At 38.3% G+C, this 72,089-nt stretch overlaps 1 pseudogene; it reads left to right on the top strand.

The window, feature by feature from the left end:
* The first annotated feature begins 52,782 nt into the window (after positions 1-52,782).
* Positions 52,783-53,781, top strand: LOC128069100 (glyceraldehyde-3-phosphate dehydrogenase-like; annotated as a pseudogene).
* Positions 53,782-72,089: the final 18,308 nt, after the last annotated feature.

The following is a 72,089-nucleotide window of genomic DNA, read 5'->3' on the forward strand; positions in this document are numbered from 1 at the left end:
CTACTCTAGTATTCTTGTCTGGAGAATCCCAAGGACAGAGGAGCCTGGCGGGCTGCATACAGTCTATGGGTTCACATAGAGCTGGATGGGACTGAAGTGACTTAGCACACACACAGACATGGACAGGGAATAGAAGAATGCAGTATATGACCAGCAGGATTGTAGGTTCCAGCTGTTTGAATCTGGAAAGTCATTTTTATTGCTAAGCCTCAGTTTCCGTTAAGCAAGGTATTTGGACTGGATAATTATGAAGATATCTTTCAGTTTGAAAAAACTCACAATTTTATGATATATAAAGAGTTCAATTAGGTAAGAAATTATACTTCATTGTTTTACTTGCTTTCACTTAAACTATTAAATAATTTGCAAACATGTATTCATCAAAAAGGAAAGAACGACTTTTGAAAGAAACCAAAAAGGAGAAAGAGATTTTTGTCATCTAATAGCAAAGTGGCACCACATTACGGTTCATGGCTCATTAGGTCTGAATAGCTTAAGATGTTTCCACTCATTCTAGTCTAGCCAATCTTTCTTTGTTAAAAGTCACTGAAGTGGTATCCTTTGGTACTGGAGCCAAGCAGTTCCTCTTTGTCATGAATTTTGCAATAGGAGAAAAATTATGCTGCTAGAAATGGAGAAGCAGCAAAGATTATTTAATTTCCACTTATTAAAATAATAATGTCATTTCTAGCGTAGGAGGTCCAAGGAGAAAGTGATGAGGATACATTTTCAGTTTTCTTGTGTATTATATTTGTTGGTTATTAATGGATGCAATTAACCAATTTGGGCATTAAGTTCTTTCCCCTAAATGGAGCCTGCAAACAGCCCTTGAAATTTGGCACCTTAGAACAATGGTAGGCAGAAAAATGTCCTTATAAAGGCAGTATTTGGCTGCCGAACTTTTGATTCTCAGCTCCTAAAAATGAAACCAAGTCAGTGCACTTGACTGTTACTGGTGTAATTTTTTAAAATTCCTGTATCACAAATGCATTCATTAATGATCTCTGGCTTCCTTACCTAATTAACTCACTGTTTAACCACACTTTAATCCACTGAAATTCCAAAGTAAGGACAGTGTTTGCTTGTTATATCCTACTGAATTCTCACTGTCTAAAGAAAATAATCTCAGCATCAAAAATAAACTGTGACATGTCACATTAAATATGAATTTGTTTCTATTAACTTTCCACAAATACAGTGTCATACTCTAGGATGAGTTGTGAAAAGTGAAGGTATTCAAATATAGAGTTTAATCATATTTGATGTATCCTCACTTTTCTTTTGGTTTCTCTTGTTGTATAGAGGTAATGCTCATGATAGAACTGTCAGAAAGGGGAACATTTTTCTCAGCTGATGTTTGCAGCTAAGCACCCTGCTTTACACCCTGTTACTCAATATTAATAATGGAAGTCTGATGAACTCAGAGGAATGCCCAGCAAGAGGGTCAAAAAAAAAGCAATCTTTCATTACATGGTATCTCTATAAATCTCTAGAAGTCTCATTTCTTTATCTGTAAAAAGAATAAAAAATCAAAGAAGAATAATTTACATCCTTATAGACTCATACTATTTCTAATGGATATTAAGAGTACAAATTATTTAATTATTTTTAAACACAAAGGTTTTTTTTTTAATAATGAAGCTCTGTGACTGGGAAAACTATGTTTATATTTTGCAAGTTAAAATATTTTGTAAGCTCTGTGACAGTTTTGTTGGGTTAAGCTATTATTATGTCAATGGACATGTTATGAAGGGAAGGCCAATTTACTTAAGTAAGGGAGTGTTAAAATAAAGGGCAACAGCCCTCATTCCTGTGGTCAGTCATCTGTAGGGCATGCTTTATCTCTTCACTTAAAAAAATGAAAACTCAGTCTTGAAGACAAAATGAGGTGATGGTGATTAATACATCCTATGGGGAGGGGGAGTTCCTCCTCTTGAATTTCTGTGGAGTGAGATAAGGTCAGAATGCAAAGATGGCTACGGCAGGATCACAAATAATTTTAATGCATCAGTGAGAATATGCTTACTTATGATGTGGTGTGTTCTTTGCTATCTTGTAAAGTATTTCTGATGAGCTTCCCAGGTGACTCAGCGGTAAAGAACCTGCCTGCCAATGTAACAGATACGAGTTAGATTCCTGGGTCAAGAAGATCCCTTGGAGAAGGAAATGGCAAACCACTCCTGTCTTGCCTTAGAAATTCCGTGAACAGAGGAGCTTGGTGGGCTACACAGTCCATGGGGTCTCTAAAAGAGTCATTCGTGGCTTAGCAACTAAACAACAACAAAATATTTCTGATAGAATCAGATTACTTCAGTTGCATAATCTATTTCCTGCTGCTGCTGCTGCTGCTGCTAAGTCGCTTCAGTCGTGTCTGACTCTGCGACCCCGTAGATGGCAGCCTACCAGGCTCCCCCGTCCTTGGGATTCTCCAGGCAAGAACGCTGGAGTGGGTTGCCATTTCCTTCTCCGCTGCATGAAAGTGAAAAGTGAAAGTGAAGTTGTTCAGTCGTGTCTGACTCTTCGCGACCCCATGACTGCAGCCTACCAGGCTCCTCTGTCCATGCGAGTTTCCAGGCAAGAGTACTGGAGTAGGTTGCCATTGCCTTCTCTGAATCTATCTCCTAGAAACCAATAAATTAACAAAATAAAATGAAAGAAGACTCCATAGAAAATATGCTTAAACTTAATGCTACTAAGAAATCTTTAGTAACACTGCTAGTGTGTATATGTATGTGAACAAATGAGGGATTGTGAGTTTACTTATTAAGGAAATTATTATCTATTCTTGGGCAAGGTAGTTCTCTAATTTGGGAACCATTTCTTTTCATTTGTGAATAAAATAAAAGGACAACTCATGGAATTCTAAACTTTGACTTACAGCATTATTAAAATGTCTTGAACTTAAATCACATGAAAGTCAAAGTGTTAGTTGCTTTGTCCTATCTGATTCTTTGTGACCCCATGACTGCAGTCCACCAGGCTCTTCTGTCCACAGAATTCTCTATGCAAGAATGCTGGAGTGGGTAGCCATTCCCTTCTCCAGGGGATCTTCCTGACCCAGGGATTGAACCTGGGTCTTCTGAATTGCAGGTGGGTTCTTTACCCTCTGAGCCACGTAGGGAAGCCGTAAAGCACATGAAAATTTTCTACATAGAAAAAAGTAAAAATCATGGGTGACAGTCATAAATCCTAACTCCCATGGATTCATGAAAGCCACGTATTGTGACAAGAAGCAAGCCACAGAAATTTTAAAGCAATTTCTAACATACATTCAAGAAACAGATAATTACCATTATATAATTTAAAAAGTGTAACAAGAGGGAAGATTCCTAAAAGTATTTGATAAAACCAGTAGGGCACTGATAACAAAACCATGATGGGAGAATATGAAAAAGGGCGTATAATAGGCAAATATATTTGCTATAACTACAAATACTCTAAATGAAATATTTTAAAATATATGTGTATTAAAAAGTGTGTGTGTGTATACACACACACACACACACACACACACACACACACATATGCTATATGCAGAAGGAAGGAAATGGCAATCCACTCCAGTATTCTTGCTTGGAGAATCCCATGGACAGAGGACCCTGGCAGGCTACAGTCCATGTGGTTAAGAGTTGGACATGACTTAGTCACTAAACCACCACCACCATATGTGCTTATATATATATGCTTATATAGGTATACAGACACAGGAAATATAGTTTATCTGGAGAAAAATACGGTTTATCTCAAGATGACAAACCCTGGTAAGTAGTTTGCTAGTGTGACCTTAAGAGTGAGGGAAACAGGCTTTCTCAAATGTTGGTAAGAGTACAAATTGATATGATCTCTATGGAGAAAATCTGTCAATATGTATCATAATTCTAAATGCATACCCCTTTAATTTAGCACTTTTAAATTGTTTCCAATAAATAATCATACATGTTAATTACATATGAACAAAAATATTTCCTGTAATTTGTGAGAATAAAAGATAGACTGTGTCCTTATTCAAAAGAATGATCAAATGAATCATAATGTATCAACCTAATGATATTTTCCAAAACTAATCTGTTAAGTTAAAAATTGAAAGCACAGATAAGAATAAACTTCCTATATGTACAGTTAATGAAAGTTAAAATGCATTATAGTAGAAGATGCAGTTATTTTTGCAAACTCATAATTATGTATATGAGAAAATACATAAATTATATATGAAAATAAATTTATTAACACTGCTTCTTGGGAAGAACCTGTCTGTTAGAGAAAGGAGATGTAGTATTAACCACGTCTTTTTATCTTCTGTATTTCTGTCCCTTTGGCAACTGGAGCCCTGGAGATTCTGGAGAGGCTGCCTTTCCTAGGACTAGCCAATTTCTAGAGATAGTAAATGACTCATCTGAGAGTACTCCTTTCATCTGCAAACCAACTGATCCAAAGTCTTACCATCACCATCTACTTTAACAGACTCTCAGACTCCGGGCAAAAGTTTTCCTGCTCTAATTACCTTAGGACAAAGTACCAGGCAACCAGGGAAAATAGTTCATCCCAGAGACCCCTAAAATTATTCAAACTTGCTGTTGTTCATTGCTAAATCATGTCTGACTCTTTTCAACCCCCTGTACTGCAGCACAACAGGCTCCCCCGTCCTTCACAATTTCCTGGAATTTGCTCAAACTCATGTCCATTGACTCGTGGTGCTGTCTACCCATCTCGTCCTCTGCCACCGTTTTCTCCTTTTGCCTTCAATCGTTCCCAGTATCAGGAATTTTTCCAAAGAGTCAGGTCTTTGCATCAGGTGGCCAAAGTATTGAAGTGTCAGCAATAGTCCTTCCAATGAATATTCAGGGTTGATTTCCTTTAGGATTGATTGCTTTCATCTCCTTGCACTCCAAGAGACTCTCAAGAGTCTTCCCCAGCACCACAACTGGAAAGCATCAATCGTTTTGCGCTCAGCCTTCTTCATGGTCCAACTGTCACATCCATACGTGACTACTGGAAAAACCATAGCTTTGACTATACCGACTTTTATCAGCACAGTGATGCCTGCTTTTGATAAGCTATCTAGTTTTCTCATATCTTTCCTTCCAAGGAGCAAGGGTCTTCTAATTTCGTGTCTGCAGTCACCTTCCACAGTGATTTTAGAGCCCAAAATAATAACATCTGTGACTACTTCCACTTTTTCCCTTTCTGTCATGAGGTGATGGAACCAGATGTCATGATCTTAGATTTTTTTAAAGTTGAATTTTAAGCCAGATTTTTCACTCTCCTCTTTCGCCCTCAGTAAGAGGCTCTTTAGTTCCTCTTCACGTTCTGCCATTAGAGTCATATTATCTGCATATCTTAGGTTATAGATATTTCTCCCAGCAATCTTGATTGCAGCTTGTGCTTCATCCAGTCTGGCATTTTGCATGATGTACTCTGCATAGAAGGTAAATAAGCAGGGTGACAATACACAGCCTCATTGTACTTCTTGCCCAATTTTGAACCAGTCTCTGTTCCATGTCTGGTTCTAACTGCTGCTTCTTGACCAGCATACAGGTTTCTCAAGAGATAGTTAAGGTGGTCTGGTATTCCCATCTCTTTAAGAATTTTCCAAAGTACACAATTAAAGAGTTTTATGTAGTCAATGAAGCAGATGTAGATTTTCTTCAAGAACTCCATGATCCAACAAGTGTTGGCAATTTGATCTCTAACTCCTCTATCTTTTCTAAATTGAGTTTGTACATCCAGAATTTCTCAATTCATGAAATGGTGAAGCCTAGCTTGAAGGATTTTGAGCATTACCTTGCTAGCATGTGAAATGAGTGCAACTGTATGGCAGTCTGACACTCTTTGGCATTGTCTTTCTTTGGGGTTGGAATGAAAATTGGCCTTTTCTAGTCCTGTGGCCAATGCTGAGTCCAAATTTGTTAACATTATCAAGTGCAGCACCTTAACAGCATCATCTTTTAGGATTTGAAATAGCTCAGCCAGAATTCTCTTAGCTCCACTCGCTTTGTTTGTAGTAATGCCTCCTCAGGCCCATTTGACTTTGCACTCCAGGATGTCTGGCTCTACATGAGTGATCATACCACTATGGTTATCTGGGTCATTCAGGCTTTCTTTACATAGTTCTCCTGTGTATTCTTGCCACCTCATCTTAATCTACTTCTATTACGTCTTTACCATTTCTGTATTTTATCGTGCCCATCCTTGCATGAAACTTTCCCTTCATATCTCCAGTTTTCTTCAAGAGATCTCTAGTCTTTTCTATTATATTTTCCCCTCTATTTCTTTGCATCAATCATTTAAGAAAGCCTTCTTATCTCTCCTAGGTATTCTCTGAAACTCTGCATTCAATTGGGTGTATCTTTCCTTTTCCCCCTTGCCTTTCATGTCTCTTATTCTCTCCGGTATTTGCAAAGCCTCCTCAGATAACCACTTCGATTTCTTGCATTTCTTTTTCTTTGGGATAATTTTGGTCACTGCCTCCTAAACAATCTTATGAACCTCTGTCCATAGTTCTTAAGGCACTCTGTCTATCAGGGCTAATCCCTTGAATCTATTCATCACTTCCACTGTAAAATTATAAATGATTTGATTTAGGTCATATTTGAAGGGCCTAGTGGTTTTCCCATGTGTCGAGTTGTCTCATGGGTTGTTGGAAAAGAGTGTTTGCTCCCCTCCTAAATCTATTTGCCCTTCCCCTCCTATTCCTTTGGAAACCACTTTAAAGGCTCTTGTCAGTCTTTAACCTTCACTTCCATTGCTTTCTGGCATCCCTTGGTGCTACCCCATGTGGCCATGTGTGGAGTGGCATGGCATCCCCTCTGAGACCTGTGCTGCTGCTGCTGCTGAGTCACTTCAGTCGTGTCTGACTCTGCGCAACCCCATAGACGGCAGCCCAACAGGCTCCACCGCCCCTGGGATTCTCCAGGCAAGAACACTGGAATGGGTTGCCATTTCCTTCTCCAATGCGTGAAAGTGAAACGTGAAAGTGAAGTTGCTCAGTTGTGTCCAACTCTTCGCGACCCCATGGACGGCAGCACACCAGGCTCCTCCGTCCATGGGATTTGCCAGGCAAGAGTACTGGAGTGGGGTGCCAGTGCCTTCTCCGTCCATGGGACTTGCCAGGCAAGAGTACTGGAGTGGGGTGCCAGTGCCTTCTCCGTCCATGGGACTTGCCAGGCAAGAGTACTGGAGTGGGGTGCCAGTGCACTCCAGTCCACTCTACTCTCTGAGACCTGTGAGTAGCAATCATTTTAATGCCAATATTCTCCTAATCTGCTGGCCTCACAAGACTTGAATAACAGTAATACTGGTATTATAAGACAATGTAAGAGGAAAACATTTTATGTCTTTTATAATTTTTATTATTCTTTTTCAATTTATAGATATTACTTATTTAAAATACATTATAAAAAATCTAAATGTCAACAATTTCTGGCATATATTAATATTAGTCAAAGTCTCAAAACAAATATGCTCTTTTTGCTGAAATGTGGAAATATAACATGAAAAATATAATGTCTAGCAAAACCCAGGCAAAAGTTTTGAACCATATGCTGTTACTTAATGTCCAAGAAACCAATGTATCCTTGTCAATAAAAATATGTTCAAAAGATTTGGGAAAAAGTAAAAAATGAAAATAGAGGACACAAAACAAAATGCTAAAAACTAGATAATGTTTATACACATGTTGATTCAGTGTGACAAAAAGCCAATTTCCCCCAATTTAATCCAGAATTCAATGAAATTCCAATTAAAATTCTTACTTGGTCAGAGCACTCATAGGAGTATAGAAATCCACCAATAAATAAGTTGATTTTAAAGAAGATACCAAAAGGCCTTATCTGCTGATATTGTTTGTGTGTTTAGTTGTTGTTTGTTTGGTAGTGTTTAGTATGTTTAAAGTTGTTCAGTCATGTACAACTCTTTGTGACCCCATGGACTGTAGCCTGCCAGGCTCCTCTGTTCCTGGGATTTCCCAGGAAAGAATACTGGAGTGGGTTGCCATTTCCTAATCCATGGTATTTTCCCGACCCAGGGATCAAACCTGTGTCTCTTGTGTCTCCTATATCGGCAGGGAGATTCTTTACCACTGCACTACGTGGGAAGCCCAACTATTGATATTAGGGATTATAATAAAGCTAGAAGTATTGAAATGATAATTAAGCACAAGGATAGACAAATTAAGCGATGAAACTAAAACAGGAGCCCAGAAAAAAAACCTATCTCTTAAAGGAAACTTATATACAAAAGCTATGTTACAAATAAGCAGGAAAGGATGAATTCTAATAAACAGCACTATCAAACTTACTTATCAATATGGAACAAAAGTAAAATTAGGTCATTAACTGAGAGCATTTATTCATACACTCCAAGATTTATATAGCTAATTACAATTGTAAATACTTTTTAAATTTTTGGAAGAAATTATTGGTGACTTTTATTTATTATATTGGGATGGAACCAATGATAAACAAAAGAGAAAAAAATAAATTCTGATTTCCTGGGCCACTCTCCACCTAATCTTCAGGATATTTTTTCTAGAGCTATTAGGGTTTAAAACAGCACTGGACTGTAAAATCTTAATTTGAGATTGAGTCAATGCAAAGGCTTATCTGGTTTTTATAAAATTTTCAAGAGGGAAATGGGTAAATATTTTTCCCATTTTACAAGGAGTAACTGAGGCACAGAAAGAATATTGATATGTAGGGGAATTATTATATATTTTATACATGCACTAAAAAGTAGGAAAAATGTCAGCCAGTAAACAGTCTGGTATTATATAACACTTCAATTATTATCTAGTTTTCCCAGATTTATTTCATTGTAAAATATGCCTTCATTTAAAAAAAAAATCATAATATTTTGCTTTTGGGAAATTAACATCATATAGATTTGGAATAAACTAGGAGCGACTGTAGCTCCACTGAACCACAGGCAACAATTTCAAATGCAGCACTAGCATAAGATGGTGTTACAATAACATCATTAAAAGCTACATCTCTACAGGAGATCTCTTCAGAGCAAAATTAGCTCTAATAGAGAGTTGGCCAAAACGTTCATTTAGGTTTTCCCATAACATCTTATGGAAAATTTATTATAATATAAATGAGACTAGGATTGTGCCAAGATTCACCAGTTACAAATCATCTTCTGTGTTGTAGCATCTTTTCCCACTTTGAATAGAAAATACAGTCAAAGATACCAACAAAAAACCCTCATTAAGAATATAATGAATAAAGCTTTTATAGCTGTTTAGAAGAGCACACTGAATCTCCTATATTGATTATTCTGTCAATAAAACAATCTTCAGTACAGAAGTGGTTCAATCACAGATATCCATCAACTGGTTGGTTAATTGCTGTGAAAGTTATTTATACTAAATAGTACAGTCAAAAATTCTAGTGTATAGTTTAGACTGTGAGTTCCCTGAGGGAAGAGGTTTGTTTTCGTACCCCATCTCAAATATCCCATAACTACATAGAGCCCTTATGCATAATAAAAGTTCAAAAATATAAAATTGGTTTTCCATACACTAAAGTAATTTGTGATATAGCTATCCCAAGGCATTTCTCTTTTGTCTTTTTATTTAAAATGAAATTCTGACTTTAAGCAAAATGATATCATTACTTAAGTTTTTAAAAATCTAACATAATAAAACTTTTCTATCTATGTAAGCATCTGTGATACTCCAAGGCCTACATTAGGAGATTATCTATACATGTTATATAATGAAATTTGCATGACAATTTATGGGGTGGGTCTTATTACTTTTCATTTTCAGGTGAGAAAACAGAAATGCATATAGCTTAAGCAATAAATTGCCCAAATTCACATGGTTAGTGTGAATCAGGGGGGAATGCAGTCCTTTTCTTTATGATTTAATCATTATGCCTAATAGATGTTTCTAAGAAATATGGCTTCCTTTACTTGATATTTAAAGCATTTTGAATTTTTAAAAGGCAAAAATATTGACTCCCCATACTATGAGCTGTACATTTGCCCTGCATCAGTGTTTCCTGGCCTGTTAAAGCATGTTTTTCTTGTTATACTCAGTGGCCTCAATTATCTCATTGTCCAAAGAGAAAACAAAACAAAACTTCTACCATCCTGTAGTTAATCAAGCTCTCTAACTGTTCTAAGAACTACCTGTTCTCATCAAGTTTATTTTTTACGGTAATCAGTGCAGCTATGAAATTAGAGACAGAAATCAAATTATGAGAAACCAAAGTGAGCATACTTTTAATTATTTCTATTTAATATATCTGATTGTATTTGCCTATGAAAAACTCCCTGAATAAGCAGGCAAGTAAATTGTTTGTTTATTCTAAAATATCATGATTCGTGATTCATGATTCATATCCACTGCCCCTTTATTCCTATTTTTGAAATGTAATTCTAAAAGGGAAGATGAGTAAAAATGCATAATTCTTAAAAGTGAAACAGATCGTCAGTCCAGGTTCGATGCATGAGACGACAGGGTGCTCAGGGCTGGTGCACTGGGATGACCCAGAGGGATGGGATGGGAGGGAGGTGGGAGGGGGGGTTCAGGATGGGGAACACATGTACACTGGTTTTGCCACACACTGACATGAATCATGAATACCAGACCACCTGACCTGCCCCTTGAGAAATCTGTATGCAGATCAGGAAGCAGCAGTTAGAACTGGACATGGAACAACAACTGGTTCCAAATAGGAAAAGGAGTACATCAAGGCTGTATATTGTCACCCTGCTTATTTAACTTATATGCAGAGTACACCATGAGAAATACTGGACTGGAATAAACACAAGCTGGAATCAAGATTGCCGGGAGAAATATCAATAACCTCAGATATGCAGATGACATCACCCTTATGGCAGAAAGTAAAGAACTAAAAAGCCTCCTGATGAAAGTGAAAGATAAGAGTGAAAAAGTTGGCTTAAAGCTCAACATTCAGAAAATGAAGATCATGGCATCTGGTCCCATCACTTCTTGGGAAATAGATGGGGAAACAGTGGAAACAGTGTCAGACTTTATTTTGGGGGGCTCCAAAATCACTGCAGATGGTGACTGCAGCCATGAAATTAAAAGACACTTACTCTTTGGAAGAAAAGTTATGACCAACCTAGACAGCATATTCAAAAGCAGAGACATTACTTTGCAGACTAAGGTCCGTCTAGTCAAGGCTATGGTTTTTCCTGTGGTCATGTATGGATGTGAGAGTTGGACTGTGAAGAAGGCTGAGCACCGAAGAATTGATGCTTTAGAACTGCAGTGTTGGAGAAGATTCTCGAGAGTCCCTTGGACTGCAAGGAGATCCAAACAGTCCATCCTAAACGAGATCAGCCCTGGGATTTCTTTGGAAGGAATGATGCTAAAGCTGAAACTCCAGTACTTTGGCCACCTCATGCAAAGAGTTGACTCATTGGAAAAGACTCTGATGCTGGGAGGGATTGGGGGCAGGAGGAGAAGGGGACGACAGAGGATGAGATGGCTGGATGGCATCACTGACTCGATGGATGTGAGTCTGAGTGAACTCCGGGAGATGGTGATGGACAGGGAGGCCTGGTGTGCTGCAATTCATGGGGTCGCAAAGAGTCGGACATAACTGAGCGACTGAACTGACATGAATCAGCCATGGGTGTACATGTGTTCCCCATCCTGAACCCCCCCTCCGACCGCCCTCCCCATCCCATCCTTCTGGGTCATCCCAGTGCACCAGCCCTGAGCACCCCATCGTCTCATGCATCGAACCTGGACTGACGATCTGTTTCACTTTTAAGAATTATGCATTTTTACTCATCTTCCCTTTTAGAATTATATTTCAAAAATAGGAATAAAGGGGCAGTGGATATGAATCATGATATGAATCACGAATCATGATATTTTAGAATAAACAGACAATTTATTAGCCTGCTTATTCTGGAGATGTACAACATCATGACTACAGCCAGCAATACGGTATTGTGTATTTGAAAGTTGCTGACAGATTTTTAAAAGTTCTCATCACAAGGGAAAAACGTGTAACTATGTGAGGTGATGGAGGTTAACTAAACTTACTGTGGCAATCATTTCACAATATATACATATATCAAATCATTATTTCGTACATGTTAAGTTTATACACTGTTAAATGTCAGTTATATCATAATAAAACTGGGAAAAGAAAGATTTACATTAAAAAATAATAAATAAATTTAAAAAATTAAAAAAGAATACTTAGGATGATTTGCCTATTCTCTGAGAAAAATTTGTTCATTTAGGAGTTGGGAATTTTGTTTGTTTTCTGGTTTCTTTACATTTTCCAATTTTTAGTCTAGATTGGGAATTTAGATGCTAAAGAAAAATTACTTCCAAAAAGCAAAGAAATATGCAAAGAGATACTTAAAACAATAAGTATACTCATTTCACACAATTTTCTATTAATATGTTTTTCTAAAGCAATTCTCCATTTGATCATCTTTCACAATTATTTACTTCTAACAAAAAGAAGAGTGTAGTTCTTGCCACAGAGATACAATTTCTTGAATTTTTGTTGCACTTTGTATTTAAATGGAAAATTTCTTCTCCAAACTAATTTAGATTTTTTTTTGTTTTGGTATTTTCCTGCACTGGCTTTCAGATACTCCAGTTTGAAAGTTCTGTCATTAAAAAAGTAAGCTCTTTGTATTTGGGAATATTTCAATTTTACACAATTTGAAGCTTTGCTATGTTGCAAATGATTTTTACAAAAAATGCCTGGGTACTTCTTAAAAATTATTTCAAAAATAGTATATTTTTATTGATGAAGGGCTTTTACATATATTATCTTTTTTCAGTTTTCATAACAATTCTATAAGGAAGTTACGAAGCTCATTTCTAAAATGAGGACATAGAAGTTGAATAGTGAAGAGTTTTGTCAATATTGTTACTAACCGGCAAAATGACAATGGTCATTATTGTAATAAATTAATTCATTAAATCAATAAAACATTTTGCCCAACACGTATGTAGGTCCTTTGTGATGTGGTAAACAATTTTTCTACTCAGCTACCCTTCTTCATTTTAGTATAACTAGCATAATGATTGGTGGGACTAAACCTACACTTAGTTACAGGGATTGGAAATCTATGGGCCTTTCCAATCGATGAAGTCCCACCTCCCTTACTAATTCTAGTGCTAGCTTCAGTTAAGGACTCATACCTCTAGTTTATGTCAATCTATAGCCACAATGACTGTCTCAGGAATAAGCTTTTCAGTCATGGTTGAAACCATGTATTTTCATTTGATATTTGAGGGGATGCGATTCTTGCAATCTTGTTCAACCTAAACAGAAAATCATGTTTCTGTAGCTGATGTCAGCCATTAACAGAAACACAAGAGCAAGGTGACACTTGAAAAGGTACAGCGGACTAGTTGAAGGTGCTCAATCAAACTGATGCTGCTGGCTACCATGCTTCTAAAATTGCAAGTCACTTGGGTTAATATCCTCCATTGGTTAAGCCATTTTCCATTGGTTTTCATTTTACATATAACTTAAGGACGAAGACACATTCTAATACTATGCTATTTACTCAGTTTTAAAGAAAGTCACTTTTTCTTATACACAAAAGCAAGTAAAAACATTGTGTAATTGACAGTGAGAAGATTTTTAATTTATAAGGATAAAATGATGTAGCTTTATTGACTTTAACAGTATATCTTGTTATCAATTTTTCCTTCTGACTCTTTGCAGTTCAACACATGCTAAGCAGCAGTCTTTGCTGAAATAAGATTGTTGTAGGTGCTAACAAAATTCTCAAATGTCCTTTCTGCTGTGATTAAGAAGCAGAAATATGCAAGACCTCAGTTTCTGCCAATCGCTCTCACTGATTACAATTGAAAGTATCTTTGTCTAAAGACGGTTGTGAAACTGAAAATTACCACCCAAAGCTGATGACATTTATTTGGATTAATAACAAAATGACTAATGAAGACTGGTCAAATATATACATGTTTATATTTAGAAGAAAATCCATAAAGGAGCTTTGCTGAGTTGAATAAAAATGAATAAGGGAAGTATTCAGCTGAGCGCATAACCCACCTCACAAGGAGGCTAAAAGCAGCCAAATAAAAGCAGAAGTGACTAGTGCTTGGAATGGAGCCCCTGATTCCTATCAACATAAGCTTGGAACCTAAAAATCTCAGAATGGTAGACGACAGGGTAGAATTTGAATCTTTAAATTAAAATATAACATGGAAACTTACAATACCATACATAAAATTGATAGCCAATGGGAATTTGCTGTGTGACTCGGGGAACTCAAACAGGGCCTCTGTGACAGGCTGAAGGGTGGGATGAGGAGGAAGATGGGAGGGAGGTTCAGGAGGGATGGGACATGGGTGTACCTATGGCTGATTCCTGTTGATGTATGACAGAAAATCACAACATTTTGGAAAGCAAATATCTTTCAATTATTTTTTAAATAAAACAAAAATGTAATAGGTTTTTAAGAATCAAATGAACCAATGGCCAAATCTAAGCAATGATGCATATGTAACTCAGCATGTAATGAAAAAAAAGAAAACATGACAAGCTGATAAGGTAAGGTTTGAGATACCTTAGAAGATATATACATGTAAGATATGTACGTAAGTTCAGACAACAATGTAATTTAACAACTTCCGTTCCATTCCCCCCCCGCTTAGCTTCTCATGACTATTTTAATATGTAGAACTACATTTTATATACCATCTTTTCATTCTATTCCTCAATCATTCTGTAATAAGCATCTGTTATCTGAAGTGTGCCATTCCCCTTGACCCATGAAGTTTTAGGCTGGGGTTGCTTTGGATCAGATAGGATAGAAGTTAAGGAGTGAATGTGTGGAGGGTACTATGTTATCAATATCTCCAGAGGTGCCTATGTAGTATTTTTTCCATCAATTTTTCTTCATAGAGTACAACTCCCTGTTTAAATGTCTAGATCTTTGAATTAAGATAATTGTACGCAATTATATAACCACAAAAAACAAAATACAGAATATTCCACCACCCCTCCCCCCAAATTCCCTAAAGCGTCCCCTTTTTAGTCAATTCCTCATCACCACATCTAAGCAGGAAGTCACTGATCTATTTTCTGTTCTTACAATTTTGCTCCTCCAAAAATTCATATAAATGGCCACACACAGTAACCTTTTGATTCTGGATTTAACTTATTTGAGATCCATCTATGTCATTGCATGCATGAGTAACCTATTTGTTTTGAATGCTATAGTTCAAATAGTTCAAACATATTCCATTGTATTGAGATACTACCTTTTAAGTAGTAGCATTTGGCTTATTTCAAGTTTTTGTTGATTACAAATAGAAATGCTATACACATTAAATTAGATTTCATCATATATATGTTTTTATATGAATATACATTTTTAATTCTGTTAGGTAAATATCTCAAAATGGAATTTCTTGGAAGCATAGTAAGCATGTGCTTAACTGTATAAAGAAATAGTTTTCGAGAAGAACTGTACCATTTTTCTTTCATATGAGAGTTCAGATCTATGCATCCTTGTCAATATTTGTCTTGTCAGTTTTGTCTTTTGTTTTCATTTGTGCTTTGCCATTTTCTAATAAATATGTAGCATATTTTCATGTGCTTATTTGCTATCTGTATAGCTTCTTTGAACTAGGTAATCAAAATTCTTTCTTTGCTTTTATGTTATTGAGCAGTTTGTTTTCCTGTTACTGAGTTTTGAGAGTTCTTTTCATACAAATACTTTGTCAGTTATTTGATTTGCAAATATTTCTCCTGATCTGTTGCATTTCCTTTATTTTTGTTAACACTGTCCTTCAAAAATTAGAAATTTTAATTTTGATAAATTTATCAGCTTATTTATTATGATTTTTAAAAGATACTGTCCCATAGTTGTTTTCTCTTTTATTTATATTTTTATTTTTGGACACATCAAGCAGCTTGCAGTATCTTTGTTCCCCAACCGGGACTGAAATTGGATCCCCCAGCAGGGGAAGTGGGGAGTCCTAACAATTGGACTGTCAGGGACGCTGGAAAATTTGAATACGCCTAGGTTAGAAGAAAATGGACCCGAATCCTTATTCTGCACTAAAATCTATAACTATAAAAATGACCAAAAATGGGAAAAATGTTTGTGAACTTGGGCTAGGTAAATGTTCTTTGATAATCAAAATCATATAGCCTCCTACCTCTTACATTCTAACACATCACTGAGTAGGTACTTGTTTGGCTCACTCAGGCACACTAACTACAGTTTTTTATTTGTTTTAAAATGCAAATATATCTGACAAATGTACATTTAAGCAGTTGAGTTAATTTATACTTTATCATACAGAGGACTCTAAGGTAAACTTATTAGAGATGTCAGGGACGAGGAGATGATAAACTGCCTATATTATAATTTGACTCTAAGTGAAGCATGTTTTCAATCTATATACACAGCATACTTAGATACACTGTCAATTCAAGTAGAGTTCCGACACTTTCATAGCATGGAGTATATTAATAACTGTTAAGACCTTTATTGTGCTAGACAATACTGCATTCACCTAAAGAATCTATTTCTTAAAACATGTTTGAATGTAGAATCTAACAGTAAAATAAAACTCATATATTTTAAGAGAGTTTGCTTCTAGTGAGCTTAAACAAAAACAGAAATATCAAATTATAATTTGTACCAAACCTTTGAGAAACATATAATTTAGCAATCAAAATTAAAAATCAAATGTGAAGAGCTGTGGACTCTATAGATGTATGAACATTTGTTGACTGAAGAAATAAATTACACAAAAAGTAGTTTACTAGTGAGAGTTTTCCTGAGCAACTGAAACCTGTAAAGCTCTAACAATTAAACTTTTGAATAAAAACGGGACAAATGTCTTCCACTTGCTTATTTGAAAAAGTATATTTTCTGAAAAAAGTAATAAATGAGCCAACTTTCTTTAGTATTTTTTTATGCTTTGCTTCTAGTTGGTAAGGTTACTCGGAGGACTTTTTTAAGGCTTCTATTTATAAGCTCTTCTTAGCAACACAAATTAAAAGTTGACATTTCAAAAAATTAAAGGCTAAATAAGTTGTAATATTTGCTTTATTTTCTACTTTTAGTGTCAGTGTTTGTTGTGTTAAAATATTTTTGCAATATTTTTTTACCTGTTACCTCAATAAATGATTTTGGACAATAACAGTATGTTAGATAAGCTATTTGTTCTATTATCAGAGTTGCTTCTTAGGTCATGCATAAGACTTCAGTAGGTTTCATTGCAGAAAAGGATGAAGTAATCTGCTATTTTATAGATAAGTAACATTCACTGCATGAATTCTGTGAGTATTGCATAGTAAAGGCTTTACTATATAACACTGCACTATAAAAAGCAAAAAATCAAGAGGATATAGAACTTTACCATGATATGTTTTGCTTTATTAAACCTAGATTCCTTGATGAAAAGCCTGATATGGCAGGTCTAAAATAAATTAAAAGGTTTTCAATATGCGCAGTCTTAGAATTCCTTTGTGTTGGCTATAAAATGGATAAGGTATCAAAACAATCAGCTTCCGTTTAGGTGGAAAGTAAGGAGTCACCCATCCTCTCTCCACTTCCTCCATCCTCCAAACTCCAGATTCCTCATAGTAACCTCCAGTCACTATTTTTTTCTGCCACCTTGAGGCACATTCACATGACTAATCCCCCAGTGCTAGCATTCTCCTCACTGCTGACGTAGGGACACTGGCATTTGACCCTGCACAGGCCACAGACCTACCCACACTTGGTAATGAAATTCACTCTAATGCAGACATTCTCAGCCAGTGTTCCTGAAGCTGAACCACCAAATCAGAGTGGCTATGTCTGGAGTGTCCTTGTCAAGGACCCTTCCAGAATAAAAATCAGTCCTTATGAAAGCCCCCCTTTTACTAAGCTGGCCCCCAATTATTCATGTCCCTGGAATTCACATTATTTGTGGTCCTTCCCCTATTAAATTGAGGGTAGCTCTGTGTCAGTAATGGCAAATGGCAGAAACAATGTGTGTGACTCCCAAGGCTAGTTCATATAAATAAAAGCAACCTCTGCCTTTTTCTCTTGGACAGCTTGTTCTGGGAGAAGCTAGTCACCCTGCCATGAGGACTTTTAAGAGCCCCTTGTAGAGGACCAAGCAGCAAGAAATAAAGACCTCAGAGTTGAAGTATCTCAGGGAAAAGGTCAAAGTAAAGGTGGTGGCTATACAACAGATACTAGATAGTCTTATTAAAGTATCCCCAAAAAACTGAGAGAAAAGGAGAGAATTATAAGATAAAAAGGCAAAGAAAACAATTAAAAAAAATTTTTTTTTAAGTGTCAAACTAAGCTTCAAGTGCCAAAGAAACTATTACACTAAAAACTCGATAGAGATTCATGGAGGCTTAACATACTCTTGAGTCACTATTTTTCTTTAATCAATAAGTAGTCTGAGAACACTATAGCAGGATTAGAGTCTAGCAATGGACCATCAGCCGCCTCCAGGATAGGATGCTCTCACCTACATTTCCATTAAAAAAAAAAAACCCAAAATGTGAATTTCTATATGTGTTAAGGTCCAGGTATTAAGTCAAGGAGTTATAATTATTAATATGCACCCTTGTTGTAAGTAGAGATTCTTTCTGTGTTAAATACAAGCAGCCTTGCTCAAAGCAATTATTTGCTACAGTTTCAAATTGCCTTAGAGTGACTGCATTTAAGCACAATGGTAGTTTAATTAATTTAATCACTGATTGATCTGTATCTCTGGCAGGATGGCAAAATAGATATTTTTATAAAACTAAATATGTTAAAAAAATTGAAAGTTTATTAAATGTGTTCAGGTTATACCAAATCAGGACATATTTCTTTCATGGTTATGACCAGTCTAGAATAATTCATATTTGGATGGAATAGTTGCCTTAATTAAGGTAATGCTTTTTATTCTGGAAAAGTAGGAATAGGAAAAAAAAAAGGCCATCAAATAAAAATTTTACAGTTTCTAGTTTCCTTTTTGCCATTTCCCTTGGGTATATATTTATATTTATATATTCAAAATACTGTCCCTCTTGACTTAACACTTTCCCTCCAAAGAGAAAGGTCAAAGACGAGGTTTCCTCAAGATGTCTTTTTTCTCCATCTCAGTCTTAAAGTTTATCTTTATACATATTTTTACACTACTTCCCTCTGAACATTCTATAATGCTCAAATAGGCCTTTTGTTAGAGTCTGGAACTAAGTTTACCATAAATTTAAAGTATACAAAGTATGTCTGTTCACAGATCATTTTTGTCATTTAACCAACATATGAATTTACAGAGGACCCACATCCAACACACAGTAAAGTTGAATTATCTTTATAAGACCATAAATCCTCAAGTTTAAAAACATACTTTTCAATTTTTCACTGAGGTAAATTTTAATAGATATGTTATAAGATACTAGCTTTTTCACAAATATCAGGAAATACATAGTATATTGAGGAAAATGGTATTTTATTCATTAATTCAAGTCTCTATATGAGTTACCTTAACTTCAGGTCTCAACTTAAACATCATTTCCATAGAGAAGACTTTAATCTCTCATTTGGTTTAGTTTCCTTGCTTTATAATCTCCTATCAACCTCCTCTGTTGTATTACAGATTTTCTTCAACTTGTAATGATGTTATATCCTGATAAATCTATTGAAGGTTAAGAATGCTCTGAGTCAAAAATATATTTAATACATCTAACCTACTGAACAGCAAAGCTTAGCAGAGCCTATCTTAAACATTCTCAGAGCAATCACATTAACTACAGTTGGGAAAGATCATCTAACACCAAGCCTATTTTATAATAAAATATTGAATATCTCATATCACTTATTGAATACTGTACTGAAAGTGAAAAACAGAATGGCTGAATGGATACAGAATATGTGTATGTATCAGTTGTTTTCGTGGCTGACTGAGAGGTGAGGCTCCTATTGCTATTAACCATCACCAGAGAACATTGTACCATCTATTACTAACCTGAGGAAAGCTCAAAATTTGAAGTTCAGTTTCTACTGAATGTGTATTGCTTTTGCACCACTATTAAGTCAAAAAAATTATAAGCTGAAACATAGAAAATCCAGAACCATCTGTAGTATCATTGCTTTCATACTGATTGACTTTCACACTCATCTATATCCATCCAGAGATAGAGATGACAAATGTTTTTGTTCATCACTCTATCCCTTGTTTCTAGGGTAGCAGGAAGCATGTAGTATGTGCTTGTTAAAAATGTAATATTCAAATGAAAGATAATGATTGCTATTACAATGGAATTTTAAAATAAGTACAATGCATGAGTGCATGCTAGGTTGCTTCAGTCATGTCTGACTGTGTATGACCCTATGGACTGTAGCCCACCAGGCTCCTCTGTCCATTGGATTCTCCAGGTAGCAGTACTGGAGTGGGTTGCCATGTCCTTCTCCATAAATACAATAGCATAGGTGATGTCAGGGAGTAGACTTCAGAATGAGATTTGATTTGCTGAGCAGACAAGCAAGGTCAGGCAGGTATAATAGCGTGTGAACAAATGGAGGTCTGCAATCACAGCTAACTGTGGCACTGCAAGCAGGAGAATATGGCTGAGGTAGACAGTGCCAGGATATCATTTTAGTTAACGGGAACTGGTTTTTGAAAAGCCTCCTATACCACCTGAGGAGTTTTCATTTATGTCTTAGGATGCATTGAACAATTGCAATCAGGAGAGTAACAGGATTCATTTTTATGTGAGGGAACGCAGACCTGCAGTGGATTTAACAGTAGGCAATGGCAACTGCTGTTGTTACACTCAATGTCCAAACATCATTTGGCACACAAAATATGCGGACTATGGAGTCAAACCTGTTATATCTCTCTAGTGAGCTATATACACATAAACTAAAGAACCTAAATTCATAATACTCCTGGAGCTCAAAATCACACCTAGTTTCTTTGGTATTTTATCTAGGGTGCTTTGTTAATTTACAATTTTACAATACTTTGCATATTGGAATTGCAAATTCAAGCCCATAAAATTCTTATGGCATGTAGTGTGACTCTATCCATTGATCTGATTCATCTGACCTTCCCAGAACTAAAATTTCTCTTTATATGATTATCACAGAGATTTTAAAATAGTATATTGCACCTGGAAGTAAGCACTCTTTAGGCACTTAACTTCTAAGTAAGTAACAAGGTAATCAGAAGGTTAAGTTTCATCCTTGTTAACAAAATTGATATTTCTGTAGTAAAATACTCCCTAAAATACTTTCATTTTCACCCTGGCACACTAATAAGAAATAAAAAAAAATAAGCCATATGCAGAAAATTATAGCATATCTTCATTGTTTTTTGTGATAGCACTAAAATTAAAATGAATTTCACATTTAATTACCTGAAGAGAATATCTATTTGAGGGAATTACACCAGCTTGCTGTTCCAGTCTAATTCAATCATGAGATATTTATGAGATATACACAAGTCCTTCTAAGTATTATAGTGTCACAATGAAGAAAATCACATTGTCTGTGTCATAAAAGAGGCGAAAGGGAAAAGATGATTACAATAAACGTGGCAACTATTGTAATAGGCAAATACAGAGATTGGCACAAAGCCTCTTATTTTAGAAAATGTCTCATGAGAATCAGCACCTATATCAGGGTACCAGGCTAAGGGCATGAACGGGAATTCATCAGACAGAGCCTAAGTAAAGAAAAATAGCCATGGAGTTATGGAGATGGGAAAATGAATGCAAAGAGAAGCACAAAGCGTGTGTGTGTGCACAAGTATGTGTGTGCATGTGTGTGTGTAAATGCTGGGATGGGGTCTGGAAGGAGGAGTCATAGGAAAGTACCAAAAGAGGAGAGTGAAAACTTCGGTTAGAGCCAGGTAAGGAAGACTCCTGGATCCCTTGCTTCAGGACATTCCTAGAAAGAATGATTGAGCATTCAGGAGGCTGATAAAGGACATGACTTGAGATAAATTTTAATGATAGATTTTTTACATATGAAGGTTATTGGAGGGGGTAGAAGTAAAAATGATTTTGTGATCAAGCTCAAATAACTAGATTGGTGAGATGCTACAACTGAAGACTTCAGAGAATACATTTTCAAGAGTAGATGAAATGGGATAATAAGAAAGACTTCAGAGATCAACAAGGTTTACCAATTCTTATTCACATTCCTAGGTCTGTTCTATACACAAAAGATCTTACTGAAGTTGAGCAAGCAGTGATGACTTAAATGCATAGCCTGAGCCTAGAAAATAGGCAATCTGTTTTAAGTCCTACTTTGTTAAGAAATGAAGAATATATAAGCAAGCACATCTGAGGTGGAGAAACTTTGGTAAGTCTTGTAGCTATTGTCATGGGACAAAATTAGTGTATCAGACTCAAATGATACCTTCTCTTGTGAAGTGAAGTGAAGTCAGTCAGTCGTGTCCAACTCTTTGCAACCCCATAGACTGCAGCCTGTCAGGCTCTTCTGTCCATGGGATTTTCTAGGCAATAGTACTGGAGTGGATTGCCATTTCCTTCTCCAGGGGATCTTCCCAACCCAGGGCTCGAACCTGGGTCTCCCGCACTGTAGACAGAGGCTTTACCATCTGAGCCAGAACTGCCAAAATCCACAGAGCAAAAATAACATTAATATACAGTTGGCCCAAAGAATCCACATGGAAATGGTTCCAGACCTCCATGGATACCAAAATCCTGGGATGTTTAAATTGCTTTTGTAAAATGACATAGTACAGTCTGCCCTCCATATACCAAGTTCTAGATCCATGCATCCAACAGACTGCATATAAAATGCAGAATCTGTGGATATGGAGCACAGACTATATAGATGGTGATTTTATTTCCAGATTAGGCAGAAAGTTAAATAATATTTGCTTGGACACTTTGATTAATCTGTTATATTATTAATTAGCATTCTCTCTGACATTTGGCATTTGCAACTGAACCTTCTTCTCAGTGTTGTAAAAAGTACATAATAGGTGCTCAATACATATTTATGAAAGGAATGAACATGTAAGTGGATGCATTGATTTCAAATAGTTTCTGTAAGGTGTAATAAATTCAAAACACCAGTATATAAAGATTATTATTTAATACCACCTACACTTATGTTATTTATACTTAAAATGACTCAACCATTTCACTTGATATTAATGGCATAGTTGACTAAAACCACATGTTATACTTACTGGTAGTTGAATTCAGCTCCTACCTTGGAGTTCTCAAGAATTATTGTGATTGATATGCTGATGGGGAGACTGACATACCCTCTGTGAGTCTAGCATTATTTAATCTGTGTTACAATCTGTTAGTTGCTCAGTCATGTCCGATTCTTTGCAGATCTGTAGCCTGCCAGTCTCCTCTATCCATGGAATTCTCCAGGCAAGAATACTGAAGTGGGTAGACATTCCCTTCTCCAGGGGATCTTCCCAACCCGGGGATCAAACCCAGGCCTCATGCATTGCAGGCACATTTTTTACCATCTGAGCCACCGCAAAAGCCCCTAATAAATCTCAAAGAGGGTATACATTTTCCTTCAAGAATCAAATCAATCCAGATGTTATGACTATGTGAAAACTCATAGCAATCCTCTCACACATGGAGGGCTGGGTTTGTTTCAAACAGACAAAACTCTTTAATTATTGGGGTCTTTGATGTCACAATATGTATAACTTGATAACCATCAGTTCAATTCAGTTCAGTTCAGTCGCTCAGTCACATTCAACTCTTTGAGACCCCATGAATCGCAGCACACCAGGCATCCCTCTCCATCACCAACTCCTGGAGTTCACTCAGACTCACGTCCATCGAGTCAGTGATGCCATCCAGCCATCTCATCCTCTGTCATCCTCTTCTCCTCCTGCCCCAATCCCTCCCAGCATCAGAGTCTTTTCCAATGAGTCAACTCTTCGCATGAGGTGGCCAAAGTACTGGAGTTTCAGCTTCAGCATCATTCCCTCCAAAGAAATCCCAGGGCTGATCTCCTTCAGAATGGAATGGTTGGATCTCCTTGCAGTCCAAGAGACTCTCAAGAGTCTTCTCCAATACCACAGTTCAAAAGCATCAATTCTTTGGCACTCAGCTTTCTTCACAGTCCAACTCTCACATCCATACATGACTACTGGAAAAACCATAGCCTTGACTAGACGGACCTTTGTTGGCAAAGTAATGTCTCTGCTTGATAACCCTAAGAGGCTGTAAAATGTGAAATGTAGTAGGAAGAAAATAAAAGGACAAATAAGCATTGGCCACTCAAGGAAACCTAAATTTGCTTGCATCTTGGCCTGACCACTTACCAGATTATTACTCAATATATTCTTTTGTTCATTCATTCAACAAGTACTTCCTAAATGTCAACTATGTGCCAAGCACTGTCTAGGCTCTGACATGCAGCAACAAATCAAACATATTCTCTGTCCTCAAGGACACAACATGGGAGAAGTAGACCACAATTTAAGAATAATTTCATAAAACACCTATTGCCATGAATAAAAACATAATATGACAGACATTGATGCATACGGTGGAGGAAACTGTATAGAAAATTAGACATTCAGCACATGAGGCAATACCATTGTGTCTATATAAGAATGCATTTTCTTCAAGCCTAAGCTGTCACCATTTTGAGATAAAATCAGAATGATGTGAAGTCAATTAAACAAAGTAAACAAGTTTCTTTCTCTGTAAAGTTGAGATTATAATATAAACTCGGTGAACCAGTTCTACAGATTAAGAAGAAAACAGAATATGCTATGTGAGTGTTGTGGTGACTGACATATTTTAGGGTCTTAAAAAAGTACCATCATCTTAAGTTGATGCTTACAATAGTGGTTGATGACAGCAGCACAATTAGTCAGTATTTAAAAACAGTAGATCTTAAAAAAAAAGGTGTTATTACTGGAAGAAGTAGTTCAGAGAACTTTATTTGGAGTCTGTGTCTAGAACTGTGGTCCTCTTTTCCAGAGTTTGTCTACCTGTCTGGAATCTTACCAGATTTGCTGGTTTCAAAATGGAACTTACCTTCTTAATCATGGTCTCATACCCTGAACTGACCTGATTGACTACTGATGTAATAATTTCGTCCTGCCAAACTCTGGATTGGCCTGCCTCTGTTGAATGGGATTTATGTTATAGAATTAACCTTATTATTGAACCCTGTATCTTTAGTGCCTCCAACGACTCACTGGCCTCTTACTGGCAAACTTTAAATACAGAGTGTCTCCTTTTTATCTTCAGTTCATTTTGCTGTCTATCGTGTTTTCAAGCACAGAGAGGAGCCTCCAGAGTTGAGAGAGCACATGTCTGAGATTATATAAATGTCCAATAAAATGGAAAAGCTAAGAAAATTATGGGAACCCTGGATAGGAAAACGGAAGATAAAGTACAGTCCAGTGATTCAACACTGCATATGCTTGCCCTACACAGTATGCAATCATAATGAAATTACATTTAAACCAGATGTATGAAGAGTTTTAATATAATTAGGAACATCAAAGGAAGGTCATCTTGGTTAATTGTAACATTTCTCTTTTTTAATAAGTTGTTGGTATTCAGTTTTCGAGTCTGTGCTGAATTATTCAGGACAAGAGTGAATACGTTCTGCCACGAGCAGGCTTCCACAGTAGAAAGTGTCCCTCTGTCCCTGAGAGTGCACTCTTTGCTTATAAATCAGGCATAAGTTTTTAGGAATATAATTCTAAGGAATGCCAGATTAGTAGTTTACCTTCAAAGGTGAAGTTTCAGGGCTTAAGATCTATCTCTAGACTAGGCTCTTATTTTTAGGTAGACTAAGCCTGAAAAGGGCTTCCCTGGTGGCTCGGAGGATAAAGCATCTGCCTGCAATGTGGGAGACCTGGGTTCAGTCTCCGGCTCAGGAAGATCCCCTGGAGAAAGAAATGGCAACCCACTCCAGTACTCTTGACTGGAAAATGCCATGGACAGAGGACCCTGGCATTCTCTCCTTGCTGGCGCAGCAACAGAAGCACCAGACATTACAGTAAGCATACACAACCCTTCACGGCTTTACCAGGTGAAGCTTTTATGGCACACCTCACAAACCAGCCCGTGACCAAGCAAGTACCTCCTCACCAGGTATAAGTGATCTCAGCTGTTACATTATCTGCAAAGTCGTTGTTTACAGAACATGGGGTGAGAGGGCTGGACCAGAGTGCCTGACTGGTGCCATCTTGTTAATTTCCCCACATACTCCAAACCTACAGTTACATATCCCACAACTTTCTCTGAAAACAAACAAAGAACACTTGAAAACTGGCTCAGCAACACCCTGCACTGAGCAACGGACAGCAGGCGCACTTGGCAGAACATGGAAGAGGCCAGGATCTCACCAGAAATCCCACCCCTGACTGGACACCCACGGTCCCACAGTAGGAACAGGACACAACATCGGAGCTTCTCCCCGAGGACGGAAGGGTTTAAACACAGCACATCAGGCAACCCGGCTTTTAAGATCTACATCTGAGAAACAGGCCCTCCAAGATATTGGCTTTTGAAAGCCACTGGAACTTGTGCCCACAAGACCCACACACCTGTCGCAATCTGAGAAGATTCTGACAGGCTCCTGCGCGAGGACTCACCGTCCCGGGCCCAGCGTGGAAGCATCAGATCCGAGTGAGCCCAGGCTTTGTGTGCCTGAGTCTCCTTCGCCTGCCGTGGAGTGTCGGCCTGAAGGCAGGCGACTGATTTAACAGCCACCTGAGGGCCCGCTGGGATGATCTCAGCAGGACAGCCAGACGGGCTGGCGGCCATCTTCGCGTGCTTGGTGTCAGTATCTCCACAAGGCGGCTTGTACACATGTCCGGCACCCGGTTTTTCGCCTGGTGCCTGGTTTTCCGCTTGGTGGCGGGTCTTGTCTGCTTCCCAGTTTTACGTCTTGTGCCCTGTTTTTGCAGCTGCCACTAAGGGACAATGCTACATCTCTGGTACAGGTGGTGGTCCGGCAGGAATGTCTATATCCATGTACTCTAAAAGCTGCTGCCTCCTGGGTCGGGCTTCCAGCTGGCCTGAATTAAGACTGAAATCTTCCCTTCTGGGACACCAGCAGATCTTCACACGGCTCTCAACTACTGAGCCACACTAAAAATTAAATAGGCTGCTTGGACAGTTGCAAAGATATGAGAGACAACCTGTGAACAAGGTAGAAAGAGACAATTTATCACCTACATGAAGCCTCTCCTTTAAGAGTGGAAGAGGTGGCTGTCTTACCAGATGTACATTATGACAGAGTCAAGCAAAATGAAGGAACAAAAGAGTGTGTTCTAAACAACAGCAGCGAAAAGGTAAAAACCTCAGGAAAAAACTTAAAGTTAGTGTACTCACAAGTGTTTATATTACTATTAGGCACACCAGTTATGTGTAACTTATTTTATACATTTGTTTCTTTACATAGCTAAGTGTTATATGTGTAATTTGCTTTATATATATATATATACACACACACTGTATTACTTTATATAATTCAAATATTTAATAAGTAAATTTAACAAGCAAATATATGAAATTAAAACAGTATCTTAAAAGCATTTTTGCATCTATTAGAAGATGATTTAATGATGCACACTTTTGCTTAGGAAATTTCCAACCTTGGGACTTAAAAATATAAATATGACTTAACACTTGTTTACTAATATTACTAACATTTTTGTGTCATAAGATTAAAAAGAAGTTTAATTCCTTGGGGCGTCTTTGGTGGCTCAGACAGTAAAGCATCTGCCTGTAGTGTGGGAGACCCGGGTTCAATCCCTGTGTCAGGAAGATCCCCTGGAGAAGGAAATGGCAATCCACTCCAGTACTCTTGCCTGGAAAATTCCATGGACTGAGGAGCCTGGTAGGTTACAATCCATGGGGTCACAAAGAGTCAGACACAACTGAGCGACTTTACTTTCTTTCACTTTAATTCCTAAATGTAGGAGACTTTTGTCTGTGTAATGATAAAAGACTATATAGGAAAACACAATAATGTTCCTTATTTTAAAAAAACAACAACTTTTTTACATTCTTCTAATACTTTCTGCTCCACAAAACAATTGTTTTTATAATTTTCCTTAATGCAAATCTATAATGTTATAATTAGAAATTAAGGAAAAGAAAGTAAGCCGCCTCTCTGATAATAAAATTTTCTGAATAATTCAGTCACAGAATTTTTAAAATGAGAAGCTTGAATCATGTTAATGTCAAAAACCACCACGATATTGTAAAGAAATTATCCTCCAATTAAAATAATTAAAATTTAAAGAAAAGATTAGTGACTAGTCCACATTCAAATACTCTGTTAGTCTAAAAGCTAGAATGATATAAAGTTCAAAAATTTTCTTTATGTTTTTTGTATAAACATACTCAGAATGCCATGAAATAAACCACTGTTTATTATAAAGAGGGAAAAGAAAAGAGAGAGAAGCTTGGTCTAATAGATATCATTCATCTCTAATGTTTTGTGATCTAAGCTAAAGAGCCTCAAGTTTGATATTTAGTCTCTGACTCTCCATTCTTAGGTGGTGTTCTAAGAAACATTCATCAAAATTTAATTTACTCTCCAGAATGAAGCCAAAGATATGGAAAGCATATTTGTCACTGAATAGCTTCAGAGGACATGAAACATACTGAGGCAAATGTCTTCTTAAGTCCATTCACTGGAGAAATGAAATAGTCAGAGAACTACAAAAACAGAGGTCAGCCTCACAATTCATGTCTGTTTGCCCTCTTCACCTTGTTAGTCTGGTATTTTTGACAACTTCTAAGCCTATGAGTTATCCCGGTACAAGCCAGTACATTTCAAGTGTCCTTTGCTTTTGAGTAACGTGAGACACTCTTTAGTGAGAGAAAGACATCATTGTAGGAGTTTCTAAATGATAATAAGTTCATAATATAGTAGTGTATGCTGTGTTTCACACAGAGAGTATGTATGTGTGTGTCTGTGTGACTGTCAGCAGCAATGATGCAGGTGCAGAAAAACCTTTTTATTTAACAACATGTTAGCAATTTTATACCAAGGAAAAAGACATAAATGATTCAAAATATAATGGGCAGTCTCATGAACTATTCTCCTGTGAACAGTTTTCCTGTGTTATCTTAAGTTTCAAATCTAATACAAATAAGGAAATAGCCCTCAGATGGTGAACACCAAAGTCAGATTGATTATATTCTTTGCAGCCAAAGATGGAGAAGCTCTATACAATCAGCAAAAACAGGACTGGGAGCTGACTGTGGCTAAGATCATGAACTCCTTATTGCCAAATTTAGACTTAAATTGAAGAAAGTAGGGAAAACCACTAGACCATTCAGGTATGATCTAAATAAAATCCCTTATGATTATACAGTGGAAGTGAGAACTAGATTTAAGGGTCTAGATTTGATAGATACAGTGCAAGATGAACTATGGGCGGAGGTTCCTGACATTGTACAGGAGACAGGGATCAAGACCATCCCCGTGGAAAAGAAATGCAAAAACGCAAAATGGCTGTCTGGGGAGGCCTTACAAATAGCTGTGAAAAGAAGAGAAGTGAAAAGAAAGGAGAAAAGGAAAGATATAAATATCTGAATGCAGAGTTCCAAAGAATAGCAAGGAGAGATAAGAAAGCCTTCCTCAGGGATCAATGCAAAGAAATAGAGGAAAACAACAGAATGGGAAAGACTAGAGATCTCTTCAAGAAAATTAGAGATACCAAGGGAACATTTCATGCAAAGATGAGCTCAATAAGGGACAGAAATGGTATGGATCTAACAGAAGCAGAAGATATTAAGAAGAGGTGGCAAGAATACACAGAAGAACTGTACAAAAAGAGCTTGACTCAGATAATCACGATGGTGTGGTCACTCACCTAGAGCCAGACATCCTGGAATGTGAAGTCAAGTGGGCCTTAGAAAGCATCACTACGAACAAAGCTAATGGAGGTGATGGAATTCCAGTTGAGCTATTTCAGTTCCTGAAAGACGATGCTGTGGAAGTGCTGCACTCAATATGCCAGCCAATTTGGAAAACTCAGCAGTGGCCACAGGACTGGAAAAGGTCAGTTTTCATTCCAGTCCCAAAGAAAGGCAATGCCAAAGAATGCTCAAACTGCCTCACAATTGCACTCATCTCACATGCTAGTAAAGTAATGCTCAAAATTCTGCAAGCCAGGCTTCAGCAATACATGAACCGTGAACTTCCAGCTGTTCAAGCTGGTTTTAGAAAAGGCAGAGGAACCAGAGATCAAATTGCCAACATCCGCTGGATCATCGAGAAAGCAAGAGAGTTCCACAAAAACATCTATTTCTGCTTTATTGACTATGCCAAAGCCTTTGACTGAGTGGACCACAATAAACTGTGGGAAATTCTGAAAGAGATGGGAATACCAGACCACCTGACCTGCCTCTTGAGAAACCTGTATGCAGGTCAGGAAGCAACAGTTAGAACTAGACATGGAACAGCAGACTGGTTCCAAATAGAAAAGAAGTACATCAAGGCTGTATGTTGTAACCCTGCTTATTAGCTTCTATGCAGAGTACATCATGAGAAACGCTGGGCTGCAAGAACCACAAGCTGGAATCAAGATTGCCGGGAGAAATATCAATAACCTCAGATATGCTGATGAAACCACCCTTATGGCAGAAAGTGAAGAGGAACCAAAAAGCCTCTTGATGAAAGTGAAAGATGAGAGTGAAAAAGTTGGCTTAAAGCTCAACATTCAGAAAACGACGATCATGGCATCTGGTCCCATCACTTCATGGGAAGTAGATGGGGAAACAGTGGAAACAATGTCAGTCAGTATTTTTGGAGGCTCCAAAATCCTGCAGGTAGTGACTGCAGCCATGAAATTAAAAGGCACTTACTCCTTGGAAGGAAAGTATGACCAACCTGCTGCTAAGTCACTTCAGTCGTGTCTGACTCTGTGCGACCCCATAGATGGTAGCTCACCAGGCTCCCCCGTCCCTGGGATTCTCCAGGCAAGAACACTGGAGTGGGTTGCCATTTCCTTCTCCAATGCATGAAAGTGAAAAGTGAAAATGAAATCGCTCAGTCATGTCCTACCTAGACAGCATTTTAAAAAGTAGATACATTACTTTGCCTACAATGGTCCGTCTAGTCAAAGTTATGGTTTTTCCAGTGGTCATGTATGGATGTGAGAGTGGGACTGTGAAGAAAGCTGAGCGCCAAATAAGTGATGCTTTTGAACTGTGGTGTTGAAGAAGACTCTTGATAGCCCCTTGGACTGCAAGGAGATCCAACCAGTCCATCCTAAAGGAGATCAGTCGTGGGTGTTCATTGGAAGGACTGATGCTAAAGCTGAAACTTCAATACTTTGGCCACCTTATGTGAAGAGTTGACACATTGGAAATACTCTGATGCTGGGAGGGATTAGCGGCAAGAGGGGAAGGGAATGACGGAGGATGAGATGGTTGGATGGCATCACCGACTTGATGGACATGAGTGAACTCTGGAGAGTTGGTAATGGAGAGGGAGGTCTGGTGTGCTGTGATTCATCGGGTCGCAGAGTCGGACACGACTGAGCGACTAAACTGAACTGAACTGAAGAAAATTATACTCTCAGGGGCCACTTGGCACTTTCACACGTGTGATCATATTTAATCTTTACAACAACTCCCAACAATCAGTTGATTTTTTACCAGGAAATATAGGTTAGGACTTGGCAGCATAAGTAACTTTCCTTAAGGTCACAGCTGATAGTAACAAAGCAGACTCTTGAACTCAGGTCTAAGTCAAAGCTACCCACTTTCTCACTGATTCTGGGAACAAACAATAATTTAATCCTCTGAGCAGGGACCTTTGCACATTTTTATTTAGTCCCTATGTGGCGTTTGGATGTTCAGAACTTTAATGTAAATCCAAAATTAGTAGAATAAGTTTTATTGAAACTATAAAATCTGTAAGCTGTAATTTATACTTTTTTAGCCTTAATGTGCATATACTGCATTTCTAACAAGTTATTACTGATTTGAAAATTTGTTAATATTCCTATTTATGCTGAAAAATTATTCATGACAAAAAGACATATTCTTGAAGTTATATAGCTCACCTTTATTAGCCTATCAGACCAGGGTGACTTAATCCAGCTTTAATAATTGTAATAACCCTGGCTTTGACACTGAAACTAGTAGTGAAAAAAAGATTTAATTATTTTATCTAATTATCTAATTATGCTTTTTATTGTCTCTCTGCTCCCTTCATTAGACTCTTAGCTTCTTGAGAACAGAATTAAAGTCCTTTTTTCTCCTTTTATCCCCAGGACTTGGCACATCACATGGCTTATATTAGATGTTTGATACTTGTTTAATTAGTATTGCTTGAATGTTTCTGTGCATTAACTTTATTGAAGGAAAGTGATATTATTGAATATAATGATAAAAATTAGTGCTATGAAAGATTAATAATGTCAATTCTATATAATGTATATAGAATTAATATATTAAAAATTAGTAGCCAATGAAAGCATTAAGTGATAATTTAATTTGTCCCAGTATAAGTTTTCTCACTGTTCTGTGTAGCATTTTCAACTGTCACTTCCCTGATTTGATGAGTAATTTGGATAGGCTCTAGTACCCTTGTTGTTCAGTCCCTAAGGCATGTCTGACTGTGACCCTGTGGACTGCACCATGCCAGGCTTCCCTGTGCTTCACTATCTCCTGGAGTTTGCTCAAACTCATGTCCATTGAGTCAGTGATGTACCCAATTTTGGGTAAGACACCAATCTAGATATCATGGTGAAGATATTCATTTAGATAACAATTGATACTTAAATCAATAGACATTTGAGTAAAGTAGATTACTTTCCATTATGTGAACCTCATTCAATCAGTTGAAAGTTGTTAGAAAAGATTAAAGTCATTGAGAAAAAAGAAATTCAGCCTACATACTTGCCTTTAGACTCAAGTTACAACATCACCTCTTCCTTGAGTTTCTAGCCTGCCTGGCTGCCTTGCAGATTTCAAATTTGCCAGTCTCTACAATTCTGTGAGACACTGCCTTAAAAAATATATCCATATCTCTCTATATCTTTATCTATATCCATATCTGTATTTATATCTATTCCTGTTAGACATCCATACACACACATCCTATTTATTCCAATTTTTTTCTGGAGGATCATGACTTCTATAACTGCTATATAGGCAATATTTTATCAGCCTTAGTCTTTTCTTTGACCTTTACTTAGGAGAGTAGTGGTAACTCTTTGTAGTCCCTCCCTTTTTTCTTTCTTATGTCTGGAATCCTGAGAAGAAAACATCTATCTGTAACTGTTTCAAAGTAAAGCAGGTATTATGAGACATGATGGTTTCTCTATAACAACCTATTAGAAATAAGACAATCCTAGGGTTTTAAGACTAGTTTCATATCTCACTAGTTGCATAGCTTGAGTGAATTAAGCTAGTTCAATTATTTTTGAGACAGGGTTTTTATAATCATCAAAACTAATACATAAAAAGATCCTTAGCATGAAGTGAAAAAGAAATAATCAATATTATTATTGGCTATTTCATCCAGTCATGAAAATAAAATGTCAGTGAAAGATTTCCTTATGTTTTATTACTACGGCTACCCTTATATTCCCTACAATCGATTGCTACTGACATTGCAGGGCCATTTTACACTGATGTTTTTTAAATTCCCTTCTTAAAGATAGAATAAGTTTGATGAGTCAAGTTCATGATAGTTTTCTGGAACAGATAATATGACAAAAGAGTAAAAGGTTACAAACAAGATTCTAGTGTGTAGGAATAGTTTTGGTCCAACCTAGTCTATTAGCACAGATAATTACAAACTATGCACCATGGATATTGACTGAGGACTTTTTGTGCTGTGACAAATTCTGTTTTAAATGTCTGATCTAGGGCCTTTTATTTTAGATGATATCCCAACAAGTAGGCAGCACTTTTTATGGTGCAGTCAGAATAGTTTTCAGCTGAATCCCTCTTTTATTCCTTAACATTTATCACTGTGGATTGCATCTCCATAGTCTCTTGGGGCAGAGTGGCTCAAACAAAGCAAGGTTTACATCTACCTTTGACTCATCTGTCTTCACATGCAGTTTTCACTCCTTCACTTGCCGTGATCCAAAATCCTGCAGAAAAAGGCGCTGATATGATTCATCTCCATCATGTGGATGTCTCCACTCCACTGCTGTTGCAGTCATACCTACCTTATATCATGCTCATGACAGCATGCTCAATGCAATGAAAGGAAATAGAACTAAAGACATTCATCACAGATACTAAAGGGTTCCACCTTTATGACTGAATAGTAGTTTATGCCTTAGTCACAAGAAATATAACCTGCTTACTGAGATCTGAATTATAGTCCTGAACTTTGGATTTTAAAGCTGAGACTTTTGCAAGATGTTGCTTCTCTATACCTTGATAAAATCCAAGGTACCGCACCCACTGTTGACTCCATATCCAAATGATATTTAACACTTTCTTTGTTACTCACAGAATAAAGCTTCTGTTTACCATTCACTTTTATAGAGAGGATGAGTCACACAGTGAGATGAAGGGAGATCTTCTAGGGATATTCTTAAAGAAAAAAAAAAAAGTCCTTTCTTGGTAAAAATGGAAAGCTATTTAATCCCCGCTCCCTTCTTTCCTATTTGGGATGCTCTCCTGTAAGAATGTAATGGTGGGAGATATAGCTGAAATACTGAGACCATGAAGAAAGATATTGACAGTCTTCTTTGGACATCATGAAAAACTGTGATGCCTCTGAGTTATTCATGACATTGCTAAGTGACTATACCAAAGCTAACATTTCCTAATGCATATTTTTCACTGAGTGACATAGCATTTATTTTGTTAGATCTGTTTTAGTTGAAGATCGTGTTTCTTGAAGATGAAAAATTTTCATTGATCTAGTTCCCTTCTTGTTCCTTGGAGAGGGTTGAGACCTGGACTGGTAGATTGATATCTGGAAGCAGCTTAGGGGAGACAGAGATGGATCAGGAGGAGGAAAAACTCTTATGTCCAAATAGAAAAACAATGTAATTTTAAATCATTTTAATCTCAATAGTTATATAAAAAGGGAAAACTGTGTTTCACGTATAGTCCAAGAGGTACATCTGTGTCTTGGTATAAGAGACAAACCAAACAGTTTCAGAGAATCTCCAGAGAGGAATAGATACCAGAGCAAGGTCAAGTAAGGAAGTTAAATAAATCCAGTGAAAAAGCTAGGATGCCCAAGGCTGGTAGTAATTGGATTTCTTTCTACCACCAAAGGAGTTAGTGAGTCTACCGTGATTAAGAGAGATGTGTGAATTCTTGTTTCTAAAATCCCAATACCCTTTTAATTCCTCTGTGACTCTTATTCCATATATTCTCTTGAGTAAAGGAGAGAGGGGTCACAGGCATCAGAGAGCTTCAGATATGTAATTCCCTGGTATCTTTTTAAAGGTCATCAGAAATATCAGCCTTCTTGTCCAGCAAGTGAGGGGCCAAGAAAATACGCATGACAGTTCCTTATACTGCACTTAATAAAATCAAGTTAAAAAGCCTTGACTTACTGAGAATCTTCTATGAACTTGGCCCTGGAACTTTTATTACCTCTTTCAGCAATAAGAATGCCATATTGTGTAAAGATTTTTATTTAATCCACTACACACTTAAAGCAAAGGACACTCTTTCCCTTGAGCTACCTTATTCCTTTGAAAGTGATCTTGCACATTTCATATTCTATAGTTATTTCACTAACATAATATGAAATAAATATCCATTGTTTTTCTCCAGAGTATAGTCATCAATAAGATTCTAGGTTATAGAAATCCTCACTTAGAGTGAAATATTATTTATCCCTGTGTCATTTGTCAAGCCCTGTTGGAATTTATGAATAGATTCATCATCTGCTGCATCAATCCGGGTCATTAGTTCAAGCAACAGAAAACAAGTCTAGCTAATAGAAGCAGAAAATGTATTCAGAAGTTACCACACAGCTCTTAGAATCTTTAGGAGAGAAGTGGAACCAAAGCAGAGGACCAGTATTATAAATTATGGTGCTGTGCTGCCCTGGCACAAACACTAGCATTGTTTCCCCTGGGAAAGGACACAGGAGCTTATTCCATCTGCCTTTGGAAAGGTCACCCCTGATGCTTCTGCAATCTGCTTTAACTCATGCCAGCCTCAGCAGAAGAGCTTCTGGATGGTCCTCAATACTTTGCATCACCAGCATATTACTCAAGTTGGAGCTGAATGCCTGTGATTAGAGTGCCCAGGATTATGCCAATTAGTCTTACTGCTGGAGAGGTCAGGAGATTAAATATCTAGCATTTTATATTTTTGATAGAGGACTTTGTTTCATGAGGAAGAATATTCCTAAATGCGGGAAAGAAATTCAGAGTCTCAATTGCCAAATGAATGGCAAACATAGCAGCTAATCATTTTTCCCCCTTTACTACTGATTGTCTGCTTCGGTTATAATTTTCTGTCTTCTGTGAGAAAAATAATATATGAATATAATTGATTCACTGTCAGTGAGAAAATATATTCAGAGGGTGATTAACTTGTTGAGTAAATGGTATAGTCTTGCTTCTAACCCATGGAAGAGTTCAAAACTCATCTCATTTCTCTGATTGCCTTCTGTGGTTAAGGATACATATTTAAGATTTTTGATTTTGATTATTACAACAAAATATGCTCTACTTAAAAGTTTAAGTAGAGTATACAGCAAATGGGCGATGCATCTGTGTCCTGATTTGGTTGACCTCAACCTGAACCTGGATGAGACAAGTGGGTATTGAACTCATATCCCTGTCTTCAGGATGATTTCACACCTCCTTTCCAGAAGAACGCAAGCCAGAACTTCACATGAAACTGACAGTAATGGTTTGAGTCAAATGAACAACCTGTTGTAGGATAAACTGTCTGTTCAGACCTAGGACTAAAGCAGTGATGACATTCACAAAGGGTACTCCTGTAGTAAGATAGGAAAATCTGTTAGGCTAATTAATGTCAGTGAGAGGTGAAGAGGTTACGTGGCAAATAGGAGGACTGTATCCGGGGAGCCCATGTGTGAGAGTATGCAGAGATTTCTTACAATAACCGAGTCATAAGAGAGACTCTCTTGTAAGTGATTCTGGTTACAACATAGCACTCCATTCTCTCTGCTGATACAACAAAAATACCCTCTCCTCTACCCTTAAGATTTTTTTTTTATGAACTGTGACACTGGCTTGGCTACATCCCTTGCAGAGGTCAGTGCAAAATGGAAATGTAAGCCTCCTTGTTCACAAGGCAGCAAAACTATGCTGTTAATGGTACTCAAATATGATATGTTTTCCTTTCTTCAGTATCCACTCTCTTTCTCTACCTGTCATGGCAGTTTTTAATTATTAGATAGGTACTTGCTAAGATGCTTCAATTGTGTCTGTCTCTTTGCGACACTGTGGACTGTAGCCCACCAGGCTCCTCTGTGCATGGGATTCTCCAAGCAAGAATACTGGAGTGAGTTGCCATGCCCTCCTACCAGGATCTTCTCTACCCAGAGATCAAACCCACGTCTCTTATGTCTCCTGCATTGACCGGAGGGTTCTTTACCACTAACACCACCTGGGAAACCCAATTTTAGTTAATAGTATTCTAACTAAAGAAAAAAAGAAACTTTATCAACATAAATTTTACTATTAACTTTTGTACTGTACAATGTTGTGTGAAAATGTTTTATATTTATTTAGATTTTTAAATGCTTTAGTTATAATTTTAAATGTTTTAATGTTAAAATATTAAGGGCTTTAAATAAGAACCTTATTTTTTAAGCTCCCCTATGGAGCTGGTGAAGAAGCTGCCTGCAGTATGGGAGATCTGGGTTCGATCCCTGGGTTGGGAAGATGCCCTGAAGAAGGGAACAGCTACCCACTCCAGTATCCTGGCCTGGAGAATTCCACCGACTGTATAATCCATGGGCTCGCAAGTCAGATACTACTGAGCAACTTTCACTTTAGACGCAGGATACAGCATGCTTGGGGCTGGTGCATGGGGATGACCCACAGAGATGTTATGGGGAGGGAGGTAGGAGGGGGGTTCATGTTTGGGAACACATGTAAGAATTAAAGATTTTAAAATTAAAAAAAAATAATAATAATAAAAAATAAAAATAAAAAAAATGTTTCAAAAATTATTTTTAAAAGTTTTCAATAACACTGAACTCTTGCAGAATCACTGAAACTGCACAATTTGTGTTTCAGAGCTCCTGGTGACCTATGTGTTTTTTTCTTATCATAGCAGCAGAAATGCACACACTTTACCCAGATCTTATTTATCCTCTTGATGCATGCAAATCCTACCAATACTCTCAGCTTAAGTAAGGAGTGAAAGGAAAACAAAGTACAGGTTGCCCGGTTTTCTCCCCTTTTTCTTTTTGTCATCTTTTCCAGATCACTGATTGGCTAGTACAGAAAAAAGAAATGAATAGGAAAGAGTATGACCCGGTTACTTGGTTATTCATGGTTCTTAGAACACCACTGCTTTCTTTCTGGATTTGAAGCAAGTAGTAGATATAACATGCTGACCTTGTAGTGACTTTTGATTATCACGAAACTCATGGGTCTCCCATAATTCTGAGCTCACAGAGCATCATGACGATGTACATAAAAGGTGGCAGCAAGGGAGCAAGGCCAGGGTCAGACATGTTGTGCCCGGCTTCTCTGTCCTCGTGAAAGTTCCATTGTTCACCAGACTTTAGGCAGAGAAAGACAAGCTCAAAGATAGCTGTATTAAGAATTTAAAGGTGTCTCCATGAAGCTACCCTGATTTCTCTGTAGGAGACTCCCAAGGCAGCGTTTTTTGTGTCTATGTTGTTGTACTGAAATATCAGTCACTGTTGTCCCTCTCTCTCTCCCTCACCCCTCGCTCGTTCTCTCTTCCTTACCCTTTGTCCATTTTCCTGGTACTTCACCATTCTGGCCTAAGTTTGAAGATTGGAAAAGTGAAGCAGAAGATAATTAGAAGTCTTGGGTGCTCTGAAATCACACTCTCCCCTCACATCTACTTCAACTTTGGCCAAAGCTTGTATGGCGTATACAACTAAGATCATTTCTTATTTGTGAATATCTCGGTGCCATACCATGCTTAGTCACTCAGTCGCATCTGACTCTCTGTGACCTCATGAGCTGTAGCCCACCAGGCTCCTCTGTCCCTGGGAATTCTCCAGGCAAGAATACTGGAGTGGGTTGCCATGCCCTCCTCCAGATCTTCCCAACCCAGAGATCGAACCCAGGTCTCCCACATTGCTGGCAGGTTCTGTACCATCTGAGCCAATAGGGAAGTGCTGAATATCTCTGTAGTATCTCTTATTAAGAAACCCTCAGAGAATGTCACCCTCGAGAGTCCATATATGCTCTGACGTGCTGCAAATCTGTAAAAGACAAAGAATCCTATTCCCCCTGGTTGCCTCCTCCGTTCCTCTCCATCAGGCCCCCAGCTGCAGTATTGCACGTGTGCTGCGTGTGTACAGTTTACATGGCTGGACATTGTCTGTAAATCTCTTGGTCCAAATTTCACTCATCTCACAGATACTTACTGTAAAATTTCCATCCCTATAAATGACACATGCTTCTGTAACATAAACATATTCAGACTAGAAGATAACTTACTTTACAGATCTGTAAAGCATCTATGAACTTTGCTGCTTTGAAAGGACATGGAAATACCATGCTTCATATGAAGTATGTTCCTGTGAAGTTCTATGCAAAGCAAAATGTTACAAATCAGATTTTAGGGGAATTCAAGGAATGTGATATTTAAATAAATATAGTGAGTTTATTTGTAAAAGGCTAATCATTCTCTAATATGTGTTCTTTGGGCATTTATAATTTTTATTTATGGAAATTTTCCTGTACATATGTTTAGATAAGCAAATCATTTTATTTATACCATCTATATCTTTTGCTCTGCTCTGAGTATCTGTAACAAAGCTATGAGGGCCTCCCAGGTGGTTCAGTAGTAAAGAATCTACCTGCCGGTGCCGGAGTGATGTGTTAGCCGCTCAGTCTTGTCCGATTCTTTATAACCTCTTGAACTATAGCCCACCAGGCTCCTCTCTCCATGGAATTCTTCAGCCAAGAATATTGAAGGGTAACCATTCCCTTCTCCAAGGGATCGTCCCAGCCCAAGGACTGAACCCGGGTCTCCTGCATTGCAGGCGGATTCCTTACTGTCTGAGCCACCAGGGGAACCAGAGGAATGGGTTAATCCCTGGGTTGGAAAGATCCTCTGGAGAAGGAAATGGCAACTCCAGTGAAAAATCCCATGAACAGAGGTGCCTGGTAGGCTATAGTCCATGGGGGCTTAAAGAAGTCTGACAGGACTTAGCAACTAAATAACAGCAATGTATGTTGAAATGAGATATCCCAATAGGAAACAGAGAACCATTCATAAACTTTTACAACACCACACAGTATGATTGTGATATTATTAAATGAGACAGAAATAAAAGGTACTTTGTAAAGAAAAATCTTTTTACTTACAAACTTTCATTTTCTCCTGGTTGATATCACAGATTTCAAAAATGTGCAGATAAATTCTGGGCACCTATTTCAGAGTATTGTTGTGCATTTCTAAAACTGTGTATACAGTTGGAAGTGGATATTTAAAATTATGCAGAAGGCTTCAGTCTGACTGCAGAACTTAGTTTGACTGCCTAATTATAAGTAGGTCCAGATGCTGACCTTAGCTCAAGAATGACAATGTTTTCTAGACTATATCATTCATTTTTTTACTACCATTTCCTAGGCAAATGTAAGCTGCTAAGGAAAGTTGTGTTTTTTGTTTTTTGTTTTTTTTCATCTAAAGTCTAACTAAATGCACAGATATTTTTTCATTCTCACTCCTGCAATTAAAATGTCAAAATTCAGGTATGAAACTTTGCACATCATATCTATTTATTTGTATCAAGAAAGAGACATTGATTTTAAAAATAATGCAGGGCAAGTTTTGTATTTTATTAACAAGCTTTAATATTTTAGGTTGACATTTATGGATGCTTTGCTGAGAATTATTTTATATTACAATTTATAGGTCAGTTCAGTCGCTCAGTTCTGTCCGACTCTTTGCGACCCCATGAACCACAGCACACCAGGCCTCCCTGTCCATCACCCACTCCTGGAGTTCACTCAGACTCATGTCCATAGAGTCAGTGATGCCATCCAGCCATTTCATCCTCTGTCATCCCTTTCTCCTCCTGCCCCCAATCCCTCCCAGCATCAGGGTCTTTCCCAATGAGTCAACTCTTCACATGAGGTGTCCAAAGTATTGGAGTTTCAGCTTCAGCATCAGTCCTTCCAATGAACACCCAGGACTGATCTCCTTTAGGATAGACTGGTTGGATCTCCTTACAGTCCAAGGGGCTACCAAGAGTCTTCTCCAACACCACAGTTCAAAAGCATCAATTCTTCGGCACGCAGCTTCCTTCACAGTCCAGCTCTCACATCCATACATGACCACTGGAAAACCATAGCCTTGACTAGACGGACCTTTGTTGGCAAAGTAATATATCTGCTTTTTAATATACTATCTAGGTTGGTCACAAATTTCCTTCCAAGGGGTAAGCATCTTTTAATTTCCTGGCTGCAGTGACCATCTGCAGTTATTTTGGAGCCCCGAAAAATAAAGTCTGACACTGTTTCCACTGTTTCCCCATCTATTAGCCATGAAGTGATAGGACTGGATGCCATGTCTTAGTTTTCTGAATGTTAAGCTTTAAGCCAACTTTTTCACTGTCCTCTTTCACTTTCATCAAGAGGCTTTTTAGTTCATCTTCACTTTCTGCCATAAGGGTGGTGTCATCTGCATATCTGAGGTTATTGATATTTCTCCCAAAAATCTTGATTCCAGCTTGTGCTTCTTCCAGCCCAGTGTTTCTCATGATGTACTCTGCATAAAAGTTAAATAAGCAGGGTGACAATATACAGCCTTGACGTACTCCTTTTCCTATTTGGAACCAGTCTGTTGTTCCATGTCCAGTTCTAACTGTTGCTTCCTGACCTGCATACAGATTTCTCAAGAGGCAGGTCAGGTGGTCTGGTATTCCTGTCTCTCTCAGAATTTCCCACAGTTGATTGTGATCCACACAGTCAAAGGCTTTGGCATAGTCAATAAAGCAGAAAAAGATGTTTTTCTGGAATTCTCTTGTTTTTTGGATGATCCAGTGGATGTTGGCAATTTGATCTCTGGTTCCTCTGCCTTTTCTAAAACCAGCTTGAACAGCTGGAAGTTCACGGTTCGTGTATTGCTGAAGCCTGGCTTGGAGAATTTTGAGCATTACTTTACTAGCCTGTGAGATGAGTGCAATTGTGTGGTAGTTTGAGCATTCTTTGGCATTGCCTTTCTTTGGGATTGGGATGAAAACTGACCTTTTCCAGTCCTGTGGCCACTGCTGAGTTTTCCAAATTTACTGGCATATTGAGTGTAGCACTTCCACAGCATCATCTTTCAGGATTTGAATTGCTCAACTGGAATTCCATCACCTCCATTAGCTTTGTTCACAGTGATGCTTTCTAAGGCCCACTTGACTTCACATTCCAGGATGTCTGGCTCTAGGTGAGTGACCACACCATCGTGATTATCTGAGTCAAGCTCTTTTTGTACAGTTCTTCTGTGTATTCTTGCCACCTCTTCTTAATATCTTCTGCTTCTGTTAGATCCATACCATTTCTGTCCTTTATTGAGCCCATCTTTGCATGAAATGTTCCCTTGGTATCTCTAATTTTCTTGAAGAGATCTCTAGTCTTTCCCATTCTGTTGTTTTCCTCTATTTCTTTGCATTGATCCCTGAGGAAGGCTTTCTTATCTCTCCTTGCTATTCTTTGGAACTCTTCATTCAGATATTTATATCTTTCCTTTTCTCCTTTCTTTTCACTTCTCTTCTTTTCACAGCTATTTGTAAGGCCTCCCCAGACAGCCATTTTGCCTTTTTGCACTTCTTTTCCATGGGGATGGCCTTGATCCCTGTCTCTTCTGCAATGTCAGGAACCTCCATCCATAGTTCATCAGGCACTCTGTCTATCAGATCTAGTCCCTTAAATCTATTTCTGACTTCCACTGTATAATCATAAGGGATTTGATTCAGGTCATACCTGAATGATCTATTGGTTTTCCCTACTTTCTTCAATTTAAGTCTGAATTTGGAAATAAGGAGTTCATGATCTGAGCCACAGTCAGCTCCCGGTCTTGTTTTTGCTGACTGTATAGAGCTTCTCCATCTTCGGCTGCAAAGAATATAATCAGTCTGATTTTGATGTTGACCATTTGGTGATGTCCATGTGTATAGTGTTCTTTTGTGTTGTTGGAAGAGAGTGTTTATTATGACCAGTGCGTTCTCTTGGCAAAACTATAGATACTTGAGTGCTCTTCTGTGCTTATTAACGTTGCTTTTAGGTTTGTTGGTTCCTAGAAAGGAAGAATAGATACCTTTCACATTAAAATACTATAAGATTTATATTAATAACTATGAATAGTGATGGTGATAAATAATATTGGTAGTGATATTTGTGCACATTGTGTGTGTGTGTGTGTATAGAAGTCAGTGTCTACATTTTCTATTCTCAAGGTTTCTATTATTAAAAATTGACTCCCATTAGCTGTATAGCCTAAAAATATCTGGAGAGACATTTATACAACCTCTTGTATTATAGCTAGTTTCTAATTTTCCTGGTTTTGATTCTGAAATGGCACAGATTATTAAAATGGCACTCATTTATTAAAGAGTTTTACTTTCAGAAATGAACATTACTATATTTAAATGTCACTAGGTCTTAGACATATTCAAATGTGAGAAAAATCTTTAGATCAAATAAATTCAATATGTATTTATATCCTCAAGTATATAATGAGCTCCTTTAGGGCAGAAATTGATCATTTTAATTTCCTTTCATTGTTTTCAAATGGTGAAAAAATGGGCAAATCATTACTAATCAAAGAAATGTGACCTGTGTTTCTAAAGCAGGTAGTTTTGCTTTGTTTTTTATGACTTTTAATTTCTTTTTTTTTCAGTTTTTCAATTTTATTTTTTGGTCTCTCCTTGTGGCATATGGGAATTTATTTCCCTGGCCGGGGATCAAACCTGTGTCAGTTGCACTGGCAGCACGGAGTCTTAACCACGGGACCCTCAAGGAAGTCCTTAACTTTATTTTTAAAGTCTGGATAGTTTTAGTTTATGTAACTGTGCTGTGTGAAAATTATTGATTGCACCTAAAGGGCTAACTAGTATATATAAAATAAGTTACAAGGATATATTGTAGAGAGGTTACATTTAATATTTCAGCCAGTATGTTAAATAACTATAAATGGAATATAATCTTAAAAAATTATGCATTAGTTTTTGTATACCTGTAACTTACATAATATTATATGTCAATTCTATATCAATAAAGGAAAAGAGCTCTGTACCAGCAACTCGGGCACATCTCTCTGTTGCACATCTGCAGCTGAGCACAGCACTGAGGGGAAGGTTGTTCTAACTGTGGACCTCAGATGGGGTGGACACCTGTATTGATAGCATGAGCAGCTTCCAGGGCCTCGGACTCAGGGCTAACCACCTACATGAGACATGTCTGCAGCAATAAGCAGACAATCTTGTGGGATGTATTGTCATTAGCTATGTCAGTCAGTTTTTGCTTTGACAGCAGCTGGAATTTGTAGAGCACAACAGCTTGTTCTGAAGTAACAGACTTCAAATGGTAGGAGGGGTTTTAGAATCCTGCAGGAGCAATGGATATATTGGAATTCTGAATTCACACTGGTTCTTTGGTGCTTCTTTCTGGATGTATCTAGGGAAAAATGTGTTAGGTGAAAGTCTTGACAATGGGGATATGAGTATGAGTTGGGTGCAAGTGTTACACTTGAGAATGTTAGAGGACAGTTGTTGTTCATTACTGTTCAGTTGCTAAGTTGTGTCGAACTCTTTGAGACCCCATGAACTGCAGCACACCAGGCTTCCCTATCCTTCATTGCGTCCTGCAGTTTACTCAAGCTCATGTGCAATGAGTCAGTGATGCCATCCAACCATCTCATCTTCTGTCACCTCCTTCTCCTCTAGCCCTCAATTTTCCCCAGCATCAAGGTCTTTTCCAGTGAGTCGGCTCCTAGCATCAGGTGGCCAAAGCACTGGAGCTTCAGCTTCAGCATCAGTCCTTCCAATGAATATTCAAGGTTGATTTCCTTTAGGGTTGACTGATTTGATCTCTTTGCTGTCGAAGGGACTCTCAAGAGCCTTCTCCAGATGACAGTTATTCATGGCTTAAACTGTAAATCAGGATACTCCAGTCTTTATATGTTAATGTACTTAATTTTCACAATAATATTAAGAAATGAAAAAGAAATGCTGTCATTATGCTACTTTGTAAATGACAAGTCTTTGAATTAGAAAAGTTAAGTAGTTTCCCCAACATGAAACCAGGTTTATCTGATTCTAAATTCTAGACTTTTGAGTCCCATGCTTTACTATTTACAACAATCATTGTTCTCCTTTCTGAAGGAGGTGGAGGGGATGTTGTTGTTGTTCAGTCTCAATCGTATCTAACTCTGCAACCCCATGGACTGCAGCACACCAGGCTTCCCTGTCCTTTATCTCCCAGAGTTTCCTGAAACTCATGTTCATTGAGTTGGTGATGCCATCCAACCATCTCCTCCTCTGTCATTCCCTTATATTTGAGAATTATTTCTACTATTTTCATCAGTGCTATTTTGGATGCCTTGTCTTCCTAACTTTTTCCTTGACTTGCCACAAGGGGGCATCCTTAGAATTCTAAGGACAGGTGGAAAAAAATGAACAGTGGGAAGAAATCCTTGATTTCCCCTTAGACTCAAAAGTGTGAAAACCGCTAGATTCTCAGAGTACACCCCAAACCAGCAGCATTAGCATTACTGAGAACTTATTTAAAATGCATATTATTAGATTGCTCACCACTCTACTGTATCAAATCTCCAGATATGGAGCCCAGTAATTTGTGAGTGTATCAATATGCCTTTCAGGTGAACCTCATTCATGGCAAAAATTTAGAACCAGTGATCCCTTGGTTTTCTTATAGCAAATATGTGCTTTTATTCATTAATATTACATAGTTTTTCTTTAATTTCTCTACTCTCTGAGAACCACTACTTTAAAATTGAACATCTTTTTCAAACTGAGGATTATGACCTGTAAATGTACACATTATCAATTTATGGACCTGTAGGGAGAATATATAAGAGAATATCAAAGTATGTTACACTTTGTAAGAGAAAAGTCCCTTTGTGAAATTCTGTCTTTACATAGATCATGATGTAATTTGTGTGTCTTCCTGTCCATGGTCAAAAAGCTACCGAATGGTTTGAAAACAAAATGAGATACACTGTCTTTTTTAAAAATGTATTTTACTGAAGTATAGTTGATTTACAATGTTGGGTTAATTTCTGCTGTAAAGGAAAGTGATTCAGTTATGCATATATTAATATATACATTATTTTCATAAATTTTTTTCTATTATGATCTGTCACAGAATATTTAATATAATTCCCTGTGGTAATAAGTAGGACCTTAATATTTATCCATTCAATGTGTAATATTTTGCATTTGCTAATCCCAAACTCCCAATCCATCCCTCTCCCCCTGCCCTCCCCCTTGGGAACAGCAAGTCTGCTCCATGAGTCTGTTTCTATTTCATCGATAAGTTCATTTGTCTCATATTTTAGATTACATATTTTAGATTATATAAGTAATGTTATATTTGTTTTGTCTTTTCTTTAAGGTTTTTAAGTTATTGTCTTTCTTTAAAATTGCATTTTTAATATTTATTTATTTATGTTTGGCTGTGTTGGGTCTGCATTGCTGCGTGGGCTTTTTCTCCAGTTGCAGGAAGTGGGGGCTGCTCTCTAGTGGCAGGGTGCAGTCTTCTTACACTGGAGACTTCTCCTGTTACAAAGCATCAGCTCTAGGGCACGTGGGCTTCAGTAGGTGTGGCTCCTGGGTCCCAGAGCGCAGGCTCAACAGGTATGGTACATGGGCTTAGTGGCTCCATGGCATGTGTGATCTTCCCAGATCAGGGATCAAACCCATGTGTCCAACATTGGCAGACAAATTCTTTACCATTGAGCCACCAGGGAAGTCTCTGTCCTTCTCTTCCTGACTTAACTTCACTTAGTATGATAATCTCTAGTTCCATCTATGTTGCTGCAAATGGCATTATCTCATTTATTTTCATGACTGAGTGGTAGCCTCATATGTGTGTGTGTGTGCCTTTGTGTATGGATATCAGTTCAGTTCAGTTCAGTCACTCAATCATGTCCACCTCCTTGCAACCCCATGGACTGCAGCACACCAGGCTTCCCTGTCCATCACCAACTCCTGGAGTTACTCAAACTCATGTCCATTGAGTCATCAGGGTCTTTTTGTGTGAGTCAACTCTTTGCATCAGGTGGCCAAAGTATTGGAGTTTCCGTTTCAGCATCAGTCCTTCCAACGAATATTCAGGGCTGATTTCCTTTTAGGATGAATTGATTGGATTCCCTTGCTGTCCAAGGGACTCTCAAGAGTCTTCTCTAACACCACAGTTCAAAAGCATCAATTCTTCAGTGCTCAACTTTCTTTATAGTCCAACTCTCACATCCAAACATGACTACTGGAAAAACCATAACTTTGACTAGACGGACCTTTGTTGGCAAAGTTATGTTGCTGCTTTTTAATATGCTATCTAGGTTGGTCATAACTTTTCTTCCAAAGAGCGAGTATCTTTTAATTTCATGTCTGCAATCATCAACTGCAGTGATTTTTGGAGCCTCCCAAAATAAAGTCTGTCACTGTTTCCACTGTTTCCCCATCTATTTGTCATGAAGTGATAGGACTGGATGTCATGATCTTAGTTTTCTGAATGTTGAGTTTTAAGCCAACTTTTTAATTCTCCTCTTTCACTTTCAAGAGGCTCTTTAGTTCTTCGCTTTCTGCCATAAGAGTGGTATAATCTGCATATCTGAGGTTCTTGATATTTCTCCCAGCAAACTTGATTCCAGCTTGTGCTTCATCTAGCCTGGCATTTCTCATGATGTACTGTGCATATCAGAGTAAACAAGCAGGGTGACAATATACAGCCTTGACATACTCCTTTCCCAATTTGGAACCAGCCTGTTGTTCCATAAACAGTTCTGTTGCTTCTTGACCTGCATACGGATATCTCAGGAGGCAGGTCAGGTGGTCTGGTATTCCCATCTCTTTAAGGATTTTCCATAGTTTATTGTGATCCACACAGTTGAAGGCTGTGGCATAGTCAATAAAGCAAAGGTAGATGTCTTTCTGTAACTCTCTTGCTTTTTTGATGATCCAGCAGATGTTGGCAATTTAATCTTTGGTTCCTCTGCCTTTTCTAAATCCAGCTTGCCTATCTGGAAGTTCACGGTTCATGTACTTTTGCAGCCTGGCTTGGAGAATTTTGAGCATTACTTTGCTAGCGTGTGAAAGGGAAAGGGAAAGGGAAGTCGCTCAGTTGTGTCCGACTCTTTGCGACCCCGTGGACTGTAGCCTACCAGGCTCCTCTGTCCATGGGATTCTCCAGGCAGGAATACTGGAGTGGGTTGCCATTTCCTTCTCTAGGGGATCTTCCCGACCCAGGGATTGAACCTGGGTCTCCTGCATTGCAGGCAGACACTTTACCCTCTGAGCCACCAGGGAAGCCCTTGCTAGCGTGTGAGATGAGTGCAATTGTAGAACCCCACCATACAGCCTCTAGAACTTACACAGGACTGGGAAACAGACTCTTGGAGGGCACAAACAAAACCTTTTGTGTATGCGTATAGGCTTCCCCAGTGACTCAGCAGGTAAAGACTCTGCCTGCAGCGCAGGAGATCTAGGAGATGCAAGTTCGATACCTGGGTCAGGAGCATTCCTTGGAGAAGGAAATGGCAACCTACTCCAGATTCTTGCCTGAAAAGTTCTATGGACAGAGGAGTCTGGTGGGCTACAGTCTAAAGGATTGCAAAGAGTTGAGTACAACTAAGCAAATAAGCATGTGTACACGAGAACACACACACACATATGACATCTCATTTTTCCATTTATCTGGTTATGAACATTTAGGTTGCTTCCATGTCTTGGCTATTGTAAATAGTGCTGCTATGAACATTGCGGTGCATATATCTTTTCAAATTAGAGTTTCCTCTGAATGTATGTCCAGGACTAGAATTTCTGGATCACAGGCAACTCTATGTTTAATTTTTTAAGAACCTTCACATTCTCTATAGTAGTTGCACCAGTTTACATTCCTACCAACAGTGTAGGAAGATTCCCTTTTCTCCATACCCGCTCCAGAATTTGTTATTTGTAGACTTTTTAAAGATGGTCATCCTGACAGGTGAGAGATGGTAAAAATGAGATACAGTCTTGATAATATATTGCCATGACAGTGCCTGAGCTGAGAAGGAGGAAGTGAATGTAGGAAGAATGTTCATCTTAGAAGGTTAGAATACAGAGAAGGAACTATGTCATGGAATTCAGTACTGTAGTGAGGGTGTAAACTGCTTAAAAACAAAGCAAAAACAGATAAACATACAAACATCCCTAAGAATTCTGTAGTCTAGAATGAAATTTCCTGTGCAGTCCAGCAAAAGATAACTAATTTACTTTGACCTTAAGGGAAATATTTATTCCCAAACTATTTTATCTAGGATTACTAAATATACCCCACTAATAAAAAATCTGACTGCATAAATATCTTCCTGCTGGAAAATGCTTCCTGCATTAGGAATTCAGGTAACCCCATCATTAAGAAGGCATATTTTCCATTACATGCAGCAACATATGGAATCCTGGCTTATTTGTCTCTCTAAGTTTAGTTTGGGGAACTCTGCTACCAGGAGGTAAATGCATCTAGAGAATAAAAGCATCATAGTCTCTGGAGAGCTGAAGCCCACTGAGACCCTATTTCAAAGTAATCCAGAGTGATTCTGTTTTTCAAACTGTTTTTTCTCTTCCTCAGCTTCGCCATTGATCATTTGGGTATAAGGTCCCTGACCTAAATGCAGTAAGGAAGGCTTACATAAAACAAGTTTAGATTTGTTTTTCATTAAGGGGCTAATAGGATCAGAAGAAAACACATATATTTTAATAAAAGTCACAGAAAAGCAAATCAGAGTCATAAAAACATCATGGAAACCAAATTTCCACCATCTGTGCACATACTATATTTAGCAGTGCCCTACCTGGGTGGCAAAAAAAATTATCTGATCTTGATATTCTCAGATCAATATGCACAATGATGTTGCCATCAAAGAAACCAATAAGGTCCACAGCAAAGCCCCCCAAAACACACTTTGCATCTTACATGTGAAGTCTCTAACATTCAGATAAATATCATATTATTAAATACTGACTCCAATAATTGCTAGTGGAGTGAGTTCAGGGGAAAACATCGCTGTCCTTTTAACCTTCAATTTCTTTTTCAACAAAATACAGATAGGGGGAACTGAGAATAATAACTGAAGAGTGTAAAAATGTATAAAGATTAAATGAAGTATATAGAAAATACTTGGAACCATGCTTGAAATATAGTAAGCTTTTATAAAAGATGCCTACCATTATTTTTTTCAATCAGTAGTCATTACAATGAAAATTTAACCACAGCCAGAAAATCCACTTTCCCTAAACTATTTCATTCCTTTTTTATAAAACATCTACCGTGTACCAACCCTAGGCAGTGGGTGCTGAAATGAATAAAATATGCTTTCTACTTTTCAGAAGCTCATTTTCTACCAAAGGACCTGCAAGCTAATAACTATAAGCAATATGATGGAAACTCGGATATGCCACATAAAGATGTTAAAGGAAACACAGCTGGAAACTTGAAGTAAAAGTTCCAGAAAGAAGCAGCATCTTGGTCAGGGTCCAGGGGCACACACCAGTTTGGAGACGCATGACTGAAGCCCTGAGCAAACATGGAACACCAGAACATAAGTTCCAATATTGTACCTTTCTTCTCTTCAACTCATGATTCTTGTCTTCTATTAGCAACATGCTGTGGCTCCTGAGAAAGACAGAAGCAGCGTGAAGACCTTAATTCAGTGTTTACAGCAGCAGTTATAAAAAATGTGGCCCATGGAGCCCTAGGGGGTCTTTAAAAATCTTTTAGTAGGTTTGTCAGCAAAAACTATTTTCTTAGTGATACTAAGATATTTTTGTCCTTTTTTTCTGTGTTCGTATTTTCCCTGATGATGCAAAAACAGTAATGGGTGAACTGTTGGTGCTCCAGCCTGAGTCAGCATAGTGGCACCAAAGTCTATTGATAGCCATGATATTCTTCACTTAAATTTCTCTGAAGAGGAAGTAAAATTATTACATTAAATCTTAACTCCTTCTTATATTTGGGGCAATTAAACCAGAAGTATACATAAAACACATCTATTGCAAATAAGAGTATGATAGTTGCCTCAAGAAAAAACACATACTTGCTTGTTTGAGTTACAAGCTAAGTCAACCACCTTTTTATAAAAAAATAAAATACAATTTTCAGTTGAAAAGAACTAAAAACAGATAACCATGTTTAGCCTTTGATGTTCAGACATTGTTTTTTTCAAATTGGTGTGAAGGGAACGTATCACTTCTAAATTTGGTAGAGCAGACTCCTAAAGGAATGCAAGATGATGTTGTAAAGGAAAGTTGAGGTCAGGTTGCAAAATATTAAGGAGTTCAAGCAGCGTTCAGTAGGAAAATGTGAAAAAAAAAAAAAAAACAAACACAAAAAACCACTAAAACTTAGGAGCAGGGAAGACCAAACTGACATTCTAGAGTAGCAATGGTTTGCTCAATGAATTGGTGTTGAGAGATTAGGTCATGAACTAGGAAGCTACTGCTGCAAACAAGGTGCAGAAAGGTGAAGGTGTGGAGGAGACTCATAGCAAGAATGTGGTAGAGTGAAGGCACAATCTGATAGTACTAGGTTAGCCACAAGGGCATGTTGCTAGTTTGTGTTCCATTTTAGTATCTAACTTGAGAATAATTGTCAATTCTTACATATTGATAAAATAAAGATAATTGAGATTTATATTTAACAAGTTATAATTCATCCTCTATTGTCGTTCGTGTTCTGTTGTGCTTGAACTGTTTGTATTTTTATTTTTTCTCTTTGGTGCTACTTCTTGTGTGATGTTAGAACATTCAGGTGGCCATGACATAAAGGGGCAGCTGTGTACTAGATAAACACAAGAGACTAGACAAACACGAAAGATGCTCCCCAAACAGAATTAGGTCTGCAGCAGAAAACACATGATACATTTGAGTTAATAATTCAAGACATTTTACTTACACAATAATTATACTAAAGTTTGGTGGCAGGACTGGATGAAGCACAAAGTGGAATCAAGGCTGAGAGGAGAAATATCAATAACCTCAGATACAAAGTAGACACCACCCTTATGGCAGAAAGCAAAGAAAAGCTAAAGAGCCTCTTGATGGAAGTGCAAGAGGAGAGTGAAAAAATTGGCTGAAAACTCAACATTCAAAAGATGAAGATCATGGCATCGGGTCCCATCTCTTCATGGCAAATAGATTGAGAAACAGTGGAAACAGTGACAGACTTTATTTTTGGGGGCTCCAAAATTATTGCAGATGGTGACTGCAGCCATGAAATTAAAAGACACTTGCTCCTTGGAAGAAAAGCTATGACCAAGCGTGACAGCATATTAAAAAGCAGAGACATTACTTTGCCAACAAAGATCCATCTAGTCAAGGCTATGGTTTTTCCAGTAAAGTTATGTATGGATATGAGAGTTGGACTATAAAGAAAGCTGAGGCTCTCTACACCTACCCATTCAACAGACAATCGCATCATTGGTGCTGTGCCAGCTGCATCCCTGAGACAAGATGGTGAAGGTTGGAATAAATAGATTTGGCTGGTTTGGGCGCCTGGCCACCAGGGCTGCCTTTAACTCTGGCAAAGTGGACATCGTCGCCATCAATGCCCCCCTTCATTGACCTTCACTACATGGTCTACATGTTTCAGTATGATTCCACCCATGGCAAGTTCCACGGCACAGTCAAGGCAGAGCAAAGGAAGCTCGTCATTGATGGAAAGGCCATCACCATCTTCCAGGAGCAAGATCCCACCATCATCAAGTGGGGTGATGCTGGTGCTGAGTATGTGGTGGAGTCCACTGGTGTCTTTGCTACCATGGAGAAGGCTGGGGCTCACTTGAAGTGTGACACCAAGAGGGTCATCCTCTCTGTGCCTTCTGCCGATGCCCCCATGTTTGTGATGGGCGTGAACCACGAGAAGTAGGACAACTCCCTCAATATTGTCAGCAATGCCTCCTGCACCACCAACTGCTAGGCCGCTCTGGCAAAATTCATCCATGACCACTTTGGCATCATGGAGGGACTCATGATCACCATTCACGTCATCACTGTCATCCAGAAGACTGTGGATGGCCCCTCCGGAAAGCTATGGTGTGATGGCCGAGGGGCTGCCCAGAACATCATCCCTGCTTCTACTGGTGCCGCCAAGGCTGTGATCAAGGTCATCCCTGAGTTCAACGGGAAGCTCCCCTGCCTGGCCTTCCATCCCCACCCCCAAGGTGTACATTGTGGATCTGACCTGCCGCCTAGAGAAACCTGCCAAGTATAATGACATCAAGAAGGTGGTGAAGCAGGCATTGGAGGGCCCCTTCAGTGGCATTCTAGGCTACACTGAGGACCAGGTTGTCTCCTGTGACTTCGACAGTGACACTTACTCTTTACCTTTGATGCTGGGGCTGGCATTGCCCTCAGTGACCACTTTTTAAGCTCATTTCCTGGTATGACAATGAATTAGGCTACAGCAACAGGGTGGTGGGCCTCATGGCCCACATGGCCTCCACGGAGTAAGGTCACTGGACCCCCAACCCCAGCAAGAGCATGAGAGGAAGAGAGAATACTCAGCTGCTGGGGTGTCCTTGCCTCGCCTCGATCCTCCACCACACTGAGAATCTCCTGACCTCCAAACAGTTTCCATCCTTGAGGCCCTGAGGAAGGGGAGGGGCTTAGGGAACCCTGCCTTGTTGTGTACCATCAATAAAGTACCCTATACCCCCCACCCCCCCCAAAAAAGCTGAGAGACGAAGAATTGATGCTTTTGAACTGTAGTGTTGGAGAAGACTCTTGAGAGTCCCTTGGACTGCAAGGAGATCCAACCAGTCCATCCTAAAGGAAATCCGTCCTGAATATTCATTGGAAGGACTGATGCTGAAACATCAATACATTGGCCACCTGATGGGAAGAACAACTCATTGGAAAAGACCCTGATGCTGGGAAAGATTGAAGGCAGGAGGAGGAGGGGCCAACAGAGGATGAGATTGCTGGATGGCATCACCAATTCGATGGACACTGAGTTTGAGCAAGTTCTGGGAGTTGGTGATGGACAGGGAAGCCTGGCATGCTGCAGTCCATGGGGTTGCAAAGAGTTGGACATGGCTGAGCAACTGAACTAACTAACTTGGTGTCAGGGCAGGAAAAATATATGGAATAGGTAAGTAATCCTGATTTCTTATGACAGTAGAGAAGTTAGGAGACTTAATTTTAAAACGGGAGAAAGAAGGGGTCCCAAAAGGGAAAAATGATGTGGAGAAGATTAGCGACTTTTGAAAGAAGGACACAGATTATGTGCTATAGAAGGAGTTAAGTAAAAAATATATATAACCTTACTCCTGTCTCTCTTTTCAGTCTTCACTTGGGGCTCTGAATGGCCAAACTCACAGAGAATCTGAATCTCACTGATATAAATCAGCACCCAGGGCAGACAGCAAGGTAGAAATGGATGGACACTTCTAATGGTATAAGCACAAGGCCAAGCTAATTTACTTATAGAATGCTTGACTCCACAAAAGCCAGCATCAGATGAGATGGCAGAACGAAACCTATAGGTATTTAATTTAGATATGTAAATGAAATATACATATATATTGAGAATCCCCATGGACAGAGGAGCCTGGTGGGCTACAGTTCATGGGGTTGCAAAGAGTCAGATACAGCGTGTGCATATATATATGTATGTGTGTGTATTTCACTCTCTATAACCATTGGTTTAAAGTCAGCAGTCACAAGAACTAAGATTCTGAATCAAATTACCAGAAACACAATATCCATCTAGAGCAGGGTTTCTCAACCTCCACACTATCCACATTATGGCAGATGGTTCTTGGTTGTGGAGGCGATCCTGTAATTTGTAAGATGTCTGGCAGCAACCCTGGCCTCCACTCAGTAAATGCCTCTGGCACCTAACCTGCCCAGTGGTAACAACCAAAAATGTCTCCAAAGACTGACAAAAATATCCAGTGGGGTTTGGGGGGAAAGACACACTTTGATCATTCTTTTTTCACTGAGAAGCATTAAACCTTCAGTCTAGGCCTCCAGAGAACACTAGACCATGCAGTCCATTTCAACATAGTAACTTGAGTAATCTAAGATGAACCTGTGTAGATTATATTAAATCTCACTCAAGAGGATTAGCCTGATTAATTTAAATATGCTTCCAGGTATCTTTAAATACACAATCCCCAGGTCTAGAAAAAGAAAATATATTTAATTTTGAAAATCACAAAGGTGTATATAAATATATATACATTTATAAAATGTATGTATGAAAGAGCGAGAGATTCAAGGCTTTAGTTAAAGGAGCTGCCATGTCAGAAGTCATATCATTCACAATCACTTCCACTACATTTCACAAAAGTTTTTGACATTGTCAAGTGGACTGTGAAAAAGTGAAATGTCTGGTATTGGACATATATTTGAAATGTCAGTGACAGCTGGCAGCTTGTTTGAGGTGGCTGTAACATAGGATAAGGACATCCTGGAAACCATCTCTTGGGCAGTTTGTGGAAGGAGACTGTACTGAAGAGAAAAAAGATTTTCATCTCTGTCTCTCAACCCAGACTCCCAGCTCTTAGGTAAGAGGGACATCTCCGCTTGTTAAAACCAATAGCATCTGATTAAAAACAGGAAAGGAATCATTTGACCTGATCAGTGGGGGCCAGAATTATCAAGAAAAGTAAACAGGGAGAAATAGGATTTTAGGAATAAATACTACTTAATCTCTGTTGCTTTTCACTTCTCTTCCTTTCACAGCTATTTGTAAGGCCTCCTCAGACAGCCATTTTGCTTTTTTGCATTTCTTTTTCTTGGGGATGGTCTTGACTCCTGTCTCCTGTACAATGTCATGAACCTCCGTCCATAGTTCATCAGGCACTCTGTCTATCAGATCTAGTTCCTTAAATCTATTTCTCACTTCCACTGTATAGTCATAAGCGATTTGATTTAGGTCATACTTGAAAGGTCTAGTGGTTTTCCCCACTTTCTTCAATTTGAGTCTGAATTTGGCAATAAGGAGTTCATGCTCTGAGCCACAGTCAGCTCCTGGTCTTGTTTTTGCTGACTGTATAGAGCTTCTCCATCTTTGGCTGCGAAGAATACAATCAATTTGATTTCAGTGTTGACCATCTGGTGATGTCCATGTGTAGAGTCTTCTCTTGTGTTATTGGAAGAGGGTGTTTGCTATGACCAGTGCATTCTCTTGGCAGAACTCTATTAGCCTTTGCCCTGCTTCATTCTGTACTCCAAGGCCAAATTTGCCTGTTACTCCAGCTGTTTCTTGACTTCCTGATTTGCATTCCAGTCCCCTATAATAAAAAGGGCACCCTTTCGGGGTGTTAGTTCTAGAATGTCTTGTAGATCTTCACAGAACCATTCAACTTCAGCTTCTTCAGCATTACTGGTCAGGGCATAGACTAGGATCACTGTGATATTGAATGGTTTGCCTTGGAAACGAACAGAGATAATTCTGTGGCTGATGAGACTGCATCCAAGTACTGCATTTTGAACTCTTTTGTTGGCTATGATGGCTACTCCATTTCTTCTAAGGGAGCCCTGCCCACAGTAGTAGATATAATAATGGTCATTTGAGTTAAATTCACTCATTCCAGTCCATCTTAGTTTGCTGATTCCTAGAATGTCAATGTTCACTCTTGCCATCTCCTGTTTGACCACTTCCAATTTGCCTTGATTCATGGACCTAACATTCCAGGTTCTTATACAATATTGGTCTTTACAGCATCAGACCTTGCTTCTATCACCCACCCATCCAACAACATTGTTTCTGGTTTGGCTCTATCCCTTCATTCTTTCTGGAGTTATTTCTCCAGTAGGATATTGGGCACCTACTGACCTGGGGAGTACATCTTTCAGTATCCTATATTTTGCCTTTTCATCCTGTTCATGGGGTTCTCAAGGAAAGAATACTGAAGTGGTTTGTCATTCCCTTCTCCAGTGGACCACATTCTATCAGACTTCTCCAACATGACCTGCCCATCTTGGGTGGCCCCACACGGCATGGCTTAGTTTCATTGAATGAGACAAGGCTGTGGTCCATGTGAACTTCCAGATGTTCAAGCTGGTTTTAGAAAAGGCAGAGAAACCAGAGATCAAATTGCCAACATCCACTGGATCATCAAAAAAGCAAGAGAGTTCCAGAAAAACATCTATTGCTGCTTTATTGACTATGCCAAAGCCTTTGACTGTGTGGATCACAAACTGTGAAAGATATTGAAAGAGATGGGAATATCAGACCACCTGACCTGCCTCTTGAGAAACCGTTATGCAGGTCAGGAAGCAACAGTTAGAACTGGACATGGAAGAGCAGACTGGTTCCAAATAGGAAAAGGAGTACGTCAAGGCTGTATATTGTCACCCTGCTTATTTAACTTCTATGCAGAGTACATCATGAGAAACGCTGGGCTGCAAGAAGCACAAGCTGGAATCAAGATTGCCAGGAGAAATAACAGTAACCTCAGATACGCAGATGACACCACCCTTATGGCAGAAAGTGAAGATGAACTAAAAAGCCTCTTGATGAAAGTGAAAGAGGAGAGTGAAAAAGTTGGCTTAAAGCTCAACATTCAGAAAACGAAGATCATGGCATCTGATCCTACCACTTCATGGCAAATAGATGGGGAAACAGTGGAAACAGTGTCAGACTTTATTTTGGGGGGCTCCAAAATCACTGCAGATGGTGATTGCAGCCAGGAAATTAAAAGACGCTTACCCCTTGGAAGGAAAGTTATGACCAACCTGGATAGTATATTGAAAAGCAGAGATATTACTTTGCCTACAAAGGTCCATCTAGTCAAGGCTATGGTTTTCCAGTGGTCATGTATGGATGTGAGAGTTGGACTGTGAAGAAAGCTGAGCACTGAAAATTGATGGTTTTGAACTGTGGTGTTGGGGAAGACTCTTGAGAGTCCCTTAGACTGCAAGGAGGTGCAACCATTCCATTCTAAAGGAGATCAGTCCTGGGTGTTCATTGGAAGGACTGATGCTGAAGCTGAAACTCCAATACTTTGGCAACCTGATGCGAAGAGTTGGCTCATTGGAAAAGACCCTGATTCTGGGAGGGATTGAGGGCAGGAGGAGAAGGGGACGACAGAGGATGAGATGGCTGGATGGCATCACAGACTCGATGGACGTGAGTTTGAGTGAACTCCAGGAGTTGGTGAGGGACAGGGAGCCCTGGCATGCTGCGATTCATGGGGTTGCAAAGAGTTGGACACGACCGAGAGACTGGACTGAACTGAATTAATGTTTTTTACTGGCATCATAAATCACTTTTTTCACTGGAAGTAGTATGAAAGTAAACTGCTCTCTTGGTTTCCATTATGATCATTTGCTTTGAAGTTTAGGGCAAACAGAAGAATTCCTGTTTGTAAAAATAAAGATATTTCTAATAATCAATTTGAAAATAGTGTGCATTTCTGCATCATAAAACTTCATCTCTCTCAGCTCATCTGTAACGTGTTTGCTCATTTGACTGTTGTGTGTTTGCTTGTTTCTGAGGGGTATTTGTGTGTGTATCTGGGTTGACATCTCCATCACAGAGACACAAACTCTGGATTTGATATGCCTCATCCTTCACAACTTCTTTTCTGTCCTTTATTAATACAGAGGCTGAAAAAATACAGTACTCATCCTTCAAGCCTATCTACCAAAGATAGTTTGCTTAGGTTTAAACAATGAGATGTAATTGAAAGTTGCTTATTGGGGCTTACAAGAACCCTGTTTTAAAAGCATTAAATTAGCTGACATAGCTCTCTTATCTTTTGCTCTCTTCTTTCTTTTCTGTGGGTAATCTGTGGCTCTGGAAGTCCACCATCCTTTTAGTGACCATAAAGTAAAAATCTTGAGAACAAATTACCTGAATGAAAAAGTAGAAGCTGAGTGTATTCCTTGGTTTCCCTGTGGCATCACTGTGCTTCTTTACTAGCTGGGACTCACTAGTCTTTGTTTTATAAGATTATTAAATTAAACTTTTTTTCTTATGTTGAGACATGATTTTGGGGGGTTTTATATCATTTGCAGATGAGCAAATTAATCTAGAGAATAAGACTATCCTTAGATTAATCGAGAAGTAGTTATGTATCAGGCCAGTTGTCATTCAGAGAATGTGAATTTGTATAAATTTACAGAGATTCTTCAGCAGTCATTGGACTTTCCATGAATCAAGACATGGAAGGTAATGTAATTGTATCAGTGCCTTAAGATGTGGAGAATGTTTACGTCTTACTCATATTGCACACATATTTTGTCTGTTTCATATTCATTGTATAAAATATATAAATATGAATGTATTTATTTCACTGGAATATAGGAGAGGAACAGAAAAAGAAAAAATAGCTAACATTTTTCTATGTGGCAGAAATTATAAGGGACACTTTAAAAGCACATCGTTTAATCTTTACAAGAACTATATAGCATATGAGTAATTATCTCGTTGGAGGAGGAAACTGGCATTTCCAGAGGTTAGGAAATGTGTCCATGGTTTCCAAATTAGCAAGTAAAATTACTCAAATTCCTCAAGTCAGATTCATTCCCCTAACACTTTACTGAAAGTGCTGTTGTCAAGGCCCCAAATAGACTAAGCGTTTTTGCTAAAATGAAGTCCTTTCTTGGTTCCCTTTTTGAGTTCTCATCAACATTTGCTACATGAATTTCCCACTTCTTCTCCCTGAGTTCTGTCCTTCACCAGGTTTCTCATTATATTCACCTATTTCATTTCTCCCACTATATTTGTTGTTACTTCATAGTCTTTGTAGTTTCCTGTGATATTTCCTTGTTAGCTTTACCATCTGAAAAGTTGAAATGACCTAGAGCTCAGGTTTTAGACCTCTTTTCTATCTTCTTCACTCTATTTGAAGAGCTGACTTGATGGCCTGGCTTTAAATGTTATTTAAAAGTGGTTACTCACAAAGTTATCTTTCAAACTCAGTCTTTACTCGAGAAATTCAACTTGAATAGCCAGTGGGATATTTGACAGACTCACCTGGAGGCCTTGGAGGCCTTCCCCTTGCTCTTCCCATGTTTTCTCCATCTTAGTAAATGTCAGCAACGCCCTTGGAGTATCTCAGACCAAAAGCCTGGGCTTCATTCTTAATCTTTCTCTTGCACCTGACATTCAATCTATTTGTAAATTATTACAATTCACTTTCAAAGCACTATGTAGCATCTATAATGGAGTCATTTGGTGTCAGTTCTTCTATTAGCATCTTAGTTCAAGTCACCATTCTTTTTTGGGTCAGTCCCAAATTATCTCCCCAGTTATATCTTTAATCCCTTTGCTATTTTCCTTTGACTGCTTCAGCAAATCACCACAAATGTGGTGGCTTAAACCAGTACGAATGTCATTATATTTCTAGAGGTGCGATGTCAAAATGGGTCTCACTGGGTAAAATCAAGCAGTCAGCAGGAACACAATCCCTCCTGAAACTCTAGATGAGAATCTGTCGTCTTGCCTTTTTCATCTTCTAGGGAGATGCCTTTTCCTGCCTTTCTTGGCTGTGACTCCCTCTTCCATCTTCAAAGCCATCAGCAGAGCATCTTCAGATAAGTCTCTGACTCTGGCCTCCCTACCTTCATCTTTTAAGGACCCTGGTGATGACATTGAACCCATCTGGATAATCCAGTCTAGTCTCCTCTCAAGATCCTTAATACAATCACACCTTCAAAGTCCTTTTTTTTTGCAATATAAGGTGGCATGTGGCGAGGCATTATTCTGCCTACCACAGTCCTTTACAGTTTATTCTTCACACAGCAGTCAGTGTGTAAACTGTTCAGAGCCCCCCAGGTACTTTTCAGTCAACTTCCTTCTCACTGTTTCAGGGGTGGGGTGGTATCAGCAAGCATGTGCTTGCCTGCTTGCATCCTTCAGACACAGTCTCAGTTTCTTCCGCCCTTCTGTTAATGCCACTGGTTTTCAAACCAGCTAAGGGGACTCATTGTCCTGGTATCAGACCATAGGGCTGAGGTTCCTAACATATGGCTGGAACCCCTCACTCCCCAGGGAGAATCCCCCGACCCATGATATCTCCCTCCTCTTCTGTGTCTCCTGGTAAGGGCGTGGGTCCTGACCCAATCACTTTTCTGCCTTTCTACCTTACTCCCTGTGGATCTTTCTTTACAACTTTGGTTGTAGAGGAGCCTTTCTGTCCATCTCCAGGTTGTTTTCAGCAAGAGTTGTTCCACATATTCACGTATTTTGATGTGTTCATGGGGCAAGGTGAACAAACCCACACGTGTACATGTGGTTTCCATAGTTGCAATCAACATGTGCATGAAACTTATGCTTTTAAAATAAATAAAACTTTCCCCTGTGTCTGTGGTCCTTTATAAGTGATTATGTTAAATTACTCTGTTGATCATCTACCATTCGCTATGCCGTTACTTTGTATTATGTCTTTCTGTTGTTTCCTAATTATATGGATAATTATATGTCTGCTTATCTACTCATCTCCTTATACTTTATTTTATTGGAGATAGGCTTATAATAAATTTTGAACACACTATAGGAACAATAATAATATGTATTTTATAGATTTTGCTTTGTGTTTTATTATCTTTTCTTAAGATATTTTATCAATTTAAACGCTGCCTTAAAAAAAAATGTACATGATGTCACAAGCATCAAGGGCTTACAAAGAGTGTCTTGTTTACTAAGTAATCTGGGAGTCAGCTCACTTTCAGTGCTTGAATTAGCCAAGAATCCATTTATTTGAATGTCACCCTTTAGTTCATTTCTCTTTAGGATTCGCTCAATCTGAGTCTACCATGAGTTCAAAGCTTTGCTTTCTCTAGTTTTTAAATTATATATAATACTTGTATAATAAGATTACTACCGAAGCAAATTTTTTTTAATTTTTATTTTTACTTTATTTTACTTTACAATGCTGTATTGGTTTTGGCATACATTGACATGAATCCGCCACGGGTGTACATGAGCTCCCAAACATGAACCCCCCTCCCACCTCCCATCCCACATCATCCCTCCGGATCATCCCCGTGCACGAGCCCCAAGCATCCTGCATCCTGCATCGAACATAGACTGAAGCAAATTTTGAAATTCAGATCAGAGTTGGATTTCATTTCAAACTTATATAACATGCTAGAATGGCATTCTTCTTGCCACCATTTTGAATGTTTTAGTAGCAAAAATGAAAGTAAAACAGAATGTGTTGCCTGACTCTGTATATATTTTATAAAGAGAACTAAGGAAAACCTGTTTCGTAACACTTAAACCCTTATCCATTTTTCAACTGTGAATGAATCAAGAGAGTAGAAATCACACTGTTAGCGACATGTATTTGGAGAACTGTTTCTGTGCTCTGAGTCCCTATGCACAGAGGGAAATAAGGTGGCCACCTTCTGTTCCCTCGTTTAGCTTCATATGTTCCACATGATTAAGCTTAAAATATAGCCCCTATAGTGATAATCACGAAGAACTGATGACTGACACAAATCTAAAAAAAAATTAAAAATGTCTGTAACTCAGTCAGCCTCTATTCTGAGGAACCTAAATGGCAAGACATTGGTGGTAGTAAAGTAAGTCTTGTTAGGATTACCTGCACTGCTAGCATTAGGGAAGGCTAAGTCTGCCTAATTTAAGAGTTAATATTCTAAACACTTGAGTATTTAGAGTAATACTCTAAATGCCTTGCCTACTTGAAATACTTAGTGTGGGACAATTTTGGTTCACAGAGTGATTAAAATGTAGAAATAAGTCAATGTAAATTGCAGTTCAAACTAACATGTCCTGTCTTTTAAACTGCAGCAGCATATTTGTAGTGATTTTAGTGGCACGAAGCATACTCTGTGTAACATAGAGTTACACAGAGCTAGATTGAACTACAAAGTTAACAGTTTGAAGAACATCCAAGATGGGTATTTTGCAAGACCTTTATGATTGTGAAATGTTTTTTGTCAATTTCCAATTTTCTTTAGGCTCTCACCCGCCTCTCTGTCAAATATTCCAATCTATATAAAGTTTAATCATAATCTTAGCTTTTACATGTTTTTTAATAAGCAGACATAGATTTCACCACATCATGAGATTTTAACTGAATTAAGCAAGAGGAGAGTGAAAAAGTTGGCTTAAAGCTCAACATTCAGAAAACGAAGATCATGGCATCTGGTCCCATCACTTCATGGCAAATAGATGGGGAAACAGTGGAAACATTGTCAGACTTTATTTTTTGGGGCTCCGAAATCACTGCAGATGGTGATTGCAGCCATGAAATTAAAAGACGCTTACTCCTTGGAAGAAAAGTTATGACCAACCTAGATAGCATATTCAAAAGCAGAGATGTTACTTTGCCAACTAAGGTCCATCTAGTCAAAGTTGTGGTTTTTCCAGTAGTCATGTATGGATGTGAGAGTTGGACTGTGAAGAAAGCTGAGTGCCGAAGAATTGATGCTTTTGAACTGTGGTATTGGAGAAGACTCTTGAGAGTCCCTTGGACTGCAAGGAGATCCAACCAGTCCCTTCTGAAGGAGATCAGCCCTGGGATTTCTTTGGAAGGAGTGATGCTAAAGCTGAAACTCCAGTACTTTGGCCACCTCATGCGAAGAGTTGACTCATTGGAAAAGACTTTGATGCTGGGAGGGATTGGGGGCAGGAGGAGAAGGGGACAACAGAGGATGAGATGGCTCAATGGCTTCACTGACTCGATGAACGTGAGTCTGAGTGAACTCCGGGAGATGGTGATGGACAGGGAGGCCTGGCGTGCTGCAATTCATGGCCTCACAGAGTCGGACACGACTGAGCGACTGAACTGAACTGAACTGAAGCAAGGCACAAAATCCTTTGGATTTGCTTGTTGGGCATTTAGCTAGGATCTCTCATGGGTTAAGGACCCACTTCTCCAATCATTCTCACAGAGCATATGATTAACAGAAGTTCAAATGGCTGCATACAAATGGCTGCATACTCCCAACCCAGGGATCGAACCTGGGTTTCCCATATTACAGGATTAATCTCTGGGTTGGGAAGATCCTCTGGAGAAGGGAATGGCTACCCACTCCAGTATTCTTGCCTGGAGAATTCCATGGAGAGAGGAGCCTGGACAGCTACTGTCCATGGGCTCACCGAGTTGGATACAACTGAGCGACTTTCACATCGTTTAAGTGTTTTACAATATTGTGTTAGTTTCAGGTGTACAGCATAGTGATTCTGTATCTGTGCCGATTATTTTCCAATATAGATCATTATAAGATAATGTATATAATTCCCTGTGCTATACTATATATTTTTGTTGCTCATCTATTTCATATATATTAGTTTATATCCATCTATCCCACGACCCTAATTTGTCCCTCCTCTCTTCCTTCACCCCTTTGGTAACCACAACTTTGTTTTCTTGTCTGTGAGTCTGTTTCTGTTTTGTATATATATTGATTTGTATTATTTTATAGATTCCCCATATAAGGAATATCATATAGTTTTTATCTTTCTCTAACTTATTCATGAAGGATATTATTCTCCAAGTCCAGCCACTTTGCTGCAAATGGCACTTTTCTCTCTGTGTTATGTCTGAGATGTATTCCATTGCTTATGTATACTAGTTCTTCATTTAATTTTCTGTTGATGAGCACTTGTGTTGCTTTCATATCTTGGCTATTGTAAATAGGGCTGCTGTGGACTTTGGGGTGCATCTTTTTGAATTAGTGTTTTTATTTTTTCTGTATCTGTACCCAGAAGTGCAATTGCTGGATGTATGGCAATTTGAGTTTTAGATTTTTTAAGGAGCCTACATGCTGTTTTCCACAGTGACTGCACCAATTTACATTCCCATCAACAGTGTGCTAGTTTTCCCTTTTCCCCACACCCTATCTAACATTTGTTATTTGTAGACTTTTTGATCCTACTTTACTTCTGCAGTCTTGATATTGGTGTCAAACTAACCCCAGGGTAGCTAGTGCACTAGTATGAGAACTTATGGTAATATTGTTAACTTTGTGATATAATTGCTAACTTATGATAACACTGATTATACAAATTCTTAAAATCAGTCTTAAAATTCTTAAAATCAGTGGGCCAGTCCATGGATGGACTCTCTGACATATGATGTGGACTTTTTAAATATAACACAATCCTTATGATTTAATAAAAATAGTGTGTGTCACTTGTTTATTTATCAAAATAAGACCATTGCAAAAGTGTAAACTGTCAGCTCCTCAAAGGGAAGGAATTATGTTCTACTTATTTTTGTGTCTCCAGTATCCAGCAACATAGTTTCTCATGCACGGTTGTACTTCATACAGAGTCTCTACTCAAATATTTAGAATATTAGAATAATAATAGAATATTTATCTTCATATCTTTTGTTGAATGTTGTCAATATGAAGACCTTATATTCATCAATATACCGTCTTCATAGTGAATTAACCAAATGCCAAGGATATGTTAAGCAACCACAACAAAGACAAAAGATTTGTAAACTCTTGAAATGTGCTGCTTTGTATATCTTTCCTTTTTTAAAATTTCTGTTCCTAATAGATAGCTCTTTCTTTCTTTTTTCTTTTTCTACAAATAGCTCTTTCAAACATGTCTGAATTTCACATATTTAATTTCCCTCATTCTAAGTAGACTTAGAAAATCCCAACATAAACCCAAAGCTTTTTAGAAGCTAAAAACCTGAAGTGATTTCTGATAAAAGTGATGGAAAAAATATTATGATACCATTAACTATTCTTTTTCCCCAAGGATATTCATAGGGCTTTTAAATGTTACCATCAATGTGTGTTTACGCTACTGTAAAGTATAAGAGCTCATACTGAAAGAAGAAAAGCTGTTTTAACCACATAACATAATAAACTTTTCTAAAATGGTCCTTTGATTAGCTGTTTAACCACATCTGATAGAGATTACTGTGATGAGATTCAAGTTCCAAAATTCCTTGACTCAGTGTGTGTGATGGGTTGAGGGAGGATGTTAGTCAAAACATTTTATCCAACAAATAGCACATTTGTTGAAATATTTCACTTTTCAAACATTTCTACCATTGTGTAATCACAGCTTACACCACAATACAATATAAATAAGAATGCTTTCTGAAATCCAGGCTAAAATTCTACAGCCATCTGTTTTCCTAAACATTCCATTGAGTAACAATGCAGTTTTCTAGCGGACCACATATGTGCTTCTGTTTTGTCTTTTGCCAATATTTACAAGACAGGCAACTGAAAAATCCATAGAATTTGTCTGATCATCCCAATTCTGGGAATTACATGGGCAAGCCATGAAATGATAGACTGCTTTTCTCCTTTCCCCTACAGATTGTTCATGTTAGTTTGCTAATTATCTGTGTGTGTGTGTGTGTGTGTGTGTGTGTGTGTGTGTTCAGTGCCAAGTGGCAGTGCGTATTCATTATCTCTTATTGTTTAAAAATCAGAGCTGCTTGGAAAACTATATCTTGAATTAAATATCTCCTGTCCACCACAAAGGATGAATTGTAAAGACAGATTTAGGAAGACAGGTGCCATTCCATAGCGGTGCAGTGGTCTCTGCCTAAACAATTGAACTGAATTATATAACAATGGCATGGTGAATAAGTAGAATTTGGCTCAGAAAAAAGTTGAAATCCGAAACAGAAGCCAGTTTGGTCTCTATAGAATTGGAGATGTTTTTAAGAGAGCTAAATAAATATGATAAATATTTCCACTTTACCTTCATAAAATAATCTTTGAGCAAAAAAAGTTATTTAAAATAATCACACAGAAAACTTTTTTAATGGAATACAATATGTTTCTGTACTTTATCTGTGCTCTTTTCCTCTTCCTGAAGCACAGAGTGTCTATCTGCTGGTTGGCTCTCTTAGTATAGTACATTGTTTACACTCATGCATGGCTAGGACTTTCAGAGCATAATTTTCAAAATAGAGTATTTTAAATTTTAATTCAAAATAATGATTTTTGGAATTGGAATTCTACTTTTATAAGAAATTTTGACCTTTTATGATTGTCTTTTTTCTCCTTATTCTTTTTGGCTAGTCTCAGTACAGTTGTTTTATTCCTTATCTTCCAATTAATGTCCAAATATTGAGTTTTTTTGCAGTTGTGTTTAGTGTAAAATTGGAAGCATTTTTTGAAGTGCAGTTTACTTCAGTATTAAATTAGTTTCAGATCTATAGCACATGGTGATTCAATATTTTATATTGCTTATTCCCAATTTAAAGTTACTACAAAGTAGTAGCTATGTTCCCTGTGCTGTACAATATATCCTTGTTACTTATTTATTTTTACATGGTAGTTCGTACTTCCCAATCCCATACCTCATCTTGTCTCTTCCTGCTTAAGCATTTTTTGAACAAGTGAAACACTGTTTATTCACTGTGAGACAGTGTATGAAAGCAATAGGTAGGTGGACAGAATAAGAAAAATTAAGCTTTAGCTTCCTTTTAAAAATATAATGAAACATATATATATACAGGGAGTATTTCAACAGCAAAATATTTATAGTCAGTACTTAAAAAATGACAAAGAAACTTGAAATCAATTGTTTCCTCGCATTCAACAGAGGGCTTGAGAAAATGATGGTCACTGATGGAAGGATGGGAACTCTGAATTTGACTACATTTTAGGTACCATCTTTTAGATACACCATCAGCTCAGTGACTTATGGGTTACTTCGTCATTCTTTATATTATGATTTTACATCTACATTCTCAGCTTTGGGACTTCCCAGTATATTATGACTTTAAAAGAAATCTGTCAAGTAAAATATTAATGAAATATGGTGGAAGGGAGAAGGGGAAACACTTCTTTCCTTTACCATGTTAGCAATAAGGTTATGTGTTCTACCGTTTTCATCCATACATTTTATACTAGATTTAAATAAGTAGACTGTCAGAAAGAATAGGAATGTGTTTTTCTGGAAAGACCAGTCACCCAAAATTGTATGGCATAAGACGAGAGTTGAAGATAAATAAAATTCTTTCCCTTCAACCTTGGCCATTATACCTTCTTAATTACCTGATATCCAGGCTTTTGTTTAAAATTCTTGGAAACCAGGGATATTGCGGTACTGAAAGAGCTGGTTTCAAGTCCCTAGACAGTAGTCCATCCATTTCTTTTTTATTCTCTGCTCTATCCTGGACAAGGAATGACCCCAGCGAAGTATTGCAGACTCCCCAGCCTGCTCTTAAAAGCCACCTTGGCAATTCTTTTGGCCTGAGGTTGCACCACTGGAAGTGTGATCAACTTCAGGAGGATGGAGTTGGGAGAGAGCCCTGAGCAGGTGAGGGAAGCAGCTGCGAATATTATCTGCAAGGCATTGCCGGCTCAAATGCTGGAATGGGGGCTTGGAGAGAGCTGGAAAGGGTCTATTTCTCCTCTGTGTCCTCCTTCTCCATGAAAAGGGTGGAACAGAGGAGGGGCAGAAGAGGACCCCCTGAAGTTTAGGAATCAGGGAAGAGGACTCTCTTACCTGGTTCTAAGGGCAGTTTTACAGGTAGATCTCAGATTAAAACTCCTTACTATTAATTATTGGTATTTACTCTGTCGACTGAGAAAGATGCATAACTTGAGAGTTGCAAAGTAAGTTTTATTTGAGGCACAATGAGGACTGCAGCCTGGCAGACACCACCTTAGAGAGCTTGGAGAGATTGCTCCAAAGAGGCAATGGGGGAAGGTCAATAAATAAGATTTTGGTGAAGGGGGAGTTCAGTACAATCAAGTGCTTACTTTACAAAAGGTTTTCTGCTAGTCACAAGATGATGTCACCATGAAGCGATTTAGTGACTTTCTAGATATGAAGAGATGTAAGGATGGGGATCATGAAATCAGTTCCAGAAAAATGTAACTATCTAAAGACCTGTTCCACCAATTTCCACGGAGCCCAGAGTGCCTCACTCTCCACCTGAGTTCCTCTCAGAGCGTGTTGAGGGTCAGCAGGTGCAGCAGCACAGGGTTCGGTCTCCGCAGAGGCAGAGGGCAGATGCCCTTGTTGTTGTTGTTCAGTGCCTGGCAGAGCTCTTGGCAAGTGCCAACTCATAGTAGACAACTGCTGGATAAATGTCTTAAGCCTTCTAATCTCTAGTTTAAAGCAGAGGACTAGGTTTGTTCCTCTACCCCGCTATGTAATTGCTGCACAAGTTTGGGCAAATTACTTAATCTCTTTTTGCTTCAGTTTCCATCTGCAAGATGTGAGTAATAATGGTATCTGCAAGGAGGGTGTAATGAAGATTGAGTTTGTATTTATAAAATGCTTTAACAGTGCCCAGCATATGATAAACATTGTAAGTATTTATTTTAAAAAATAAAAAGCTTTACAACTGAGTATTTTCTTATATCCGTCATCTAATGGTTGCAAAGATTTGCATGCAATTCTTAGCCAAGTGCTTGATTCTTAATAAGTGCACCAAATTATAACTAATATCATATGTAATGTAAAAATAAAGAAAATATTGTGTCAAAATACATATTGTAAAATTAAACATCATAAACTGTTCATTTATTTACTGTTCTGTAGCATTAGTATGAGTTTCTACTTTGATAGCCAAGGGATGTTTAATTCCCTTGTATTTCATTGATGTTATCTTTATGAACATTAATATTAATTAAAGGAAAATCTGTGTTAGTTATCCTTATCATTGGGAACCAAGTTGTTAACTTAGAGCATAAACACTTATGTCCAAACTGATGAATGCTACAAAGAGTGTAAGAAAGCATCAGTCCCAATTTTTCTTTTCTTTCTTTTTTTTTTGCTGTACAAAATAAAATTTTATTTGCTCTAACTTTGTTTTTTACTTTACAATATTGTATTGGTTTTGCCCTACATCAACATCAATCTGCCACCCGTATACACTTGTTCCCCATCCTGAAACCCCCTCCCTCCTCCCTCCTCATACCATCCCTCTGGGTCATCTCAGTGCACCAGCCCCGAGTATCCAGTATCATGCATCGAAACCAGACTGGCGATTCACAGCCACTATGGAGAACAGTGTGGAAATTCCTTTCTGCTGCTAAGTCGCGTCAGTCGTGTCCGACTGTGTGCGACCCCATAGACAGCAGCCAACCAGGCTCCCCCGTCCCTGGGATTCTCCAGGCAAGAACACTGGAGTGGGTTGCCATTTCCTTCTCCAATGCATGAAAGTGAAAAGTGAAAGTGAAGTCGCTCAGTCATGTCTGACTCTTCGCGACCTCGTGGACTGCAGCCCACCAGGCTCCTCCGTCCATGGGATTTTCCAGGCAAGAGTACTGGAGTGGGGTGCCATTGCCTTCTCCAAAACTGGAAATAGAACTGCCTTATGACCTATTTTTCATCTGAAGCAATATCCTACCCCAAATGACAAATAATGAATCAATTTTATTTTTATAAAATAGGTGTATGTCTTGTTAAAATGATATATTAAAGTACATGTCCATTGTACTCTTCTGAAAGTTACCTGAGATTTGAACTTCAGAACTTATAACTTTCTTATCTTTGAGTCATTTTTTATATTCAAAATGAGAAATGGTTCCTGATTTAATACAACAGAAGATGGCAATTTGTCACCTAAAATTTTCAGTAGTTTCCATTTGCTTTGAATGAATGTCCATAAGATAATTTACTAAGATACATGTGATTTTTTAAACATATTACTGAAAATACTGGATTAAAATATCATTCATAATTCATATGATAGAGATAGAGATGTTATACCCTCATTTAAAAGTTATTTTTTGAAAAAATAAATTACTTATATGTGCAGTGCTTGCTAGTTGAGTTCAAATGATTCAACACTGTGAATTATTAGTAATATTGTCTTGAATTATTTATTAGACATTTATATAGATATAAACATGCTTTTAACTTAAAATGTTTTCTAAATAGTCACAATTTAATAGTCTCACTGCCAACTGCTTTCTTAAGGTCATGCCTTCTCTATCTCTAATTTAGAAAAGGTATAAAGATAGCCTAGCAAATTCCAATTTTCTTTGAAAGTCATAAGTTAAAGGGCAAATGGGCAGCATACTTGTAGGCTTATACAATGTTTATATGTTTTTTACTTGTAAATAAAATAGTCTCTAATGTAGAAAAGATGGATTGAGACAAAAGATCTGTTACTGATAACTAGTTCAGCTCAGTTCAGTCACTCAGTCATGTCCGACTGTTTGCGACCCCACTGACTGCTGCATGCCAGGCTTTCCTGGCCATTACCAACTCCCAGAGCTTACTCAAACTCATGTCCATCAAGTTGGTGATGCCACCCAACCATCTCATCCTCTGTTGTCCCCTTCTCTTCCCATCTTCAATCTTTCCCAGCATCAGGGTCTTTTTGAATGAGTCAGCTCTTCGCATCAGGTGGTCAAAGTATTGGAGTTTCAGTGTCAGCATCTGTCCTTCCAATGAATATTCAGGACTTATTTCCTTTAGGATTGACTGGTTGGATCTCTTTGCAGTCCAAGAGACTCTGAAGAGTCTTTTCCAACACCACAGTTTGAAAGCATCAATTCTTTGGCGCTCAGCTTTCTTTATAGTCCAACTCTCACATCCATACATGACCACTGGAAAAACCATAGCCTTGACTAGATGGACCTTTGCTGACAAAGTAATGTCTCTGCTTTTCAATATGCTATCTAGGTTGGTCATAAGGGCTTCCCTGGTGGTGCAGAGGTTAAAGCGTCTGCCTGCAATGTGGGAGACCTGAGTTTGATCCCTGGGTCGGGAAGATCCCCTGGAGAAGGAAATGGCAACCCAGTCCAGTATTCTTGCCTGGAGAATCCCATGGACGGAGGAGCTAATTGGGCTACAGTCCACGGGTTGCAAAGAGTCGGACACGACTGAGCGACTTCACTTTCACAACTTTCCTCCCAGGGAGTAAGCCTCTTTTAATTTC

The sequence above is a fragment of the Budorcas taxicolor genome, chromosome 25, assembly GCF_023091745.1.
Source record: "Budorcas taxicolor isolate Tak-1 chromosome 25, Takin1.1, whole genome shotgun sequence".
Classification (NCBI taxonomy): Eukaryota; Metazoa; Chordata; class Mammalia; order Artiodactyla; family Bovidae; genus Budorcas; species Budorcas taxicolor.